The 60,948-nt window shown below is 38.0% G+C and overlaps 3 protein-coding genes and 3 pseudogenes across 3 annotated transcripts; 5 read left to right on the forward strand and 1 right to left on the reverse strand.

The window, feature by feature from the left end:
- Positions 1-12,246: 12,246 nt before the first annotated feature.
- LOC102389114 (olfactory receptor 6K3-like) lies at positions 12,247-13,201 on the forward strand (the record flags this gene model as incomplete). Its single annotated transcript, XM_006060350.3, has 1 exon — positions 12,247-13,201. A coding segment is annotated over exon 1 (939 nt), but the record flags the coding sequence as incomplete, so codon positions are not given.
- A 766-nt stretch (positions 13,202-13,967) lies between these two features.
- Positions 13,968-27,543, forward strand: LOC102389455 (olfactory receptor 6K3-like). Its single transcript, XM_045166214.1, has 3 exons — positions 13,968-14,018; positions 26,545-26,595; positions 26,653-27,543. Exons 1-3 carry the CDS (start codon positions 13,968-13,970, stop codon positions 27,541-27,543), a joined length of 993 nt encoding a protein of 330 aa, XP_045022149.1.
- A 10,821-nt stretch (positions 27,544-38,364) lies between these two features.
- LOC102389765 lies at positions 38,365-39,810 on the forward strand (annotated as a pseudogene).
- A 3,051-nt stretch (positions 39,811-42,861) lies between these two features.
- Positions 42,862-44,119, reverse strand: LOC102390101 (annotated as a pseudogene).
- Positions 44,120-48,644: 4,525 nt separating this feature from the next.
- On the forward strand, positions 48,645-49,588 carry LOC102390424 (annotated as a pseudogene).
- A 10,129-nt stretch (positions 49,589-59,717) lies between these two features.
- LOC102413384 (olfactory receptor 6K2) lies at positions 59,718-60,662 on the forward strand. The gene has a single exon (XM_006060340.4). It carries the CDS (start codon positions 59,718-59,720, stop codon positions 60,660-60,662), a length of 945 nt encoding a protein of 314 aa, XP_006060402.4.
- Positions 60,663-60,948: the final 286 nt, after the last annotated feature.

The following is a 60,948-nucleotide window of genomic DNA, read 5'->3' on the forward strand; positions in this document are numbered from 1 at the left end:
CTAGGTTGGTATAACTTTCCTTCCAAGGAGTAAGTGTTTTTAATTTCATGGCTGCTGTCACCATCTGCAGTTATTTTGGAGCCCCCCAAAATACAGTCAGCCACTGTTTCCCCATCTAGTTGCCATGAAGTGTTGGGACTGGACACAATGATCTTAGTTTTCTGAATGTTAAGCTCTAAGCCAACTTTTTGACTCTCCACTTTCACTTTCATCAAGAGGCTCTTTAGTTCTTCTTCGCTTTCTGCCATAAGGGTGGTATCATCTGCATATCTGAGGTTATTGATATTTCTCCTGACAAACTTGATTCCAGCTTGTGCTTCCTCCAGCCCAGCATTTCTCATGATGTACTCCGTATAGAAGTTAAATAAGCAGGGTGACAATATACAGCCTTGACGAACTCCTTTTCCTATTTGGAACCAGTCTGTTGTTCCATGTCCAGTTCTAAGTGTTGCTTCCTGACCTGCATATAGGTTTCTCAAGAGGCAGGTCAGGTGGTCTGGTATTCCCATCTCTTTCAGAATTTTCCACAGTTTATTGTGATCCACACAGTCAAAGGCTTTGGCATAGTCAACAAAGCAGAAATAGATGTTTTTCTGGAACTCTCTTGCTTTTTCCATGATCCAGCAGATGTTGTCAGTTTGGTCTCTGGTTCCTCTGCCTTTTCTAAAACCAGCTTGAACATCTGGAAGTTCACAGTTCGCATATTGCTGAAGCCTGGTTTGGAGAATTTTGAGCATTACTTTACTAGTGTGTGAGATGAGTGCAATTGTGTGGCAGTTTGAAAATTCTTTGTCATTGCCTTTCTTTGGGACTGGAAAGAAAACTGACCTTTTCCAGTCACTGTGGCCACTGCTGAGTTTTCCAAATTTGCTGGCATACTGAGTGTAGCACTTTCACAGCATCATCTTTCAGGATTTGAAATAGCTCAACTGGAATTCCATCACCTCCACTAGCTTTGTTTGTAGTGATACTTCCTAAGGCCTACTTGACTTCACATTCCATGATGTCTGGCTCTAGGTGAGTGATCACACCACTGTGATTATCTGGGTCATGAAGATCTTTTTTGTACAGTTCTTCTGTGTATTCTTGCCACCTCTTCTTAATATCTTCTGCTTCTGTTAGGTCTATACAATTTCAGTCTTTTATTGAGCCCATCTTTGCATGAAATATTCCCTTGGTATCTCTAATTTTCTTTAAGAGATCTCTAGTCTTTCCTATTCTATTGTTTTCCTCTATTTCTTTGCACTGATCACTGAGGAAGGCTTTCTTATCTCTTCTTGCTATTCTTGGAACTCTGCATTCAAATGGGTATATCTTTCCTTTTCTCCTTTGCTTTTCACTTCTCTTCTTTTTACAGGTATTTGTAAAGCTTCCTCAGACAACCATTTTGCTTTTTTGCATTTCTTTTTAATGGGATTAGTCTTGATCCCTGTCTCCTGTACAATGTCATGAACCTCATTCCATAGTTCATCAGGAACTCTGTCTATCAGATCTAGTCCCTTAAATCTATATCTCACTTCCACAGTATAATCAATCATAAGGGATTTCATTTAGGTCATACCTGAATTGTCTAATGGTTTTCCCCACTTTATTCAATTTAAGTCTGAATTTGTTCATGATCTGAGCCACAGTCAGCTCCTGGTCTTGTTTTTGCTGACTGTATAGTGCTTCTCCATCTTTGGCTGCAAAGAATATAATCAATTTGATTTTGATATTGACCATCTGGTGATGTCCATGTGTAGAGTATTCTCTTGTGTTGTTGAAAGAGGGTGTTTGCTATGACCAGTGCATTCTCTTGGCAAAACTCTATCAGCCTTTTCCCTGTTTCATTCTGCTTTCCACGGCCAAATTTGCCTGTTACTCCAGGTATTTCTTGATTTCCTACTTTTGCATTCCAGTCCCCTATAATGAAAAGGACATCTTTTGGGGGTGTTAGTTCCCAAAGGTCTTGTAGGTCTTCATAGAACCATTCAGCTTCAGAGTCTTCAGTTTTTCTGGTCAGGGCATAGACTCGGATTACCGTGATATTGAATGGTTTGCCTTGGAAACGAACAGAGATCATTCTATCATTTTTGAGATTGCATCCAAGTACTGCATTACTGCATTTCTTCTAAGGAATTCCTGCCCACAGTAGTAGATATAATGGTCATCTGAGTTAAATTAACCCATTCCAGTCCATCTTAGTTCGCTGATGTTTCCTAGAATGTCTATGTTCACTCTTGCCATCTCCTGTTTGACCACTTTCAATTTGCCTTGATTCATGGACCTGACATTCCTGGTTCCTATGCAATATTGTTCTTTACAGCATTGGACCTTGCCTCTGTCACCAGTGACATCCACAACTGGATGTTGTTTTTGCTTTGGCTCCATTCCTTCATTCTTTCTCCTTCATTCTTTCTCCACTTATCTCCAGTAGCATATTGGGCACCTACCGACCTGGGGAGTTCATCTTTCAGTGTCCTATTTTTTTGCCTTTTCATACTGTTCATGGGGTTCTCAAGGCAACTGAAGTGGTTTGCCTTTCCCTTCTCCAGTGGACCACATTCTGTCAGACCTCTCCACCATGACCTGTCCGTCTTTGGTGGCCCCACATGGCATGGCTTAGTTTCTTTGAGTTAGACAAGGCTGTGGTCCATGTGATCAGATTGGCCAGTTGTCTGTGTTATGGTTTCAGTCTGTCTGCCCTCTGATTCTCTGTCTCAGAGCCTACCATCTTACTTGGGTTTCTCTTACCTTGGACAGGGAGTATCTCTTCACAGCTGCTCCAGCAAAGCGCAGCTGCTGCTCCTTACCTTGGACATGGGGTAGCTCCTCTCAGCCACTGCCCCTGACCTGTCTACTTTATATATTTTTGAATAACATAATAGTACTGTGTCTATGTCAATTCCCATCTCTCAATTTATCCCTCCTGGCCCCCTTTCCCCTGGTAACTATACATTTGTCTTCTATATCTGTGGCTCTATTTCTGCTTTGTAAATAAGTTTATTTGTTCCATTTTTTGGATTCCACATATAAGCAGTGTCATGTATTTGTCTTTCACTGTCTACTAGTCAAAGTTTTAAGCCAAATATTTTTCTATATGCTCATCAGCTCTGCCATATAGGACCAATTTCCTGCATTTTATTTTTATATCATTCTTTTCTTCCATTTTCTTGATTTCTTCCTATTGGAATCCAATTGCCAATATCCAGCAAATGCTCCCATTATCATAAAAGTCTCACTGATTCTTACTAACAGAAGGAAACATCCTCTCTTAAGAATACTTTATATTTTCTTGTTTCATGATATTTAACACATCTTTTTTGCATTTCCCCCTGGTGGCTCAGATGGTAAAGAACCTGCCTGCAATGCAGGAGACCCACATCAGACAGTAAAGAATATGCCAGCAATGCAGGAGACCTGGATTTGAGTCCTGATTCTGGAAGATCCCCTGGAGGAGGAAATGGCAATCCACTCCAATATTCTTGCCTGGGAAATCCCATGGACAGAGGAGCATCATGGACTTTAGACCATGAGGTCACAAAGAGTCAGACATGGCTGAAGCAATTGAGCAGGCATGCATGCATGCTAGGGAGATTATTATTATTGTTTTACAGGTAGAGAAATTGAGAACCAGAGGGGAAAAGTAATTTCCCAAATTCACATAGCTAGGATCCAAAGCAATACTTGGAATGTTGGTCTTTAGGTCTTTAGTCACTATTAATATTTGTACCACACTGGGCAGTTTAGATCAGGATTCATCATTCGTTCTGTTTCCTTCTCTGAATGCCACTATGTGTTTACGACTGTCCTAGGTATGAAATGAGAGAGCTAATGTGTTTTTCCCCCAGCTCAGGTCAAACAGAGGTTAAAATAAATGCATTGAAGACTAGGAAAATTAGTTTTAGAAGATGTCTCTTACCTTATGTCTCAAGCCTTGAGGAAGAAAGATAGGAGAGCCAGGTTTTGGAAGAGAGCAGGCACCAGTGAAGTAGAAAGGCAGAGGGCATGCACTGAGAAAGATGTGAGAGATCTGAGTTTTCTCTGTTGGAAGCAGCCACATTTCTGTCTCTTGTGTGTTATCTTTTCTCAGCCTAAAGTCTCAGAGAATGGCCATCCTGAGTAGTCATTATAGAGAACACAGATGGATAAAGCAAGAGACCATGGAGCTATGAAAAGTGGAATTTCAGAGCTAAGTGGCTTAACTAGAGTGACTATTTCTTACTTTGAGTAAGTATCTTCTCACTAGCAAGTTTACATTGTTATCTACCATCTGTACACCAGTTCAATTACATTCATATGTTTACTGATCCTCTGCTAGGTGCCAATCACTGCTGAAGGTTTGTGCATAAGTGTGTGCTAAGCCATGTCTGAGTCTTTGCAACCCAATCGACTGTATCCTGCCAGGCTCCTCTGTCCATGGGATTTTCCAGGCACAAATACCAGAGTGGGTTGCCATGCCCTACTCCAGGGGATCTTCCCAACTTAGAGATAGAACCTGTGTCTCTTACATCTCTTGCATTGGCAGGCAGGTTCTTTACCACTAGTGACACCTTGGAAGCTTGCTGAAGCCTCAGGGGCTATATAAAGTTGAATAAAACATTAATTTTTGCTCCTGAGACACATAAAGAACATTTAAGAAAATCCTGGAATGACAGTTAATCAGCAGTGCCCAAGGAGTTCAGCCTACAGATTTTCATTGTAGAGTAAAAAGAGACTTGAATTAGATTGCAGTCCTGGAAATAGAGAAGTAAAATTCTCTTTAAGTCCCCCAGGAACCCACAATTCTTTGGACTTTAAAATTTTAGTGTTGGAAAGACCTTAGATATCATTAGTATCTTCATCTGTTAGATGAACAATATTCTTCCTAATATCCTTTCTAATTTCTTTACTTATTCTAATTTCTTTACTTATTCTAATTTCTTTACTTATATAATACAGTTCTAAACAGTCCACATTCTGAGAAAATTTTACCATGAAAGAAAATTTAACTTGAAAAAACAGGTTAATTTGGGTACCAAACGCAGGTTAGCAGGCTCAACTGGCTTACCACGTACCTTGCCTGAGACCACAAGAACGGTCCTCAGAATCTCTGCGACAACCTGCCCCTTCTGCTAGTTTGTCAGTGAGACTATAGATGTTTCTGCACTCTCTTTCTGGAGTATCTAGAATGGAAAGATTATCTTGCTTGGGAGTTTCTCTTTAGATAACACAGGATCTTTAAAAAGTGGTGCATCTCATTCTCCACTCTAAAGGACCTATTAGAGGAAGCATTTCACATGGTAACTAGACGTTCCTGAGGGGGTCAGGTCTCAAAACTTTCCTGTGGCTAAATAATCTTATCTCTCACAGGGGAGTATAGATCTAGGCACTGGGGCCCAGAATGACAATGGGTGTCAGAACAGACTTCTCTCAAGATCACACCTCTCTGAAACAGACCACCAGCAAACACTACTTTCTTCTCAGCCTTTCACTCATTTTTCACTATGTTTTCCACTTTGGCTGAGATGATGATAATGATGATGATAATAATATATTTTTGAAGTTTTAAATACACATTCATTTAATTCTTTTTTTAAATTTATTGTTTAATTGGAGGATAATTACAAGGTGCTTGTTTCTGCCATAAAACTATGTGAATGTGTCTTAATTTTATATATTTGAGTGTGGCTCAGATCATGAACTTCTTATTGCCAAATTCAGACTTAAATTGAAGAAAGTAGGGAAAACCACTAGACCATTCAGGTATGACCTAAATCAAATCCCTTATGATTATACAGTGGAAGTGACAAATAGATTCAAGGTATTAGAATTGATAGAGTGCTTGAAGAACTATGGATAGAGGTTCCTAGCATTGTACAGGAGGCAGTAACCAAAGCCGTCCCCAAGAAGAAGAAATGCAAATAGGCAAAATGGTTGTTTGAGGAGGCCTTACAAATAGCTGAGAAAAGAAGGGAAGTGAAAGGCAAAGAAGAAAAGGAAAGATATACCCATTTGAATGCAGAGTTCCAAGAATAGCAAGGAGAGATAAGAAAGCCTTCCTAACTGATCAATACAAAGCGATAGAGGAAAACAATACAATGGGAAAGATGAGAGATCTCTTAAAAAAATCAGAGATACCAAGGGAACATTTCATTCACAATGGACACAATAAAGGACAGAATAGTATGGACCTAATAAAAGCACATGATATTAAGAAGAGGTGGCAAGAGTACACAGAAGAACTGTACAAAAATGATCTTAGTGACCGAGATAACCACAATGGTGTGATCACTCACCTAGAGCCAGACATATATGTGTGTGTGTATATGTATATATACACACATATCATCTCCCTTTTGAGCCTCCCTCCCCTTCATTTAATTCTTTAGAAAAAGAATTTGTAAGCTTAAAATGATTAACATGGTAAATTTTATATTACACACTTTTTACCACAATTAAATATAAAAAGCTATTTGTATGAGATAGCCAAGATAAGAGTTATTCCCATTTTACAGATGGAATAATTCAGAGCAGTTAAAGGCTTGCTCCAGTTCACATAGCCAAAAAATGCAAGGGCAAAATTGAACCTTGAGCCTCAAAACTCAAAATTAGCTAAAGATTAACCTTTCCTTTTGATTACAACTTTTATTATTCCCAAATACATATTCTCTAAAATGATCTTTCACTTAACTTGCAGTATCATTTAATAGGACTTGGTTTAACTAAGAAGGAAGGCAGGGAAAATAAGGACATTCCTGGGCTTTTGCTTTACACTTTTCTATTTTCCACTCTATTCCTTGCCTTGAACTGTAAGTCCCAGCAACCAAACTGTTTGTAGCCATACTCTCAGAATGCTATTTTGATCTATCATGCTTTGGGTTTTTTCCCTATTCTTTCCTCTTCCTGAAATTTCAACCCTGCCTTTCTTCTTTCCACCCAAAATATAGGCATACACTTCATCTCTGTAATTCTTATTAATTTTTCGAGTTTCAGTACATTACCATCTTCTTCAGGAAGCCTTTCTTGGTTCCCAGGTTGTTTTGGGGGGTCTTCTTTTGTGTTCCTAAAGCATCTGGTACATACATATGTTGTTGACATTATCTAGTTATATGTCCAGGTTCTAAGAAATTTAATGGTGATCTATAATTATCTATTCATATTTGAATTTCTACTACACAACCCAGGGACTTACATGGAACTCAAGTAACATATGCTTAATGAAGAGGATAAACAAAGGTCTAGCCATGAAAATACAAGAACTATGTTTGTAGGATATTAAATATATTTCACTTGAAACAGAGGGCTTGTAAAGTGAATCAGTGGAGAAATGGCATTGAAGGATTAAGTTAGGTGGATTTGGAGATCTAGAATGTCAAGTGTTGGGATTTTTAAAATATATTTTGCAAGCAGTATGAAGTTATTAGGTAATTTTAGAGTGGACATTAATGCACAAAATTGCACTTTAATGTATAGAATACAGAGAAATTATGGAAGTGAGAAATGTCATTAATTTATTTAACTAGCATTTATTCATCACTATTCAGGCATCAGACTCTTTTCTGCAATGGTCTGGAATAAAGGCCTAAATAAGACAGTAATAATGAAGCTAAAAGGAAAAAAGGGATATGAATAAATATGAATAATCAATAAGGTCTGACAACTGACTCTATATAGGGCATGTTGGAAAGAAGAGCATTAAAGAGACAGATTTTAAGTTTGAGTTAGTTTGTCAGGCACCATTATTGATAAATACAGTAACAGCTAAAGCAAAAGCTAATAAAGGGGGGAAATTATAAGATGAGTTATAGATATGTTATTCTGAGTATGTGGACAAACTTAGAAATTTCTTATTGCCATTAAGGATGAAGAAGTGGACTTCAGGAGAGATGAAAAGTCTATGGACTTAGATACAAGTGTTAACTAAAGATAATAATTGAACTATGAGGATGCACTAGATAGTTGAAAAACAGTGTCAGAAATAGCAAGAGAGACTGGAAGATTATAATTGGTGGGTGGAGGAATATAATACATAACTATTATTTACTGGGTTAAGTATGTGCTAAAAATGCACCAAGGCAATTATATATTTCTTGTAATTTCAGTATTTTTATAAGTTACTCATTAGTATCAACCACTTTAAAAGTGAGGAAACTAAAGTTTAAATGACTTATGTATCATCCCCATAGTCATGTAGCTAAGAAGGTGACAAAGTCAGAATTAGAAGCTAAGTCTATCTTACTGTCTTGTTGCAAAATATCCAGGGAACTAAGAGAACAAAGACACAGCTGTGTCATGAAAGTCAAGGCAAAAAAGTACAAGAACAAATAAATGATCAATGAGTGAGATCTGGAAATGATCTAGTTTTATTATTATTATTCCTTATTCTCAATGTCTTAAAGTGTTGGAAGTGTTAGTCGCTCAATCATGTCAAACTCTCTCTGACCCCATGGACTGTAGCCCTCCAGGCTCCTCTGTCCATGGAATCTCCAGGTAAGAATACTGGAATGGGGAGCCATTTCCTCCTCCAGTGGAATCCTCCAGACCCAAGGATCAAACTCAGGTCTCCCACATTGAAAGCAGATTATGAGCCACCAGGGAAGCCCACCAATGTCTTAAAACCACCTTGGATATATTTGCTGAGTGAATATTTGTCAGGGAAAATAAAACCTGGAAAAATGGCAACAAAATTTTGTGGTTAAAGGATCATTGGCAAATGAGGAGTTAATATAATTTCAGCCATATGGCTTCTGCATAGTCTTGGAAGATGAATGAATAAAATTAATACAAATGAACCAACCAATATGGATGATGTTTGAGACATTTGATAATGAACAGACGGGAGAACTAGAGCAGGTAATGTAATCAAGGATATCTTTCTTTAAGTTATAGTAGATATATAGTTTCTTAGATACTATGCTGCTGCTGCTAATTCGCTTCAGTCGTGTCCGACTCTGTGTGACCCCATAGATGGCAGCCCACCAGGCTCCCCCATCCATACTATGATATAGTAGTAAAATGTGCATGCTTGGAAGAGAGGGAGAAGAGTCAGTAGTTAAAAAGAAACTAAAGATACTGAACATCAAAGAGATAATAACTAGAGCAAGTGGTAGGAAACTGGGTCAAATAGTTTAATAATAAGTTTTATCTTGCAGTCAAGGAGTGTTAAATCCTGACCCCAGCTTTTGGGGCCATCTGCCTCTGGAACCATTGAAGTCAGTGAAATCTTATGCATGTGAACCCCTCCTTCCCACCACAACTGCTAATGGTCCTTTAATACCCTAGATCCTTCTGCAGAAGTTCTGCTGAGGTGTGCTGCACAGCTGCTGAAAGAATTTTCTAGAATATACTTCAGAGTTGTGCTATGCTATCACCGAACTGCTCTGAATCTGTTTCAATGAAGAGTGAAGAAAATCCTTCTGCCTTTGAACCACATTTTATTAGCTTAGCTCCTCTTGTTCCTTAACCTTCCTCTGTCTCAGCAGACACTTTTTATACAAACAATTCTTTCACAGTTTGTTCAGAAAAGAAACGAAGTATCTCTTTCCTTCTGATTTCTAGCCTGATTCAAAGACCTAACTTCCCATAGGTATGGCAACTCCCTGAAAGGGAGCATGGCAGCAAATGTTTTCCTAATTAACCACATGGGAAGTGGAGTTGATTTCCTCCAGGCACTGAGGGAGAACCCTACAGAAGCAAGCCATTCCCTACCTTACTAACTAGTCCCTGAGAACCTAGATTTGTGATTGTGGCTAGAACCTTCTGATTTGCTGGACTGCAGAACAGTAAAAATGAAGACATTTGGGAAATAGGAGGGAGCCCTCTGAGTTTCTGGAAGAGGTAGGTATGGGATGAAGGGTGGGCTCTGTACTTTGGCATACGGGTGAGTGCCCTACATAGGGGAAGAGGCACAGAGAACCAGATTATTTTTCTGTTGGTTTTAAATTAAGACTTGTAGAAGATCTGTTGACATTCTGTAGGCATGTGAGGTAGGGGGAAACATAGTAAATAGTTCAGAAATGAGGGGTTTTGGATAATGTGTGTTATAGAACTAGAGATGGTCATTAGATAATCTATTAAATTTTGTCTGGGACATTAGCCCTTGAGAGATCATTTTTGTCTGGGCCACTAGAATGATGACTCTTTACCTCTGCTGACTTGTTTATTTATTTAAATTTTTAATAATTGAGATATAATTGACATATAACACTATATAAATTTAAGGTGTATGTGTTTATTTGATGCATTTATACATTGCAGTCTGATTAAAATCATAGTGTTATTTATCACTCCTGTCACATCGCAAAATTATAGACGTCCCATGTACAAGAGCTAAATTATCAGCTAGTTCATTGAAGGCAAGTCTCAGAATTTTGCCAGGCACACAAATATTTACTAACAAGCAGGTACAAAAACCAATATCAAACCTGGTTTTGGAAGCCCAAGGAAGTTCAAACTCTATTCCTTAGTCTCTCTGATTAGAAAGAGTGAAAGGTTCTATCAAAAACAAAATGTAACCAAATTCTCACTGGAGGAAAAACTAACATGGTGAAATCATGTGCTAGATCCTCTGGTAAGGGAGGAGCACAGAAATGAATGAATCACAGGTCTATTCCACCCTTCCACACTGTATAGACAGCATGACAAGCTCTTATTCTAACGCTACTTCAAGAAACGGTTTAGGTTTATTTTTAGCCAGGCCACATGTCTTGGTCACCTGGTTTTTAACTTAAAAAATAAACCTAAAGTTCCTTATGCTGATGATTTTCAGCTGGGGCAATTTTACTCCCACTGTTCCCCTGCAGAAATATTTAGCAATTTCTAGAGACATTTTGTTTATCATGACTGAGGAAAAAGTCTGGGCTATTGATTTCTAGTAGAAGCTAGAACTGATGCCAAATGTTCTACAATGCATGGAAAACCTTTCTCTTCCTCATCCCTAGCAAAAAATTATCTGATACACAATGTTAGTAGTGCTGAAGTTGAGAAAACCTGCCCTATGCTAATTAATGAATCCACTTTCCTGAAGGCTCAACAGTTAATTAATCCACCTGCAATAAAAGGCAACACAGGAGATGCAGGTTTGGTCCCTGGGTCAGGAAAATCTCTTGAAGAAGGAAAATGGCAACCCATTGCAATATTCTTGCCTGAAAAATCCCATGGATAAAGTGGCCTGAAAGTCTAAGTGTTAGTCACAACCCCATGGACTGTAGCCCGCCAGGCTCCTCTGTCCATGGAATTTTCCGGGCAAGAATATTAGAGTGGGTTGTCAATCCCTTCTCCAGGGGATCTTCCCTATCCAGGGATCGAATGCAGGTCTCCTGCATTGTGGACAGATTCTTTACCTTCTGATCACCAGGGAAACCCCTAGAGTAGCCTGGTGGGCTCCAATCCAAAAGGTCGCAAAGAGTCAGACAACTGAGCATCTAAGCACACATGGTGAAGATGCCATTCTGGATACTTGGAACTATCTGCCTCTGGCTATAGACTGCTAATCAAAGCTTTTGAAATGTCATCAAACCACTCCTAGAGTGTGATTTCTCGATTAGTATATTTCAACTATTAGCTAATGCTCTTTACCACTGACCATTAACTAACCTAGATTAAGATTAATTTGCACACAAAGGTATATTGCATGGGTCTAAGCTGTTGTGTTTTAAAGTAAATTGAATTCAGTATGATATTTAGTTCTCTTTACTCTATTTTTCTAACTATGAAGCCAGCAAGGGAAGACAGTACCCGCACTTTATTTTTAAGATATCCATTTAAAAATAGTTTTTACTTTTATCCACAAAGGGGATCATTTTGCCACAACTCATTTTGTGTCTCCAATATTTAATATCAAAAATAAAAATGTCTACCTATTTAAGGTATTTCTAGTTTGCTATTATAATAAATATTCCAATGAATATCCTTGTATTTGTTTTAATATTTAAAATAATTTTCTTGGGCTATATGGTGAAAGGAAGTCTCTAAAAAGTCTCAGAACTCTTTAAAAAGATTGCCAAATTGCCATTCAGGAGAGTTTGTACCAATTTAAATGTCCAAATAGCAAAACTGTTTGCTTAGTTCTCAGAATAGTTGATAATACAATGTGTTACAATTACTAAAAATGTATTTGCAAGTTAGACATACTCACTTTATAATTTGCAAAGCAATGCACATATTTTCCTTAATTTAATCAACCTCATTTCAAGGCTGATGAGCTGCTTAAAAAGAAAGTTTATATTGGTTATTTAAATTAGGTAGAGCTCTGACTGTTTATATTTGATTTCACTAGCCAACAAGTGAAACACCGGAAAATATGGATCAGGAGAATCAGACAATAGTGACTGAGTTTTATTTCTCTGATTTCCCTCAGTTTGAGAAGGGCAGTCTCTTATTCTTCATTCCTTTGTTCTTAATTTACGTGTTCATTATTGTTGGAAATTTGATGATCTTCTTTGCTGTCCAGCTGGATGCACGTCTCCACAATCCCATGTACAATTTCATCAGCATCTTCTCCTTCCTGGAGATTTGGTATACCACAGTGACCATCCCCAAGATGCTCTCCAACCTTGTCAGTAAAGAGAAGACTATTTCTTTCATTGGCTGCCTCCTGCAAATGTATTTTTTTCACTCACTTGGGGTCACAGAAGGCCTAGTCCTCACAGTGATGGCCATTGATAGGTACGTTGCCATCTGCCACCCCCTCCGCTATGCAACCATTATGACCCCTCAACTATGCATCCAACTCTCTGCTGGTTCTAGCATCTTTGGCTTCCTTATGCTACTGCCTGAGATTGTGTGGATTTCTACTCTTCCCTTCTGTGGTCCCAACCAAATCCATCAACTCTTCTGTGACTTTGAACCTGTATTACGCTTAGCCTGTACAGATACATCTATGATTCTGATTGAAGATGTGATTCATGCTATTTCCATCCTGACTTCTGCTTGTATCATCACCCTTTCCTATTTAAGAATCATTGTTGTGATCCTGAGGATTCCCTCTGGTAAGAGCCGTCAGAAGGCATTCTCCACCTGTGCAGCCCACATCACTATTTTCCTCCTGTTTTTTGGCAGTGTGACACTCATGTACCTGCGTTTCTCTGTCCCTTTCCCACAACTACTGGACAAGGCCATTGCTCTAATGTTTGCTGTCCTTGCCCCACTTTTCAACCCGATAATCTACAGTCTGAGGAACAAAGACATGAAAGATGCCATCAAGAAAATCCTCTGTTCTTGGGGCTTCACTGGTGGTCCAATGGTTAAGAATCCACCTTGCAATGCAAGGGACACTGATTGAATCCCTGGTCCAGGGAGATCCCACATGCCATGGAGCAACTAAGCCTGTGTACCACAACTACTGAGACGGCGCTCTGGAGCCTGTGAGCCACAACTACTGAAGTGTGCAAGCCTTAGAACCTGTGCTCCGCAACAAGAGCAGCCAACACAATGAGAAGCCCACACACTGCAAGAGTAGCACCCCGCTGCAACTAGAGAAATCCCTGTGCAGCAACTAAGACCTACCACAGCCCCAAAATAAGCAAACAAATAAGTAAATCTTAAAAAAAAAAAAGTAAAAAGAAAGAAAATCCTCTGTTCTCAAAAAACATTCAATGTCTCTGGAAGCCAATGAGAATTCACTCTATCTGTTCAAGCATCTATATTCATAAGTTTAAAATGCTAACAAATCAGTTTTTAAAACTACTGGGCATAATTTATCTTTATGTAGTAGTTTGGGTATGATTTTCACTTTTCTTTTTTTTTTTTTAAACCACTTTAAGATATGATTGAGATATGAAAAGCTGGACATAATTAATGTATACAACTTGAGTTTGGAGACTGTGTATACACCCATCACCATAGTCAGTACCATAAACATATCCATCACCTCCAAAAGTTGCTTCCTCCCCTATTTGTTTATTCATCATTCCAGCACTATTTTAAGTGCTTTACATATATTAATTCATGGAATTGATAAAACATCCTTATGAGGTAGGTGTACTTGTACTATTTCCATTTTATAGATGGTAAAACAAAGTCACAGAGAGTTAGTTGCCCGAGATGAGTTAGTAAAGGTGAGACTTGCAGTCTCTTCTCTTACCTTCTGCCTTATACAGTCTTGTTGAGAACTTGCCCTGCATATTCCCCACTCACCACCAGCATGTTGTTTCACTAAGTCCTGTGTGTGTGTGTGAGTCCAGGTGTTGGCGTCACTTTTCTAACATAAGAACTATTGCTTAATCTAATAAAGGAAGTTGTCAGTGATCTACCTATCTTTATAACATTTATAGATTATGATGGAGTATTTTGTACACTTTATAACACCAAATCAATGGAGATACTGAACTAAATAATAATCATATTTACTTCTCGCAGATCTAAATTTTTCCCTTACCTACTCTTCCATTTTATATTCACAGTACTCCTATATCATTATTATTATTATTTTATTTTAAAAAGATTAACAAGATGTGCAGCAGTGAAGTAGTTTAAGGCAGAAGAAGAAACCAGACTTCCTAACATTCATCTAAGAGACATTTATCCCCCCATAGATTGTCTAATGATAGCTAACAATGATTGTGCAGTCCATATAGTCTTTGACCTTGGGATGCTTGTGTCCTGCTGTTTTTATTAACTCTTTTGGGTTTTGTTTTACACTGTTCAGAAAATGCTTGACCAAGTACTCTTGAAAGCTTGAAGATTAAATAGACAAAATGTATAGGTTTCAGATCAAAAAACTCACATAAATTATGTAAATATATATAATTATATCTGATGTGCTAATCTAAAAAAATCACTATCACTATATAAATAATGTTCTATGTTATGTTATACTAAAATGCTCGGCCAGTCTCACACTGCAGTGTCCCTATTCTTATTGCCTTTCTGCTTTAGAATGTTTCTCTCTTTCTTATTTTCTGCCTTGAAACTTATACTCAGCATTAAAAAAAAAGAAAAAATCCATACACACTTTTTTTCCTTCCCCACCTCAAACTTATTTATTTTTAATTGAAGTAAAACTGCTTCACAATATTGCATTGACCTCTATCTAGATCAACATGAGTTAGCCATAAGTATATATGCTTCCCCTCCCTCTTTATCCTCCCTCCCATACCTTCCCACCCCTCTTGGTTGTTATAGAGCCCCAGTTTGAGTTCCCTGTGTCATACAACGAATTTCCATTGGTTATCTATTTTACACATGGTAGTGTATATGCTTCCATGTTACTCTCTCCATTCGCCCCACCCTCTCTTTCCTCTCCCCCACCCATGTCCATAAGTCAGTTTTCTATGTCTGTGCCTCTATTATTGACCTGTAATTAGGTTCACTGGCACCATCTTTCTAGATTCTATATATATGCATTAATATACTATATTTGTTTTTCTCTTTCTGACTTACTTCACTCTGTATAATAGGCTCTAAGTTCATTCACCTCATTAGGCCTGACTCAAAAAATGTGCTCCTTTCAATGGCTGAGTAATATTCCAGTGAATATATGTACCACTGTTTCTTTATCCATTTATCTTATGTTTTACATCTAGGTTGCTTCCTGTGTCCTCGCTATTGTAAATAGTGCTGCAATGAACATTGGGGTACTTGTGCCTTTTTCAATTTTGGTTTCTTCAAGATATATGCCAAGTAGTGGGATTTCTGGGTCATATGGTACTTCCACTCACAGTTTTTTGAGTAATCTCCATCCTATCTTCATAGTGGCTGTATCAAGTTATATTCCCACCAACATTGCAGAAAAGTTCCTTTTTCTCCACACCTTCTCCAACATTTATTATTTGTGGATTTTTTGATGATTGCCATTCTAACCGGAATTCACACACATTTTATCTTCTGGGATGAGTCCATGCCTTCCTCCTATAGAAGTGCTCTAGTGATTTTAGGGGTAAATTGTCTCTAGAAAAAAATTTTTTCCAGCTCCTGTTAAAAGCAAACCAATCATCTCAGTGGTATCACAAATACCAGGAAGACAACCACAGGAGAGAGAAGAGAGGTGCCAAAAAATAGAAATATAAGTAGTATGGAACATCAAAAAAAAGTTCAGTCAGCTTTGATCAGGGAGATAAATTCTTAAATGCACTTGGGAGTGTTAAGTGGAAGACAGTGCTAGCTCTCAACTTCGGATCAGCCCCAGGCCCCGTTTCCTCTCATGCATCAGGGGACCAGTGCTATCCTATATCCCCTCTCACTCCAGTAAATGCAAAGTATCTCATATTAATGTGAGCTTTTTGATACCCATTAGAAAATTTTTGGGTGTAAAGAAAAGTATATAGACTTTTCTTGGTTATAAAATTAAAATGAACTTATTTGAGGTTACTGTTTAGAAACCTAGCCTTTAGACCTTTGAACTCCTGGTTTAAAAGCTTAGTATTCCATTTATAAATCTAACAGATTTTATTATTCACTATTAAAGGTGTTTGACAAATATTTGGTCTGGTTTATAAACTTGGCAATTAAATAATTTTAAATTACATTTAAATATGGTATACACTGGGCTTCTCTGGTAATTCAGCTGGTAAAAATTCACCTGCAAGCAGGAGACCCCTGGGCCAGGGAGTTTGACTCCTGGGTCGGAGAGTTCCCCTAGAGAATGGATAGGTTACCCCCTCCAGAATTCTTGGGCTTCCCTGGTGGCTCAGGCAGTAAAGAGTCCACCTGAAATGTGAGAAACCTGGATTCAATCCCAGAGTTGGGAAGATCCCCTGGAGGAGGGCATGGCAATCCACTCTAATACTCTTCCCTGGAGAATCTCCATGGACAGAGGAGCCTGGTGGGCTATTTAGTCCATGAGGTCACAAAGAGACAGACACGACTAAGCACAGCACAGCACATGATATATAGTATTTTTGCTTTCAAGTACCTCAATTTTCTGACTCAATAAACAAAACTCCACAGGTTTTAAGAAACAATCTTTTTTATAATCTTAAAAAAACTCTCCAAAACTAAAAAGTAAGTTATAAATATGGCTTATCCTAAATACTTTTAAGTGGTTTAATGCTGTGACAAATATAGTAAGATTTAAATTTTACATAATAAAGTGTAAAATCTTGATTTAATGTGTGCATTTTATAAACTATAAATTTTTAAAAAACGTAAAAGGCTTCCTGGGGCGCTCAGTGGTAAAGAATCTGCCTGCTAATGTAGGAGACACAGATTTGATCCCTGGTCTGGGAGAATCCCACATTCTGTGGAGCAACTAAGCCAGTATACCACCATTATCAAGCCTGTGTTTTAGGGCCTAGGAACCGCAACTCAAGCCCATATGCCACAACCACTGAAGTCCACATGCCTAGACCCTGTGCTCTGCAACTAAAGAAAGCCCGCACTGCAATGAAGACCCAGCATAGCCAAAAGTAAATAAATAAAAAAATTTAAGTGTATAAATTAATTGCTCAATTAGAAATCTAAAATTAGAATTGCAAGGTAGATTTAGTATTCTAATAGGTCAAATTATCTTAAATAATGCAACTGTATAAAATACTAAATATATACAAATTCCTTAGTGCAAAATATAGATAATAAGTTTTGATTCTATCAAACATTTCTAAAACCTTGTTGAGTTTAAAAGATACTAACCAACTAAAGAAACAATAATATGACCCATTTTGTTATTCATACAGCAAATGTTTACTAAGGCTACTGTGCCAAGCACTGTTTTAGGTGCTTGTGATAAGACTAAAAAAGTTCCCTGCCATTATGCAACTTGCACTATGATGAGGGAAGTTGTCAAAAAAATATTAAAAATAAGAAAAAAATTCCAAAATAGAATAAAATCATCTGGTCTCTATGAAACAAAAAAATAAAACTATTTCAAGATAATAGGATTTAGTGTGGGTAGGGAGAAGGAAATGGCAACCCACTCCAGTGTTCTTGCCTGGAGAATCCCAGGGATGGGGGAGCCTGGTGGGCTGCCGTCTATGGGGTCACGCAGAGTTGGACACGACTGAAGTAACTTAGCAGCAGTAGCAGCAGCAGGGATATCATAATTTTAAATAAAGTGGCCATAATTGGACCTCATTATAAGGTTACATTTGAACAAAGATTTGAATAAAATTGTGATTCATAGGAATATGAGGAGATAAAATAATGAATAATCTGCTGCTGCTGCTGCTAAGTCGCTTCAGTCGTGTCCGACTCTGTGCGACCCCAGAGACGGCAGCCCACGAGGCTCCCCCGTCCCTGGGATTCTCCAGGCAAGAACACTGGAGTGGGTTGCCATTTCCTTCTCCTGTGCATGAAAGGGAAAAGTGGAAGTGAAGTCGCTCAGTCGTGTCCGACTCTTAGCGACCCCATGAACTGCAGCCTACCAGGCTCCTCCGTCCATGGGATTTTCCAGGCAAGAGTACTGTAGTGGGGTGCCATTGCCTTCTCCGAATGAATAATCTAGGCAGCAGTAAAAGCTAGTGAAAACCTGACTCAGAAGACATGATCAATAAGATAGAAGGACAAAGATAAAGCGTTCTGAAAGTCAAGTGAACAGAATACATCAAGAAAGAAGTGATTGTTAAATTCTGCAAAATAGTCAAGTAAGGTAAAGACTGAAGGTTGACTTTGAACTTAGACACTTGGAGATCATTGTTAAATAAATAAGAGAAGTATGCATGAAATGGTGAAAGTAAAAGCCTGACCTGAGTAGTTGGATAGAAAAAAATCAAAGAAAAATTAGAAATTCCAATTACAGATAACTCTTTCATGGAGTTTTACTACTACTGAAAACAGAGAAATAAGGTAATAAGGAGCAAGTGGAATCATTAAAATACTTAGTTAAGGGTGAGTCACAATATATTTTAAACCATAATATAGGATACATCTATCTACATAAATGTATATTCACATCCATATTTATAGCTAAAACAGTATTTTTACAAAAGAATACTTATGCTTAATCCATATGGTACTTCTTATCTTTTTTTTTACTTCCTTTCCCCATCCTATTTCTTTAAAATCATTTTTGGAACTGATTTCACCACTTCCTAATGGATTGTGATAAGTTTGAAAAATTGATGAAATTAGGTCTTTAATTTTTGCTGTCTTTGGATGAGTATTTAATAAGCTGTTTCTATTTTTAACTTTGTATTTGCTTATAGTTTTCTAATTTATTTATAATAAAGTATTGCAATTTATTAAAAAAACAAGTGCTACTTTTAAAAATGATGGCAATTTTAATATGATGAAGAAAATAAATATACACTCTGACAGTACTGACATGATGTTAAATAGTATAATCTTTTCTAGAGCAATTTAGCAATATGCATCAAAAGAATTAATATATCCATTTAGAAGTAGTGACAGAGAATGCTTTTTTGATGAAGTAGCATTTAAACTGACAGCTGAATACTGAGAAGGAATCAGCCAGGAAAATATATAAGATAAAACAATTGTGCAAATATCCTGAGGTTAGAAATAGCTGGGTTTCTAAGAAAACCATTTTAAAGGAATCAAATGCATATGTGCGAATGGAATGCAGTAAGAGTCATGAGATGAAGATTAGTAGCAAAATATGCAAACTTGCAGCACATATTATGAGATACTTGAATTTGTTCCAACTGAAGACACTGAAGACATTGAAGTAAGATATTAGATTCTTGGAATAACATCCCTGCTGTTGTATGAATGCAAATTGTGTGCACGCTCAGTCGCTTAGTCGTGTTCAACTCTGCAACTCCATATGCTATAGCCTGCCAGACTCCTCTGTCCATGGGATTATCCAGGCAAGAATACTGGAGTGGGTTGCCATTTTCTTCTCCAGGGGATCTTCCTGACCCAGAGATCAAACTCCTGTCCCCTATGTCTCCCATATTGGCAGGTGATTCTTTACCTCTGAGCCACCTAGGAAACCCATGGATACAAGTTGGAGTACAGCAAATGTGGAGGTGGAAAAGATGAATTATGGGAACACAGTAATTTTTCACAGTGCTTTTCTGTTACAAAGCAGACTGCCCCCAGAATTAGAGCTTGAAACAGAAACTATCTCTCTGTCTCTTAATTTATGGGTTAATTTTCACTGGAGTCAAATAGCTAGTTCTTCTAGTCCTGGTTCCCTCATGCATTAAGAGTCAGCAACTGTTTGGTTGGAACTGACTGAACTAGGGCAATGCTCTGTCTGGCTAAGACAGTTATACTCTCCCCCATGTCTTTCATCTTGCAGTAGGCTAGCCCCTATTGTGCATATAATGGCTAGCTGGGGTGTTAATATAGAGCCTGAGTACGTGGGTTCCTAGAGACTCATTTCAGAACTGGCACATAAATCCTTCTGTTGCATCCTACAGCCTAATCAGTTTAAAAGGGGGACTTGTTCAGTTGCTCAGGAGTGTCCGATTCTTTGTGACCCAGGGAGAGGAATAGTGACCCCCACAAAAGACTGTGCCAGATCTGCCTGTGAGGGTATGAGGGTCTCCTGCAGAGGCATGGGTCAACAGTGGCCTGCCGTGGCGACACAGGCTCTGGCAGCGGCAGTCCTGTGAGGTGTAAGTCCTCTTGGAGGAGGTTGCCATTAGTCTTACCATAAAGCCACTGAGTGGGTGACCCAGAAACGGAAGAACAATTATCCAAAAGAAGTTCTCACACTGTTGCAAAGGATCTATGCCCGACGATAGACTTCCCAACCTGGGGATCTCTTAAAGGGACTGGGAATCCCCAGGGAATCTGACTTTGAAGGTCAGTGGGATTTGATTACAGAACTTCTATAGGACTGGGGAAATGGAGACTTTGGAGGGCACAAAACAAACCTTATGTGCACCAGGAACCCAGGGGAAAGGAGCAGTGACCCCACAAGAAACTGAGCCAGACTTGCCTGTGAGTGTTTGGGAGTCTCCAGCAGAGGCATAGGTAGACAGTGGCCTGCTGCAGGGTCAGGGGCACTGGCAGCAGCAGTCTTGAGAGATGTGGCATGTTGGCATAAGTCTTCTAGGAGAAGGTTGCCATTAGCCCTGCCATAGAGATTGTGAAAATGAAAGTGTTAGTTGCTCAGTCATGTCCGACTCCATGATCTCATGGACTGTAGCTGGCCAGACTTCTCTGTTTATGGAATTCTCCCAACAAGAATATTGGAGTGGGTTGCAATGCCCTTCTCCAGGAGATCTTCCTGATCCAGGGGTCGAACCCAGGTCTCCCACATTATAGGCAGATTCTTTTCCATTTGAGCTAATGGGGAAGCCTTTATAGAGACTATAGCCCTACCACAGAGACTGCAGACTCCAGGACTGGGCAGCCCCAGGCCAAAATACAGGGTGGGAGTACATATCCACCCATCAGCAGAAAATTGGATTTACTGAGCAGGCCCTGTCCACCAGAGCATGATCCAGTTTTCCCAACAACCAGTCCCTCCCATCAGGAAGCTTGCACAAGCCTCTTATCCTCATCTATAAGATGGCAGACAGAATGAAAACCACAATCATAGGAAACTAACCGAAATGATCATGTGGATCACAGCCTTGTCTAACTCAATGAATCTATGAGCCATGCTGTGCAGGGCCACCCAAGATGGCTGGGTCGTGGTGGAGAATTCTGACAAAATGTGATTCACTGGAGAAGGGAATGACAAACCACTTTGGCACTCTTGCCTTGAGAACCCCATGAACAGTATGAAAAGGCAAAAAGATGAGCCTCCCAGATCAGTAGATGTCCAACATGCTACTGGGAAAGAGTTGAGAAATAGCTCCAGAAAGAGTGAAGAGGCTGAGCCAAAGTGGAAATGATGCCCAGTTGTGGATGTGTCTGGTGGTCAAAGTTGTCTGATACTATAAAGAACAATTTTGCGTACAAACCTGGAATGTTAGGTCCATGAATCAAGTTTAATTTGATGTGGCCAAACAGGAGATGCAAGAGTGAATATTGACATTTTAAGAATCAGAGAACTAAAATGGATGGGAGTGGGAGAATTTAATTCAGATAATCATCAAATATACTACTGTGGGCAAAAATCCCTTAGAAGAAATGGAGTAGCCCTCATAGTCAACAAAAGGGGTACTTAGAGGGGGGAAAGAAATGTCACTTCTTGGTAGAGTAAGTAAGTGTCTGAATGCTCAGTCATATCCAGCTCTTTGTGACCCTGTGGACTGTAGCCTACCAGACTCTTCTCTCCATGGAATTCTCCAGACAAGAATCCTGGAGGGGATAGCCATTTCTGTCTCCAGGGGGTCTTCATGACTCAGAATCAAACCTGAATCTCTTATCTCTCTTGCACTGGCAAGCAGATTGTTTACCACTGCATTAGAAACAGCTGCCAAAGTAGCTTGCAAAAGGCACGGATACAGGGAAGAGTTAAGATTGTGTGATTTTCTTTGCCACATAGAGATGATTGGTATCCCCACATTATGCTAAAATTTTCACTAGAACCACTGGAACTAATCCTGTATGTGTGGGCTCAAACTGAAAGGCAGTGGTCTATATTTAGAGCTTGAGTAGAGGAGTATCTTCAGCAAAGTAAACAAGTTTATCATGGCATAGTGTGCTACAATTAACAATGCTATTGCAAATGATATTGTATCTTCCTCAGGGAAATTTAACAGGCCTTGAGAAAGGCCACTATCCTTTCAGAGAATAGTTAAAAACAAAAACAAAACAACAACAAAACACATCACAAAAAAACAGACCCCAATTCTGTTGAAAGCAGTTCTTCAGAATAATGGTATTCATGTGTATTGATTCTGAGCATAGCTATCAAAAGTGATCATAGTTAAGGAAGAAGACTCTTGGAGTTCTTAACATAAAGGAGAACTAATGAGAAAAGACCAGAGGAGAAGGGTTCTGCTAATTAACCCATGGGGAAATAGAACTGCTGTTTTTCTTCAGGCATCAGGGGAAATATTTTGGTAGAGAAATATCCCCAAGAAGATTTTAGACAGGTATAACAGACCTACCTGAGGAACTGAAGGGACCTGAACTGCTTAAATGTAGGAAGGGAAGGGACCTCCTTGTTTCTGCCAGAGGTAAGAGGAAAATGCACATGGGTCCAAGATGAGATTGGTCCAATGTTAATGAGAAAGTAAATTTATTCCCAAGTAGAAAAAAAGGACACTTAGCTAGTGCTTCTTCTGTTAACTTAAATACCAATATTTGGGGACATATTTGAGATTGCATGAATGGAATTAGGATCAGATGGGAGGCGATAGATTTAAAATCAGTGATAATGTTATGTTTTATCTGAGGCATGATGGGTTGAATAATTAACACCTTTTCCCTAATTATTATATTTCTCTGTTTTCACACCTTCAGAGTTTCTGTAAGTTAACTCTGGTCCAAAAGTAAGTCATTTTACATACTGGTTTCTGTTCCCAATGAAATGAATATAAACCAAATGAGAACATGAATAAAGAGAGATTAGGTAGGATCAGTAGCCTATTACTGAAAATCATATCCCAGAGTATTGACTCAAATTGACTAGTCTCTAACTCCAGATCAGTTTTTTAATGCACATCTTCCTTTCTCCAATGGGGTTGGGTCAGCTCATTTCTCTTCTCCCAGTCTCCAATAGATAAATTTCATATGAAGCTCTGTAGAGGACAATATTGATTTTGCTAAAATATAAGCACCTGGATTCTATTGACTTCCCTGGTGGCTCAGACAGTAAAGCGTCTGTCTACAATGAGGGATACCTGGGTTCGATCCCTGGGTCAGGAAGATCCCCTGGAGAAGGAAATGGCAATCCACTCCAGTACTCTTGCCTGGAAAATCCCATGAACAGAGAAGCCTAGTGGGCTACAGTCCATGGGGTCGCAAAGAGTCGGACACGACTGAGGGACTTCACTTTCACTTTCTATTGAAAGGATTACTACTAGTCACTTAGAGGAAATAAATAGAGATGCTAGAAACCCAAGAAGCCAGCAGCTGTGACTGCTTTAGAGGTCGAAAATGTCTCAGTTCTAAGGAATTAGCAGTAGTCATTTCTCTACTTATTTGTAAACGGAGCTCATGTAACTCTTCTTTGCTCCTTCCCTTAATCTCTTCCTGAGTTCAGCTGATCTAAGAGCATTGAATTGCCAGGTGTCCAAACGGTGGGTTAAAGCAACAACTGAAACAAGTGAGAGTAAAAGTGAAGCTTTGAATCACTTACCGAGAAAGTGTGACTGGAGAAAGGACCAATTCCCCCCATCCCAACCCCGTTTCATATTTCCTATAAAACTGAGCATCAGTCAAGCATCAGCGGTATCAACACTGAGGTCATTTCAGTGTTGAAGGGACTCTGAGCAAAAGACTGTAACATTTTATAGACATTGAAATAGAGGGGAAGTCACAGAGTGAGCTAAGTCAGAGAGGAGAAAAGTATCTCAAAGGTTTTTCCTTCTCCTCCCATAAGGAGGCCTCAGTAGAGATACCTGAGGATGACTTTGGTACTTTGGTCCGAGGCTTCAGCTAAAGGGACTTAGGAATGAAAATGCCGGGTGAATGTAAATGTTCAAAAAGCATGAATGACCAGGGGAGACTGGGTCTTTTACTGCAACTCCCTTCAGAGACTGTGGTGACCTGGCTGTGCACAAATTAGGAGTGGAAAGAGCATCTATCCCCTGGAGAGTCTGCCAGGAAACATCCGAAAACTCATACAGGTTTTTCATCAGGAGCCAGTTTCTTCACTGTCCATGTATTTTTGAGGTGGAGGGTAGAGCAAAAAGGATCTTCCACTCTCTTATTATTTTATTCCTGTGCATTAAACTCTTAAATCCACTTCCTTTATTTAAAAGTGTAATTCTTTCCTTTCTGATTCTTTCCCTTTGGGTGTTGGGATAGCCTAACATTTCTGTGAATTTGAAGTCAATCCTGTTTCTTTCCTTCTTTTGTGGATTTCTCCAAGACTTTCCTAATATAGCCTTGTTCCTACTAATCCCAACTAATACCATTCCTTCCTTTTCTTTCCTATGAATACCCAGCAGCATTTTTCCCTTGGCAAATAGTCTTCTCTGTGTCTATTATGTCTATTTACCTTCTTGCTTAACTGAAGTGAATCTCTTTTCTAAAAACAATACCATTTTCAGATGAAAGTTGCCAACTCTTCCCACTTCCCTTGTGTTTCTAGGCTGAGAAAAGTTCCAGGGAAAATGTTTTATTGCTATTCTCCTTTTCCTTACATTGCTGTTACCTAAAAATTATTTTCTTTGGCACATACTTTAATACCTTCAATCTTAGTTGTGCCATGCAAAGACATTAAAGTTCACAGGAATGACTCAGTTAACAACTTTTCTCATAAACTTTTACCATGAATTTATATGATTGATTTTCTCCCATTCTAGGACTTTTGACATATAGTAATTATTCTGCCCTACATATTTTAAACTCTAATATATCTGTCTTTAAGAATATGACCTTTTATCTCATTATTATTTCTGTTATAATTTCTCTTGAATTTCATGGGAGTATCAGTTTCTAGGCCTCCATTTCCACATAATTATCAATATCTTATTGTCTTCACATTCTTATACATCCATCTTAAACCCCTAAATCCAAAAGCTAAGCAATGTATGTCATTATCTTTGAGTTTTTTCCTTGAAGAATTTCAGCCACTTTCTCCAAATCTACTAACCTTAAAGTGCCAATTCTAAGAAAATCACCTTTTTTGTAATTCAACTGAGAAAACTGAATAGGGAAACAGTTATTCATTCAGAATCTCTTCTTTTCAATATCTCTAGCAGATTGATGTTTTAGGAGTCTGATTAAAAAGATTTCAAGAACCAGATTCCCAAGAGAGAGCCCACAGTTCACTTACTGGGCCTCCTTCATACTTACAAAATGCTCTAGTGCTGAATTTTTCACCAGTCCTTTCATTCTGTGGTGGCCAATTTCTACTAGATTTACTTTTGCTGCTGCTGGAGTTTCCTACCAAATCTCTATATCGATATGTGTGTCTTAAAGCCTTATTCTCTTCTCTAGCTACACTCAAAGCCGCTCTGTGGCCTGATAAAGAAGCATAATATTGGAAACTGGGGATGTTCCAGAAAATGCAAAATATAACTTTATTATGATTACATCATTGTACGAACTAAAAGTTTTGATTTTTCTAATCTATAGCCAAGAGTTATTAGAGAATTTAGCATGTGATTGATAGTGATTTTGTGAGTTCTTATAAAAATGTGATTATTAATAGTACCCCTAATATTCTACTTTATTGTAGTTACTATGGCTCATAAACATGACATTATTAATACTTTATTTGCTTATTATCTGTCTCCTTAATTAGTATATAAGGTTCATGAAAGTAGAGACTATTTTCTTCACTACTGAACTCAATAAACCTACCGTTGTGTTTGGCACGTGTGTGTGTGTGCTCAGTGGTGTCCAGCTCTTTGTGACCCCATGGACTGTAGCCCACCAGGCTCCTCTGTTCATGGAATTCTCCAGGCAAGACTACTGGAGTGGGTTGCCATTTCCTGCTCTGGGGGATCCTCTCAACCCAGGATCAAACCCACCTCTCTTGAATTTCCTGCATTGGCAGAAGGGTTCTTTATCACTGTATCACCTGGAAAGCCCGAGGCACATAATAGGCCCTAAATGAATATTTGTTTAATGAATCAAAGAATGATAGAAGTAAATAATTTACCTCAAGTGTTGTTCTTTGTACTCGTATAAGGTAATTGACCTGATCCTTCACACTTCATCTAGGGAGTGAGTTGTGTCTTTTTACGTATAACAATTAAGGCTGCTGAGACCATGGTGAGAAGTAACCAAACATCTATGGTGACAGAATTTTTCTTTTCTGGACTTCCTGAGTTTGAAGATGGTAACCTCCTCTTCTTTATTCCTTTGTTAATCATCTACATATTCATCATTATTGGGAATCTCATTGTGTTTTTTGCAGTCAGGATGGATACTCATCTGCACAATCCCATGTATAATTTCATCAGCATATTCTCATTTTTGGAGATCTGGTACACCACAGCCACCATTCCCAAAATGCTCTCCAATCTTGTCAATAAGAAGAGGACCATCTCCATAATTGGTTGCCTCTTGCAGATGTACTTCTTCCACTCACTGGGCAATTCAGAAGGGATTTTGTTGACTACCATGGCCATTGACAGGTATGTTGCCATCTGTAATCCTCTCCGCTACTCAACCATTATGACGCCCCGGCTGTGCACTCAGCTCTCTATAGGCTCCTGTATCTTTGGTTTTCTTGTGTTGCTCCCAGAGATTGTATGGATTTCCACACTGCCCTTCTGTGGGCCAAACAAAATCCACCAGATCTTCTGTGACTTTGAACCTGTGCTACGCTTGGCATGTACAGACACATCCATGATTTTGATTGAGGATGTGATCCATGCTATTGCTATCATCTTCTCTGTCTTGATAATTGCCCTCTCATATATCAGAATCATCACTGTGATCCTAAGAATTCCCTCTGCTGAAGGCCGTCAGAAGGCCTTTTCTACCTGTGCATCTCATCTTGGTGTCTTTCTGATGTTCTATGGCAGTGTATGCCTCATGTACCTGCGTTTCTGTGCCACTTTCCCACCAATTTTGGACACAATCATTGCACTGATGTTTGCAGTTCTTGCTCCCTTTTTCAATCCTATCATTTACAGCTTGAGAAACAAGGATATGAAGATTGCAATTAAGAAACTTCTCTGCCTTCAGAAGGTATTTTATGCATCTGCAGGTTAATGCTAGATCCAAAGAATTGATTGATCATTAAAATCTCTTAATTTGATAGTCACTGTAATGTTCTGGATCCTAAAATTAACATAATACTAATTTATTTCCATACTGATATTTTCTGTTTATCCCAGTTCTTCTTCCCATGTACCTGTTTATTACATTTATATGTATTCAATTACGATATCAATAACTACCTGTATAGACTTGAACAGATAGATAAATAATAGAAAGGAAATATGATGTTTACGCCATCAAAATATATTTGAGCATTAATTTTATTGTTATTTGCTTTCTTGAAAATTTATTTTGTTGTTTATGAGCATCAATTTTATTTTTAATATGTTTTAAAATTATTATATATTATTATTTTAATGTTATAGGCATTAGTAACAACTGAAAGTTATAAAATACAGCAGTTAAAAACATAAGATCTAGAGAAGAGGGTGAGGTCCATATTTCACTGGTACCACATACTAGCTTTGAGACCTTGAACAGGTTGTTAATTAACCACTCTGCATCTTAGTTTCATCATCTATGAAATGGGTATAAAAGTAATATACGTTGAAGGTAGAACCTCATATAGTTGTTAGAAAAACTGAGTGAATTACTCTGTGAAAGTAATTAGAATGTTTCATAACATAGGGCGAGTGCAAAGATAAGTGTTAGCTATTACTATTATTTGCCACTAATTACTTGCATTTATTTTGGATGTTTTAAAGAATGCTATAGTAAAGAATGATATATTAGAAATGAAATCTCATACATTTATCTATGATTATCATTCATAGAGTTTTGTTAATATTGTTTTTCTGGGGCCAAGTGGAATCAATCTTCACTTTAACTATTTTGGTTGAATTTGACCAATTTGATTGAATTAGACTATTTGATTTAATGTGATTTCAAACACACTCTGAAATGATAAAAAGTAGATAGATGATGAATAGAGAGATAATATATATAATTAAAGATACAGACCTTTCTGAGCTACTTCTCTTGCTTTTATTTTTGTTCTCTTTGTGTTGTCCAAGGACATTCATAATGGCTATTTTTATACCTTGAAATACCATATGTCACATTCCTTTCAAGAAAAAATTAATATATTTGATTTGAAGTGTCTAAAGGACCAGCTGAATCTATTGGGTAGTCCAGAAATGATCAAAGCTGTATACATAAAAACTACAGTAAATCAGAACATACAAAAAGTAAAATAATATAAAACCAAAATACTATAAATACTATAAAAAGATTGCCCTTAATTTATCCCTAAACTTGAATTGTTACCCCAGTATGCATACATACAAGGTCCAATTGAAGACCATACTTATCAACAGATATTTATAGAGGAAATAGGATAAAAGAATCTACACAGATGAAAATGGATACAATTCTACATATAAGCTATGAAAAAAAAAAAAATGATCGAAACTTGGAAAAGCAGATGCTGAGAAGTCATGGTGCATTTGGAAGCTCCAGATACAGGAAATAGAATCAAATAGAATCACAGTGGAGCTGTCCCTTGAGCTGTGTTCAGAGAAGTGTATGAAAAGTAAGTCTGAAATACACAAGCCAGAGAAGTGATTAAATACCCAAGTAATCTCCGGCTGCTAAAACAAAACCAGAAACATACAACTTCTCGGCACAGAAACCTGTGGCGGATTCATTTTGATATTTGGCAAAACTAATACAGTTATGTAAAGTTTAAAAATAAAATAAAATTAAAAAAATAAAATAATAAAAAAAAAAGAAAAAAAAAAAAGAAACAGTCGTCTACAGCTGATGTCAGACTTCATGGCAGATGCTTCCATGTTTGTGATGAGCCATTAGATCATCGACATATTCTTCTCTAGTTAGTTTTGTATCTGTATATGTAGTCACATACACGAACACACACAAATATACCCACACACCCAGATTATCCTTTTGTAAAAAAATTACTTTAGTCTTCCCCTACACTGAGTGCTATAAGACCATTAAATGTGTTTAATGCATGGCTCAGTAATTACTTGAAGAATTACTATAATTAAATAGAGATAGAGATTTGAGGATTGGAAACAAATGAAACAGAATAAATCTAATTTAAAAAATAAGTAAAATAATTTTTATTTAAATGTTCAATGAAATTTGTGAAAATAGTATTAATATCTATTAGTAAAAATACGGGCAAATGAAAAATACAAAAATAGAATGTAATAGAAATATTGAATAAATTGAATACTACAAAAAATGAAAATAATGACTTAGAAGAAAGCCTAAAGGACATATTCCAGAAAAAAAGGAGCAACATGAAAAGCCTAAGATTAAATGTAAGGAAAGAAATATATAAGGAATATATTCACTTATTCTACAAACCATATATTGTTGTTATTGTTGTTCAGTAGCTAAGTTATGTCTGACTTTTTGTGACCCCCATGGACTGCAGCTTCCCTGTCTTTCACTGTCTCCTGGAGTTTGATCAAATTTATGTTTATTGAGTCAGTGATGCCATCCAACCATCTCATCCTCTGCCATACATATGAATATAGAAATTCCATAAAGAAACAAAGTAGAAGAAAAACAATAATTGAAATTAAAGGAAATTATTTTTGAGCTAAAGAATAACTGAATCAGCAGATCAGAAGAGACTGTTTCACATAAGACCTGGGACTGTAAAATTCCTAGAAGAAAACAGAGGAAAATACCCTTGGCATCAATTTTGGCAATGACTTTTTGCGTATGACACCAAAAGCACAGGCAACAAAAACAAAAATAGACAAGCAGGAAAAAAAAAAATAGACAAGTGGGACTACATCAAACTAAAAACTACCATACAGCAAAGGAAATAATCAACAGAACAAAAAGGCAACTGACAGAATGAGAGAAACGTTTGCAAACCATATATCTGAGGGGGAGAAAATTTCTAAAACGTTTGTTAGTCACCCAGTCATGCCCGATTCTTTGCGACCCCATGAACTGTAGCTCATCAGGCTCCTCTGTTTATGGAATTCTCCAGGCAAGAATACTGGAGAACACTGGAGTGGGTTGCCATTTCCTTCTCCAGGCAATCTTCCCAATCCAGGGATCAAACCCTGGTCTCCACATTGCAGGCAGATTCTTTACTGTCTGAGCCACCAGGGAAACCCCAAAATATATAAGGACCCCCTCAAATAACTCAATTAAAATGGGTAAAGGATTTGAACAGATATTTTTTCAAATAAGACATACTACACTTTGCTGCTGCTGCTGCTGCTAAGTGGCTTCAGTCATGTTCGACTCTGTGCGACCCTATAGACGGCAGCCCACCAGGCTCCCCCGTCCCTGGGATTCTCCAGGCAAGAACACTGGAGTGGGTTGCCATTTCCTTCTCCAATGCATGAAAGTGAAAAGTGGAAGTGAAGTCGCATAGTCGTGTACAACTCTTCGCGACCCCATGGACTGCAGCCTTCCAGGCTCCTCCATCCATGGGATTTTCCAAGCAAGAGTACCGGAGTGGGGTGCCATTGCCTTCTCCGACACTTAGCTAACAGTCTCCTGAAGCGCAGGCAGATTCTTTATCTTCTGAGCCACCATAATGTTTTAATGTTGAATTTTTGTTTATATACCTGTTTTTTTTTTTTGTTGTTGTTGTTGTTTGTTTGTTTTTTTATACGCTTAGCTAACAGGTATATAAAAAAAAAATCAACATTAAAACATTATGGTGGCTCAGACGATAAAGAATCTGCCTGCGCTTCAGGAGACTTGTGTTCGATCCCTGGATCAGGAAGATCTCCTGGAGAAGGTAATGGCAACCCACTCCACTATTCTTGCCTGGAGAATTCCATGGACAGAGGAGCCTGGCGGGCTATCATGCATGAAGTCACAAAGAGTCAGATGTGACTGAGCAACTAGCACTTATTAACCATCAAGGAAATGCAAGTCAAAACTACAATGAAATATCTTCTCACACCAGTTAAGATGGCTATTCACCAAAAAACAAAAGATAACAAATATTGGTGAGGTGACAGAGAAATTGGAACCCTTGTATAGTGGGTATGTAAAATGGGGCACAGATACGAAAAACAATATGGAGATTCCCAAACAATTAAAAATTCAAGTACCATATGATCTAGTATTCCCACTTCAGGGTATACATCTGAAAGAACTGAAGTCAGGATCACAGAGAGATATCTGCACTCCTATGTTTATTGAAGCACTATCCACAATAGCCAGGAAATGGAAGCAACCCAAGTGTACATTGTGAGATAACCTGATTAAATATTGTGGTGTACATACACAATGGAGTGTTATTTAGTTTTTTAAAAAGAGAGAAACTCTGCCATTTGCAATAATGTGAATAAATCTGGAAGATATTAAGCTAAATGAATCTAACAACAGAAAGTAAAACACTGTGTGATTCCACTTATATGAAGTATATAAAATAGTCAAACCCATAGAAGCAGAGAATACTATTATGGTTGCCGGGAACTGAGAGGTGAGGGAAATGAGTTGTTCAGTAAGTATAGAGTTTCAACCACGATACATGAATAAGTTCTATAAATCTGCTGTATAACCTAGTGCCTATAGTTAAGAATATGACATTGGGCATTTCAAAATTTCTAAGGGGTAAATCTCATATTGTGTTCTTCACATGTAACACAGAGAAAACCATAAAAAGCAAACTACAAACTAAGGGGTGTAAGGAACTTCTAGATGGTATTGGATATGCATATTCCCTTTATTGTGATGCTGTCAAGGGTGTTTGCGATATATTCAAACTCATCAAGTTGTACACATTAAATATGTGTGGGTCTTTGTATCCAAATTTTTGTTGTTCAGTCACTCATAGTGATCAAGTCTTTGTGACCCTATGGACTGCAGCACACCAGCTGCAACTTCCCTGTCCTTCACTTTCTCCTGGAGTTTGCTTAAATTCATGTCCATTGATTCAGTGATGGTATCCAACCATCTCATCCTCTACTGCCCTCTTCTCCTTTTGCCTTCAATCTTTCCCAGAAATTTTTTTTTTAAATACAAATTATATCTCAATAAATCTGATAAGAAAGATGGTTTCTTCCTATGCTAAATTATTGAAAAAACAATTTTGCCAACTGAAAGTTTTTATTTTTTTATCTTTATTTTATTTTTTTTAATTTTATTTTATTTTTAAACTTTACATAATTGTATTAGTTTTTCCAAATATCAAAATGAATCCACCACAGGTATACATATATAAGAAAATAGACAAGGAAAATAAGCTTCCAAGTCACAGGAAGAATTGTTAGACAAAACTTTCAGAGAAAGAATGACTCCCTATACCAAAATATATTTCCAAAATCTCATATTAGGTAATCTTTTAAGAAGATTACAAGATAAAATCAACTACATTTGGAAAAAAATAACTTTGAGTTTTCAACAGAGCAGTAGATTAAGTACACAATAATCTCATAAAAAGGATAAGATGTTGACTGTGATTGACAGGACTAAAGAGAACTGTTTAAGGTTGGAGAGATTCACATACATTTGTAGCATAAGAAAAAAAATAACATTGTTCCTTCATTTCAATATTGGTATAAAATCCTAATCACATGATTATTTTAAAATCATCTTATTTTCTATTATATATATCTTTCAACATGTTTTACTGGTGTCAGCATATTCATTCAAGACTTTCTATATCTCTTTGTTCATGTAATAACAGGACTATAACAAAACTGTTCTTTACAAGGTGCCCTGTAGCACAGTTAAGGACAATGATTGTAGGGCTGGAGAAAGTAGCTTCCAATGGTCAGGATGATGAGTGCAATTAGGAAATAAATATTTATTGAAAACTTTGACCTGTAAACTAATGAGAGGAAAGTACAGTGGGGAGCTTTCTGATAACTAACCCCATGAGGGAAAGTGATGCTGTCTGCTGCAGTGCAGGGGAGAAGTCCCCTATGGAACCCATTTCCCTTTCTGTTATGCCCTGAGGTACCTGCGAATATAATTGCAAGTCTGCCTTTTGAGGGACTTAAAGGATATCAAGGATGAAGAGACCCAGATAAATAGAAGAGCTTCTGTGGTCTTTGGTAGAGGTAAGCGCAGAAGACTCAGGCTTGGAAAGAAGGTATTCACTCACTGTGCATGAAAAGAATAATCTTATTCCATGAAGATTGCATTATTATATAATATGGATTATTATAGATTGCATTATTATTACATTCAATATAAAAAATTAGAGGCTTTGAATTTTGGTGAGAGGCAATGGAAAGTTTAGAAGAAACTCTGCCCGCTGAGGTACTAGGCCAAGGTATATGTGAAAGAGAATACTCCATTTATGGTGCCATCTTTTGAAAGATTACTTTGTCCAGACTTGATTGTGACTCTCATCAAAATTGAGTTGTCATACTTTTCTTTCCAAACATTCCTTAGTTTTCTTTGCTAGATTATTCATGACTGTCTTGTGGGTTTAATCATAATTGCACATGGTGGCCTTGCTCCAAGTTGATTTATTTGACACCAGCTCATATTTTGCTTGTCAACCCTTTTCAGGAGGAACTCATTCTTGAGACGGTAAAACAACTAAGTTGTAATACAATAAATGATCCTTATGTAATGCCATAAATATATGTAATACAATAAATATAATGATGATCCTTATGTAATACAATAAATATAATGCAGACGCTCCAGTGTAATGGTGCCCAATATTTTGGCGTGTTTAGTACATTTCTAACATACTTTAAGCATTTAAATATATTTACTTTGTCTATGCTAGGTTTTCTCATTTGTAAAGTGGGGTTAATAATGCTATCTTATTAGAGCATTTTGAGCATTAAATGAGAAATATATACTTGTGCTTGTCTCAGTTAGTGACTCAGCACTATGTAATACACTCCTGACTATGCACACAATATTCATAACACTGTGTAATACAGCACGGCCTTCCCAGGTGGCACTAGTGGTAAAGACGGAGAAGGCGATGGCACCCCACTGCAGTACTCTTGCCTGGAGAATCCCATCGACCGAGGAGCCTGGTAGGCTACAGTCCATGGGGTTGTGAAGAGTCGGACACGACGACTGAGTGACTTCACTTTCACTTTTCACTTGCATGCACTGGAGAAGGAAATGGCAACCCACTCCAGTGTTCTTGCCTGGAGAATCCCAGGGACAGGGGAGCCTAGTGAGCTGCTGTCTATGGGGTCGCACAGAGTCGGACACAACTGACTCGACTTAGCAGCAGCAGCAGTGGTAAAGAATCGGCCTACTAATGCAGGATACTCCAGAGACGTGAGTTTGATCCCAGGGTTGGGAAGAACCCCTGGAGGAGGAAATGGCAAACTGTCCAGTATTCTTGCCTAGGAAATCCCATGTAGCCTGGGGGGCTACAGTCCATGGGGTCACAAGGAGTTGGACATGTCTAAGTGATTGAACAATCAATGCAATAATATAGAATTCACAATATAATATGAATCATATTATGCTATACTATTATTTTTATTACATTTAACCATTCTCGGGAACTTATGAGCTAGTTTTTATTAATAATTAGCAGACAGGGTGTTACTTAACATAGTCAGATGAGCTTCATGGATTAGTAGAGGAGGAAGCACAAAGCAGAATGTTAAAGGAAAATGAGAGGTGTGGTGAATTGGACTTTATTACCCTTTCACTAAGCTGCCTGTTAAGCACTGTTTTAAGTCTTTTGTAGACATTAACTTAATCCTACAGTATACCTATGAAAATTAATAATACTATTATTAATCTCATTTTGCAGATGAGTATTTGAGACAGATAGATTAAGCAATTTGCCAAAGACACATAGATAATAACAAACTTCACTGAGATTTCAATGTAGACTCCAGGTCTACATGCCCTAGAACAGAGAACTCCAAATAGAAATGTGCAAGATGGCCCAAGGGTGGAAAAAGAAAATAATAGTACTTCTGTTATGTTTATTTTCACTCATGCTTCTTACTTTAAGATATTATGTATTGTTAGATAATGTGTGCATGTGTATATGTTAGTCGCTCAGTCATGTATGAATCTTTGAGACCCTGTGGGCTGTATGTAGCTCCCCAGGCTTCTCTGTCCATGAGATTCCCCAGGCAGGAATGCTGGAGTTGGTTGCCGTGCCCTGTCCATCATAATATAGTACATGCACATAGTTTTTGTTTTACATTTTAAAGTCTTTATTGAATTCATTAAAACATTGTTTCTGTTTTATGTTTTGGCTGTGAGGCATGTGGGATCCTAGTGCCTCGACCAGGGTAGAACCCACAGCCCCTGTATTGGAAGGTGAAGTCTTTTCTACCTGACCACCAGGGAAGTCCCTGTGCATAACTTTTAAATGCAAACACGTATATTAGAAGTTAAGCTAAAAATACTCAACTATTTATTTTATTTTATTTTATTTTTTGACTTTATGTAATTGTATTAGTTTTGCCAAATATCAAAATGAATCTGCCACAGGTATACATGTGTTCCCCATCCTGAACCCTTCCCCTTCTCCCTCCCCATACCATCCCTCTGGGTCGTCCCAGTGAACCAGCCCCAAGCATCCAGTATCGTGCATCGAACCTGGACTGGCAACTCGTTTCATACATGATATTTTACATGTTTCAATGCCATTCTCCCAAATCTTCCCACCCTCTCCCTCTCCCACAGAGTCCATAAGACTGTTCTATACATCAGTGTCTCTTTTGCTGTCTCATACACAGGGTTATTGTTACCATCTTTCTAAATTCCATATATATGCGTTAGTATATTGTATTGGTGTTTTTTCTTTCTGGCTTACTTCACTCTGTATAATAGGCTCCAGTTTCATCCACCTCATTAGAACTGATTCAAATGTGTTCTTTTTAATGGCTGAGTAATACTCCATTGTATATATGTACCACTGCTTTCTTATCCATTCATCTGCTGATGAACATCTAGGTTGCTTCCATGTCCTGGCTATTATAAACAGTGCTGCAATGAACATTGAAGCACATGTGTCTCTTTCCCTTCTGGTTTCCTCAGTGTGTATGCCCAGCAGTGGGATTGCTGGATCATAAGGCAGTTCTATTTCCAGTTTTTTAAGGAATCTCCACACTGTTCTCCATAGTGGCTGTACTAGTTTGCATTCCCACCAAGAGTGTAAGAGGGTTCCCTTTTCTCCACACCCTCTCCAGCATTTATTACTTGTAGACTTTTGGATCGCAGCCATTCTGACTGGTGTGAAATGGTACCTCATAGTGGTTTTGATTTGCATTTCTCTGATAATGAGTGATGTTGAGCATCTTTTTATGTGTTTGTTAGCCATCTGTATGTCTTCCTGGGAGAAATGTCTATTTAGTTCTTTGGCCCATTTTTGGATTGGGTCATTTATTTTTCTGGAGTTGAGCTGTAGGAGTTGCTTGTATATTTTTGAGATTAGTTGTTTGTCAGTTGCTTCATTTGCTATTATCTTCTCCCATTCTGAAGGCTGTCTTTTCACCTCGCTAATAGTTTCCTTTGATGTGCAGAAGCTTTTAAGGTTAATTAGGTCCCATTTGTTTATTTTTGCTTTTATTTCCAATATTCTGGGAGGTGGGTCATAGAGGATCCTGCTGTGATGTATGTCAGCGAGTGTTTTGCCTATGTTCTCCTCTAGGAGTTTTACAGTTTCTGGTCTTACATTTAGATCTTTAACCCATTTTGAGTTTATTTTTGTATATGGTGATAGAAAGTGTTCTAGTTTCATTCTTTTACAAGTGGTTGACCAGATTTCCCAGCACCACTTGTTAAAGAGATTTTCTTTAATCCATTGTATATTCTTGCCTCCTTTGTCGAAGATAAGGTGTCCATATGTGTGTGGATTTATCTCTGGGCTTTCTATTTTGTTCCATTGATCTATATTTCTGTCTTTGTGCCAGTACCATACTGTCTTGATAACTGTGGCTTTGTAGTAGAGCCTGAAGTCAGGTAGGTTGATTCCTCCAGTTCCATTCTTCTTTCTCAAGATCGCTTTGGCTATTCGAGGTTTTTTGTATTTCCTTACAAATTGTGAAATTATCTGTTCTAGCTCTGTGAAGAATACCGTTGGTAGCTTGATAGGGATTGCATTGAATCTATAAATTGCTTTGGGTAGTATACTCATTTTCACTATATTGATTCTTCCAATCCATGAACATGGTATATTTCTCCATCTGTTAGTGTCCTCTTTGATTTCTTTCACCAGTGTTTTATAGTTTTCTATATATAGGTCTTTAGTTTTTTTAGGTAGATATATTCCTAAGTATTTTATTCTTTCTGTTGCAATGGTGAATGGAATTGTTTCCTTAATTTGTCTTTCTGTTTTCTCATTATTAGTGTATAGGAATGCAAGGGATTTTTGTGTGTTGATTTTATATCCTGCAACTTTACTATAGTCATTGATTAGTTCTAGTAATTTTCTGGTGGCATCTTTAGGGTTTTCTATGTAGAGGATCATGTCATCTGCAAATAGTGAGAGCTTTACTTCTTCTTTTCCAATTTGGATTCCTTTTATTTCTTTTTCTGCTCTGATTGCTGTGGCCAAAGCTTCCAAAACTATGTTGAATAGTAATGGTGAAAGTGGGCACCCTTGTCTTGTTCCTGACTTTAGAGGAAATGCTTTCAATTTTTCACCATTGAGGATAATGTTTGCTGTGGGTTTGTCATATATAGCTTTGATTATGTTGAGGTATGTTCCTTCTATTCCTGCTTTCTGGAGAGTTTTGATCATAAATGGATGTTGAATTTTGTCAAAGGCTTTCTCTGCATCTATTGAGATAATCATATGGTTTTTATTTTTCAATTTGTTAATGTGGTGTATTACATTGATTGATTTGTGGATTTTTTTTATCTAAAAAAATCTATTTGGGAAATCTATTGGGAAAATCTATTTCTGCAATGGTTACTCTGGAGGAGTAAGTGAGAAAAAAATATATAGAATGTTGGTCACTTTTTATAAAGTATGAAGTTAGGGAAAAAACATAAAACTTTCAAGTTATTTCTTCTTATTCATTCAAGTTATTTAGCAATACACTAAATATTCTTCCTTGTGAGCTGGTATGTTGTTCACTGTTCAGTCACTAAGTTGTGTCCAAGTCTTTGTGACCCCATGGACTGCAGCATGCCAGGCTTCCTGTCCTTCACCATCTCCCAGAGTTTATTCAAACTCATGTCCATTGAGTTGGTGATGCCATCCAACCATCTCATCCTCTGTAGTCCCCTTCTCTGGCCTTCAGTCTTTCCTAGCATCAGGGTCTTTTCCAATGAGTCAACTCTTTGCATCAGGTGGCCAAAGTATTGGAGCTTCAGCTTCAGCATCAGTCCTTCAGGGTTGATTTCCTTTAGGACTGACTGGTTTGATCTCCTTGAGCTGGTGTGTACCCTTTCCTTTATTCACAGGTAGTTCTGCTGGGGATATGGAGATATGGAAACCTATCAGCAGTGACTGAATTTGTCATCACTGGCTTTCCTCAGATCTAGGAAGGTAGTCTTCTGTACTTCTTTCCTTTACTTTTCATCTATATTTTTATTGTCATTGGAAATCTATTGATCTTTTTGCAGTAAGGCTGGATACCCAGCTCCACAATCCCATGTATAATTTCATCAATATCTTTTCCTTTATGGAATCTGGTATACCACAGCCATCATTCCCAAATGCTGTACAATCTCATCAGTGAAATAAAAGACGTTCTCTATTACTGGCTGCCTCTTGTAGATATATTTCTTCCATTTACCAAGAAATTCAGAGGGAATCTTGCTAATCACCATGGCCATTGACAGATATGTTACAATCTGAAACCCTCTTCGCTATCAGATGATCATGACTGCCCGTCTTGGCACTCAGCTTTCTGCAGACTCCTTTGTCTTTGGTTTCCTCAGATTGTAATGATTTCAACATAGCCTTTCTGTGGTCCCAGTAAAATCCATCAACTCTTCTGTGACTTGGCCCCAGTTCTGAGCCTGGCCTGCACAGATACATCCATGATTCCGATTGAGGCTGTGGTCCTTGCTGCGGCCGTCATCATTACTGTCTCAATCATTGCCCTGCCCTGTATAAGAGTTGTCACCATGGTCCTGAAAATTCCTTCTGCTAAAAGTCAACAGAAGGCTTTTTGTACCTATGCAGGCCATCTCACAGTTTTCCTGATATTTTTTGGCAGTGTATCCCTCGTGTACTTGCGTTTCAATGCCACTCATTTTGGACACAGCCATTGCACTGATATTTACTCTTCTTCCCCCCATCTTCAATCCTATCATCTATAGTCTGAGAAAAAAAAGGACATGAAGGATGCAATTAGAAAACTCTTCTGTATTCAAAGAGTGTTGAACACATCTGGAGGTTAACTCAGAGCCACAGATTGCCTTTCACTCTTAATATTTCTCTAACAGATTAGAATATGAAATTATTCTCTCTCTAATTTTTTGTCACATTGAGCCATCTGTCTGCTATCCTGATTATTTTATTTTATTATTATTTTATTGGGAAAACACATTTATGTTCTGCCATCGCTGTGAAATTTGATGGGTATTTCATTAAGAATTTTATTATGGAGCTTAAAGATTTTCTTCTGAAAAGTTACAATTAAAGGAAAAATTTCTCACCACTTTAGAGGGTTAGAATTACACTTCAGAAGCTGGCCAAGTGCTTCAAGGCACTATGTCTTTATTCACGAAATAGACCATGGGCATATTTTCTATATAATTATGAATTATGGATTACTTGATTAAGTTCAGTTCAGTTCAGTCACTCAGTTGTGTCTAACTCTTTGTGACCTTATGGACTGCAGCACGATAGGCTTCTTTGTTCATCACCAACTCCCGGAGCCTACTCAAACTCAAGTCCATTGCATCAGTGATGCCATCCAACCATCTCATCCTCTGTCTTCCCCTTCTCTTGTCTTCAATCTTTCCCAGCATCAGAGTTTTTTCCAGTGGGTCAGTTCTTCGCATCAGATGGCCAAACTATTGGAGTTTCAGCTTCAACATCAGTCCTTCCAATGAATATTCAGGACTGATTCCCTTTAGGATGGACTGGTTGGATCTCCTTGCCATCCAAGGGACTCTCAAGAGTCTTCTGCAACACCACAGTTCAAAAGCATCAATTCTTTGGCACTCAGCTTTCTTTATAGTCCAACTCTCACATCCATACATGACTACTGGCAAAACCATGACAGACCTTTGTTGGTAAAGTAATGTCTCTGCTTTTTAATATGCTGTCTATGTTGGTCATAGCTTTTCTTCCAAGGAGCAAGCATCTTTTTAATTTCATGGCTGCAGTCATCATCTGCAGTGATTTTGGAGCCCCAAAAGTAAAGTCTGTCACTGTTTCCATTGTTTCCCCATCTATTTGCCATGAAGTGATGGGACCAGATGCCATGATCTTAGTTTTCTGAATGTTGAGTTTTAAGCCAACTTTTTCACTCCCCTCTTTCAGTTTCATCAAGAGGTTCTTTAAATCTTTTTCACTTTCTGCCATAAAGTTGGTGTCATCTGCATATCTAAGGTTATTGATACTTCTTCCAGCAATCTTGATTCAAGCTTGTGCTTCATCCAATCTGGCATTTCACATGATGTACTCTGCATATAAATTAAATAAACAGGGTGGCAATATACAGCCTTGACGTACTCCTTTCCCGATTTGGAACCAGTCTGTTGTTTTTTATGTCCAGTTCTAACTTGCTTCTTGACCTGTATACAGATTTCTCAGTAGGCAGGTTAGGTGGTCTGGTATTCCCATTACCTGCTTAGGTTTGTCCAGAAGCACATAGCTAAGAAAAAAGCAAAAATAGTACTTGCAGAAGTAAATTACACTTTGATTTTTAGTTATATAATTAACTCTTCTTTATTACAATAAGCATATATGTTTAGTAAGACTAAATTCTCAATATTGTTAGACATGTCCATAAGAAAACTAGAGTGTAGAATCATAGAATTGTAGAGTCGCATGCACTGTAACTATTGAAGCCCGCTTGCTCTAGATTTCATGCTCTGAAGCTAGGGAAGCAATGAGAAGCCCTCATACTGCAACTAGAGTGTAGCCCCAGCTCACTGAAACTGGAGAGAAATCCACTCATCAATGAAGTCCCAGCACAGCACATAAATAAAATTATTTTTTTTAAGTAATTGACTTTCTCAGATTTTCTGAGAATACTATATAATCTGTATATAGTATACAGATTCCTATATTCCTATAGTATACAGATTCCTAAGAAAAGACACATTCTATAAAAGAGCGGGGAGAAGAAATTTTTCTTGCTCTGAAAGCAATGAACTCATTGACATTAGAGAACAAACAGACTGTGAAAGTATGTCCTTCCACACTGCTGCCACTGATGCCCGTTTGCCACCATTTACTTAAGTTACCATGACAACTCTCTTCAGGATTCAAGCCCACAGTTAAAGCTAGTCTGCTAGGTTAGCCAAAGGAGCTGTTGTCATTCAATCCTTTTTATCTAGATTTCCTCACACCTGGAAAAGGACAAATATAGGCTAATTAATGAAGCATTTCCTTTTTAAAAGCAAATGGTCACTCTCCTTTTTTGTAAATTTATGCTTTTCTTATATAAATAATTTTATTCCTAAAAATAGTGAACAGATGAAACATAGATCATGTCTGAAAAATAAATTTGCCAAACGCTGCTGATTCTAAAAACAGTTTTCATGGAAGAAAATTAGATAATTTTATATTCAAAGGGGCATATAAAATATTTCTTAACTTTAAATTTCTATTTGAGTAGAAATTTAGTAGAAATATCTAGGAAAAATATTTCCTGATTATTTTCAATGGTTAAGAACAAACACATTATGCACAATGGTAGTTAATACAAATTAGGCTTCATAATGTATTCTAATCTACTAAATACCATTATTTGATGGAGGTGAGGAGAGAAGCTCTCTAGTCCTTCTTCCTAGCATGGCAAATCCTTGAACTGTGTTTACTAAACCACTATTTGTGAATGTGCCCAGGATATGACACCATTGTTATGCTACTCTATCTAGAAATTTCTAAGGCGTCTTCCACAATACATATAAATATTAATAGGAAAAAAGTTAATATACATATTTTACAATGTTTACAATAAACTGCAAACTAATTAGCTTGAACCAGTAGCACCCTCACTTAAACAAAGCAATTTTTCAACATTAAGGATGTACAATTAAAAAATACTAAAATTAAGGCATCAAGTTAACTTTATCAACTTAATTTTGCCTTTTCTTGTCAAAATAGATTTTCAAAACTCAGAATTCAGAAGTCTTGCACTTTCAAAAATTCTTTGCTGAGTTTCTTATATTTTTGCTTGGAAATTGTTGCCATTTATTATAAAGTTTTATAAATTATTCATCTTGATGCAAATAGAGTCAGAGAAAATGTGATGTAGATAACAGATTGGAAACCTAACATATTGGAAAACTGTCTGTTAAAGGTCCTTGGGAAATAATGCCAATGTAGCCTTGTTTTCCAACCAAGCAATGGATACAAAAGGGCCAGGCTTCGTGAGAAACATGAGAACCATGAAGAAGTGAGATCTGGGGCCCATAGGAAGTTATTTTTTCTGAACTTCCATAAACAAAGATGCTACATACGTTAAGTTGGAGGACCAGGATCCACACAAAATCTAGCTTCAAATCCAAGCCACAGAAGGATGTAGGAAGCAACAGACTTACACATGGGACATTTATTATCTTTTCCCTCGTGTTTTTCTGTTTCCCCCATTATGGTAACAACACACTTGGCTACAGTTTAGGAACACCCATGGCTGTTTTCATTGACATCTTTCCTCTTCATACTAGGAAATGCTAGTGTTTTGAATTCTATAGTGTTCTGAGGTAGCACTGCATTGATTGTCTGTCTTAAAACTGAATTTTTCATTACAGGAGGCAGAATAGGCCTTCTGGAGTATGCCACAACAATGTTATATTGCAGAGTTGAATTAATAAGACATCTTATAGCTTATTGACTTCAATTTCCACCATTTTTCCTCTCTGCTGAGCTAATTTGGTTTTATACAAAGCTGAATACATTTCAACACATTGATACTTCTCTCCATATTTTAGTGCTAGAATCTTCTGTAAACCCATTATGTGGATGTGTAACAAAACAGCCATTAGTGATCAAGCCATTCATCTGCCCATCTGACACCTTCAGTATGCTACTCTTCTTCCCCAGAAAGATGTTTTTTGATGAGTCAAATCCTGCAGCATATACCTGTGATGTTAAGGGGAAATTATATTCACATATAATTCTGAAAGCAAATCTTGATATAGTGCTTTGCACTGTCTGTGTGTCAGAATTATCACTACTTTTACTCCTGGAACTATATCAGTTATTACAAAATTAATGAGACTTTCAATGAACTGACCAATCTGAAACATTAATGTTGCTGTCATGAGCATATTCAGTTACTGCTGTCTGGACCCCATGCTATGCTATACTGGTTTTTGTTGCTTATTTCCTTTGTAACCTAAGGAGAACAAGCCATAACTACAGTGCTGGGCTTCACTCTATTTGTTTATATCTTAAAAACAAAGCAAATAGACTTTTCCTTCTTCCTTTATCACCATTTGGGAGACAGTCTTTGTACCCTAAGGCAATGAGTTCACCATATTTTGTTGGTGCTTTGGATGGATGATTCTTTTGATCAGGGCATAACATGATATTGGCTGTATTTTTCTAATCTTTGTCACTGATCATAAGCCCTAGGAAACTTTTACATTTTTTCATCTACTAGCTTGCTATAAAGGATACATCTTTAAATAAAACAAATAGAAACGCTGTATAGAGCAAGGTAGTACAGGGAGGCAGAGTGGGTCATGGATCTTTCAAGCACTGTCTGAATACACCACTTTCTTAGCCCCTCTGTGAGCCCCAATCTAGAAAATTTATATTTTCCAAAAAATTCTTAAACAAACCAAATGGAGAAAACCAAGGAAAGTTTATTTGCAAAATACAGTACATTTCTAGCCAGAAAATTTCATAAAGCCTTAAAATTCAGAAAATATGATTCATTCTATATCACACAAAAATTTTGTGCACTTGATCACAGGAGATTAGCATCTGAAGCTCTGCTTCTTGATTAGTTGAGAAAAATGATTTTGGAAATGTAAGCAATCAGTTTTTAATATCTCTGTATTTTGTTTGTTTATTTTAAAGGCACGTATGTCCCCATTTCACTCCCCAGCACCACACTGTGTATACGCCTCTGTGTATGTAATAATGTGTGGCATTTAAGGACATGCGTGTGTTTATGAGAATACTACATTGGAATCTGCATTTTCAGGTATGGAGTGATGGTTGGAGAGAGATTAATGTACATTAAAAATGGGCATATTCTGTTAATAATAGCAAATATTTAACCATAAGCTGCCCTAGGAAAGAATAACAGAAATAATTTTGAATATTCCAAATTTAAATCTGTAAAGAAATTATAAAGGTCTTTTAATGTATGGAATGTGCTAGTTTGTTATGGTACTGTTAGTGATAAAAACTAACTAGATTAATGTTCAGTAATAATATTAAATGGAAGAAATTTAAAAAGTGAACACTAGAAAACTAATCTAGAATTTTGACTTGAGAAAATATCATAAAATTTAAAGAAGAAAAGTACAATGTCCTGCAAAATAGATTACATGGAAACTAAATCCTAGAAATTAAATATTAATGAAACTGAAATTCCAGAAATAAAGAAACTAATACCCTGAGGAAACTGTAAAATTTCTATAGTAGTTATGATAGAAGAAGTTATCTTAAAACAAAACCAGACAAAAATAAATGTTTCTAACTAAAATGGAATACATTGTATTATCTATGTTTCAAACAAATATAGGCTTACAATTTACAAGACAAAATTGACAGAATCAAAATTAGCAATGGAGAAATTCACAATCATGTGGAAGCTTAAATAACAGATTAACAAACTAGACATAAGTGATAACATAGAATTATTACTTGATTTGTGTAGAGTCAGACAAGTATTTTCACAAAGTAAAAATTTATTGAAATATGTATTTATAATTTGTGCACTTTTTTACATGAATTATTTATCATTAAAATATTTTTTCTGAATTAGAGCTCTTGTGAATATCCACATAATTAAAATTGAACTTTAATAGTATGTTGTCCAAAAAACCAAAACATTTCAATAAGTTGTATTATCACATGATATCCTGCCCTTGTCTGCCTGCACATACATATGAGTTGTACACTAACCTAAATTTATCAATAGTATTTATGGATATGCTGCAAGCTAATATTAAATATCTAAGCTTTTGCCTCATTCATATTGAGTCATGAAAACAATTTTGTGAGCATTCACAGTATGATAAATATGGACTAGCTACTCTGGAGCTATTTCTTTATAGCCATGAGGTGAGAAGGAATTATGGGAATTTAAGAAAGAATGAATGGAAGGAAGTAGTAGACAAGAAATACATACAAATCTTTAATATATTTTGTGCTGAAAAGGGGGAACTATAGAGTTCAGCAGAATTAATAGAAACAATTTGAAGGAAAACCCTGTGTATATATTGTTGGATAAAACTTGCACTCTTCTATCATCTTTAGTATGGCATACTTCTAACTTACATATTTTCATGAAAATGGATCTATTTTCTATTCATTAATTTGTTCACAATAATTAACATGTCAGTTGGCTTTTTTGATATTGTCCTATTTCTTGTGTTTTTGAAAGCTGCTGCTGCTGCTACTAAGTCACTTCAGTCGTGTCCGACTCCGTGCGAACCCATAGATGGCAGCCCACCAGGCTCCCCGGTCCCTGGGATTCTCCAGGCAAGAACACTGGAGTGGGTTGCCATTTCCTTCTCCAATGCATGAAAGTGAAAAGTGAAAGTGAAGTCGCTCAGTCGTGTCCGACTCTTCGCAACCCCATGGACTGCATGCAGCCTACCAGGCTCCTCCGCCCATGGAATTCTCCAGGCAAGAGTACTGGAGTGCCATTGCCTTCTCTGGTGTTTTGGAAAGGATGAGATCCAATCAAAGGTGAGTGTACCTTTATATGGTATTCTTCCAATTCCACACCTAAATGGAGGCTGACTGGTTAATTCACAATGATGACAAGAAAAGAGGTAACAATGGTCACCAGAACTTGAAGTCTTCCTTGGAGCACTGATTCTCTTTTGATCTGAAAATATGATGAGAAAAAAGTGCAATCACATTCTGATACTGATCCCTGGGAAAAAGAAAGAGTGCTTATGGAACTCATTTCCCCTTTAGTATTTTTCTTCAGATCTTTATAATAATCCCTTCCAGAGAAGTTGAAAGAACATTTAAGAATGCAGAGACCCAGGAAAAAGGAAGACCCCTACTGCATCTGGCAGAGGTGAGTTGAGGGTCACTGAGGTTTGGGTAGAAACTATTCATTTCTTATGTTCGGCATGAGACACACTCTAAAGATCAAATAATGAAGACTTGGGCAGCCTTAAATTTTGGCATTGGAATAGAATTTATGTGAAAGCTCCATCTTTGGGGTTCTGGGCTTTTCACGCTTAAAATCAGAAATAATATCTATTATTCAGGTTTTACGACTGTCCAAGACATAAATGCTTACAAGTTTCCTTCCTACCAGTCTTATTTCTAGATTTTTCTAGCTTTAATATGATGCTGGGAAAGATTGAGGGCAGGAGGAGAAAGGGGCAACAGAGGATAAGATGGTTGGTTGACATCACCGAGTCAATGGGCATAAATTTGAGTAAACTCTGGAAGGTAGTGGACATGGAAGCCTGGTGTGCTGCAGTCCATGGGGTTGCAAAGATTTTGACATGACATAGCAACTGAAAAACAGCAACAATATTTTTCTAAGCCTAATCCAAACTTATTCATTAAAAAATGGCCATTATTTTCAAGCGATCAATGCATGCTAGTGTTATGAAACACAAAATGTTGATCCTGCTCTAATAGAAGTTCACAATCTCGTGAAGTTAAACAAATAACAAGTTATAATAAAAACATAGTAAGGATGACGGTAGAAACCCTCTGTAGGATATATATGAGAAAAAACGTGTGTGTGTGTGTGTGTGCGTGTGTGTGTGTGCGTGCATGCGCGCATAAACGTAGGAAGGGAGATGAAACCACAGTAACTCTTGTAGGGCTTCTGATAGGGATCAGTGCCTGTGCTGAAACTTGAGGAAAGTCTAGGAGTTAGTTAAGTGAAGACGAGTAAGCAGGTCTTCTAGGAAGAGGGTTAACATTCATAAAAGCAACGATCCAGGAGAAATCAGGGTGAACTCTGGAAACTGTGACAGTGCAGCATGAGAGAGCGGCAGATGGGGAAGACTGTATGTGCAGATTTAAAGTTCAGGAAACATACCTCTGCTGGCGATACAGACTTGAAAGAACTGAAAAACTGTGGAGGGCGTGCGTTCATCAACAATAAGGCAGGACATGATTTTAGGGACCACAGCAGGAAACTGGAACACACAGTCTTTTAGGGAATGGGTCAAGAAGGTGAGTTTATAACACATAAAATAAGAAAGTTTTATAACAAAACACCTGAGAGGAAGCTTCTATTCAGAAAGAAGGTAAACCTGGAGAGGGTGGTTTCATGAGAGCCAAGGGAGACAGTCTTCAAGTAGTAGTAATCAGTAGTTTCTAATGCCAAAGTGAAGTTATAAAGACGGAAACTTTTCCCTTGTTTTGCAATTAATATATCAGTGATACATGGGACAGAATGGCTTCTGTATAGGAGAGAGAAAGCAGTCACATAGCAAATGATTGAGGAGTGAAAAGATCTAAATGAGATATTGTTAATATTCTTTCAGAAAGCTTTTCAAGGTAGGAAATAACTAACAAATATTGAGTGATGTTAATACTCAATACAGATATTAATATTCTGATACATTAATTCTTTCAATACTCATAATTTTGCACTAATATTTTTCCCAGAAGATTCTGAGGTTGAGAGAGAGATTATATAACTTGCTTATTTGCTCAAGTGGCAGAATGAGAATTTAGGCTCAAAATGTCTGATTTGAACCCATGTTACTAATCATCATTTTGTATTATCTCTCAAATAAAAAGATTAGTGATATAGGCAAGTTTTCAGTTATTTTGAATCTGGAAAAAGTCAAAACACAAAAATACCAGGTAACCAAAATACCATTTACATTTACACTGCATTGATTTCCTTCTCTATTAGTTGGGTGTACCATCTTCCTCATTCACAGATAGCTCTTCTGGGGACATGGAAGATGGAAATCTATCAGCAGTGACTGAATTTATCTTCACTGGGTTCCCCTGATTCCAAGATCGTGGCCTCCTATACTTTGTTCCTCTACTCTTCATCTACACCTTTATTATAGTTGGGAACCTATTGATCTTTGCTGTAAGACTGGATACCTGTCTCCACAATCCCATGTATAATCCCATCAATATCTTCACATTTCTCGAGATGCGGTATACCACAGCTGCTATTCCTAAGATGCTCTCCAATCTGACCAGCAGTCAAAAGACCATCTTTCATTGGTTGCCTCTTGCAGATGTACTCCTTCCATCCATTTGGAAACACTGAAGGAGCCTTGCTGACTGTCATGGCCATTGACAGGTATGTTGCCACCTCAACCCACTCCACTACATAACCATCATGACTCCCCGACTACGTACTCAGCTCTCTGCAGGATCTTGTATATTTGGTTTCCTCATCCTTCTACCTGAGATTGTGTGGATTTTTACCCTACCTTTCTGTGGTTCCAACTAAACCCATCAGATCTTCTGCTCTGTGATTTCACACTTTTATTAAATTTAGACTGCACAAATACCTCTGTGATCTTGGTGCAAGAAGTGATTCATGCTCTTGCTATTCTAATAACAGGTCTGATTATTTCTCCTTCTTACATCAGAATTATCATTGTTATCCTGGGTGTCCCGTCAGCTGAGGGTTGTAAAACGGCCTTTTCTACGTGTGCAGCACACATTTCCATCTTCCTGCTGTTTTTTGGCAGTGTAGCTCTCATGTATCTTAGATTCTTTGCTACACCATTCTGGGACACCACCATTGCGCTAACATTCTTTGTGCTTGCTCTGTTTTTCAATCCCATTATATATAGCTTGAGAAATAAGGACATGAAAGATGCTATTAAGAAGCTCCTTTGCTTCCCAGAAGGTGTTTAATATATCTGGTAAGTAATTTAGACTGCAGCCCTGTATACAAATGAAACTTCTTCGCAAAATATTAAGCCCAAAAAGACTAGAATTTCAAAGAATAATACAATTAGTCTAGTTTTCTTCCCCATGACCTAGTGAACAGACTGGTAAAGAAAGTCTTCTGAGGATTTACAGAGATGACAGCAATATCAATTCTACTTCTGAATTTCTTGAGTCAGTGTAATTTTTAGTATAATACATGCAATTTGATAATAAATATATTAGAATTATGTACTAAAATGTATTATTTCACTATGTATTTATAATAATCAGTTTAATTATGGTAAACTGATTCATTGATTGAACATGCAAATTATTTTTCCATTTTGTTTCTCTATTGTTTGCTTCTCTGTATTGTTTTTTAACTATTACCACTGGTGGCTTAGATAATAAAGAATCCCACTGCAATGCAGGAGACTCAGGTTCCATCCCTGGGTGGGGAAGATCCTCTGGAGGAAGAAATGTAAACCCACTCCAGTATTCTTGCCTAAAATCTCCCATGGACAGAAGAGCCTGGTGAGCTACAGTCCAAAGAGCTGTGAAGAGTCAGACATGACTGAACATGCATACATACATTCTTATAAATATGGCAATTATAATTTTCTTGCATAAAGTCCTTTTCAATTTCAAAAACTTCTGTTTCAAGATAAATTTCAAGAAGTTGAATTATTAAAAGCAGATGTGAAAGTATGTTCATAGCTTTTGGTAAAAATATTGATTTTGTAAATGGTTGCACAAATAATGCCTTAGTGTAGCACTTTTGTTACAACTTCAGTAGTACGGCAACTGAGGTATAGATCAAATAAAAGTCTAGTTATTCTGTGAAAAATATCAATCCTATCACTGGCAAGCTGAACTTGCAGTACAACTATAAAAAGGAAATGTGATAAATTGGGTCATTCGTCCCAATTCTTCACATCCCAGCTACAGATCCATAATTTTGCAATGAATGGATTCATGATAAGTACCATTTGCTTTCCTGCCCCACAGATTTGGTTTGGGCTTTCCTTTAATTGACTCTTGGGAAAGCAATGAATATTATAGATACTGTATATGTACCTTTACAGTCAGGTTTACTTCAGATAACTGCTCCCCTTTCATCACTGGACTTACACGAAACCATGTCTCTGAGAGTCAGTGGCTCAGAGAATGAGAGACACATGGAGCTGACCTGAACTGTAACTTGCTTGAAGCCTGGTGTTTGAAGTCCACAACCCAGATCTCAGAGTCTGAAGTTGAGCATAGCTCTCACTATTGCAACTGACTAACAGACTTCTAAGTGTGAGGATAAATGATTATTATTTTAATATCCATGTCCGAAACAGTTAATAAGTTACATACACTGCCGTGTGTGGGCTTTGTCTGACATTGTACCATCCTGAGATTGCAGAAATTAATAGCTAATGCTTCTTATCTGTGGCAAAGGCAATGGCACCCCACTCCAGTACTCTTGCCTGGAAAAATCCCATGGACGGAGAAGCCTGGCAGGCTGCAGTCCATGGGGTCGCTAAGAGTTGGGCGTGACTGAGAGACTTCACTTTCACTTTTCACTTTCATGCATTGGAGAAGGAAATGGCAACCCACTCCAGTGTTCTTGCCTGGAGAATCCCAGGGACAGAGGAGCCTAGTGGGCTGCCGTCTATGGGGTCGCACAGAGTCGGACACGACTGAAGCGACTTATTAGCAGCAGCAGCAGCAGCAGCAGTTTCTTATCTGAATCTTAAAATATTCTTTTGGGTTACAAGTATTTTAACACTATGTTGGTAATAATCTTTTAATATAATTCCCAGAAAGATTATGTACATAATATGTGCAATTATTTAACAACACTGCCTATTATTTTGTATGTCAAAGAACTTTTACACATCAAAGGGATTTGAGATCATTTAAACAATGGCACCTCACTCCAGTACTCTTGCCTGGAAAATCCCATGGATGGAGGAGCCTGGTAGGCTGTAGTTCATGGGGTCGCTAAGAGTCAGACACGACTGAGCGACTTCACTTTCACTTTTCACTTTCTTGCATTGGAGAAGGAAATGGCGACCCACTCCAGTGTTCTTGCCTGGAGAATCCCAGGGACGGGGCAGCCTGGTGGGCTGCCGTCTATGGGATCGCACAGAATTAGACATGACTGAAGTGACTTAGCAGCAGCAGCAGAAATAAAGCAGGGGCTGAGTAGCGGAATGTAAAAAGATGCAAGGCAGTCATTCTTTGGAAGCTACATTCTCCTTCTTAGCATTTTTCTTCATTGTGTGTGCAGCTTACAGGCATCTTGCACCTGACATGTGCTTGAAAAACAAGTTATGAAATTAAATCTTTATGAAATTTTATCTTTCAATGTGAGATAAAAGCTAAAAACCTCTTTAAACTATGTGGAAAAAACAAAGATGTATTGGTAACAGAAAGAAGAATTTTAACAAGTAGAAAACAAGTCAATTTTTATTCTTGTTACTTGTCATATGTACATGAGCAAAATGTTTTGGGTTAGTCCAGACATAGTACAAAATTCATACTAATTCTATGTGATATTCTTTAACTAGAAATTGCTGTATTAAGAAAATTGGTGAATGCGTCCTTGTCTGAAATTATAGTACCACTTCTTACAGCATATTGATTTAGTTTATTTTGAGTAAGAAAAGTCATTACATTTAAAGAAATGAAGGAAATGGATTGCATTTTGTTAATCTTTTCATTCTCAGAAATTATAGTGAGTAAATGGACAAAAATGAAAACAATCTTAATAACGGTAACATTAAACAATTAAATTGACATAATTAACCAAAGCACTGGCTATAAATTTCAATACAGAACTAAAGGTGGAATATATGGAAGGCCAATCGATTTTCCTACATTTGGCTGACTGACTTAGAAACAGGTAAGAAATAGGATATGACTATATCCCTCATTTGATTATTTTACCAATCTCCTCTCCTCTACTGCATTCAGTTCGGATCAGTTCAGTCACTCAGTCCTGTCTGACTATTTGCGAGCCCATGGACTGCAGCACTCCAGGCTTCCCTGTCAATCACCAACTTCCGGAGCTTACTCAAACTCATGTCTATTGAGTCAGTGATGCCATCCAACCATCTCATCCTCCATGGTTCCCTTCACCTCCCGCCTTCAATCTTTCCCAGCAAATGAGTCTTTTCAAATGAGTCTGTTCTTCGCATCAGGTGGCCAAAGTATTGACGTTTCAGCTTCAGCATCAGTGCTTCCAAGGAATATTCAGGACTGATTTCCTTTAGGATGGACTGATTGGATCTCCTTGCAGTTCAAGAAACTCTCAAGAGTCTTCTCCAATACCATAGTTCAATTCTTCAATTCTTCAGCGCTCAGCTTCTTTATAGTCCAACTCTCACATCCATACATGACTACTGGAAAAACCGTAGTTTTGACTACACGGACCTTTGTTGGTAATGTCTCTACTTTTTAATGTGCTGTCTACTTTGGCCATAGCTTTTCTTCCAAGAAGTAATCATCTTTTAGTTTCAGTGCTGCAATAACCATCTGCAGTAATTGTGGGCCCCCCAAAATAAAGTCTGTCACAGTTTCCATTGATTACCCATCTATTTACCACGAAGTGATGGGACTGGATGCCATGATCTTAGTTTTCAGATTCCAGCTTATGCTTCATCCAGACTGGCATTTTGCATGATGTACTCTGCATATAAGTTGAATAAGCAGAGTGATAATATACAGCCTTGACATACTCCTTTCCCAGTTTGGAACCAGTCTGTTGTTCCATGTCCAGTTCTAACTGCTGCTTCTTGACCTGCATACAGATATCTCAGGAGGCAGTAAGGTGGTCTGGTATTCCAATCTCTTTATGACTTTTCTACAGTTTGCTGTGATCCACACAGTCAAAGGCTTTGGCATAGTCAATAAAGCAGAAGTAGACGTTTTTATGGAACTCTTGGTTTTTTGATGATCCAACAGATGTTGGCAATTTGATCTCTGGTTCCTCTGACTTTTCTACAACCAGCTTGAACATCTGGAAGTTCATGGTTCACGTATTGCTGAAGCCTGGCTTGGGGTATTTTAAGCATTACTTTGCTAGTGTGTGAGATGAGTGCAATTGTGCAGCAGTTTGAACATTTTTTGACATTGCCTTTCTTTGGGATTGCAGTGAAGACTGATCTTTTCCAGTCCTGTGGCCACTGCTGAGTTTTCCAAATTTGCTGGCATAGTCAGTGCAACACTTTCACAGCATCATCTTTTAGGATTTGAAATAGCTCAACTGGAATTCCATTACCTCTACTAGCTTTGTTCGTAGTGATGCTTCCTAAGGCCCACTTGACTTTGTAATCCAGGATATCTGGGTCTAGATGAGTGATCACACCGTCATGGTTATCTGGGTCATGAAGATCTTATTTGTATAGATCTTCTGTGCATTCTTGCCACCTTTTCTTAATATCTTCTGCTTCTATTAGGTCCGTACCATTTTTGTCATTTATTGAGCCCACCTTTGCATGAAATGTTCCCTTGGTGTCTCTAATATTCTTGAAGAGATTGCTAGTCTTTTCCATTCTATTGTTTTCCTCTATTTCTTTGTGTTGATCCCTAAGGAAGACTTTCTTATCTCTCCTTGCTATTCTTTGGAACTCTGTATTCAAATGGGTGTATCTTTCCTTTTCTCCTTTGCCTTTAGCTTCTCTTCTTTTCTCAGCTATTTGTAAGGCCCCCTCATACAACCATTTTGCCTTTTGGCATTTCTTCTTCTTGTGGATGGTCTTGATCCCTGCCTCTTGTACAATGTCATGAACATCAGTCCATAGTTCTTCAGGCACTCTGTCTATTAGTTCTAATCCCTTGAATCTATTTGTCACTTCTACTGTATAATCTTAAGGGATTTGATTTAGGTCATACCTGAACGATCTAGTGGTTTTTCCTACTTTCTTCAATTTAAATCTGAATTTGGCAATAAGGAGTTCATGATCTGAGCCACAGTCAGCTCCTGGTCTTGCTTTTGCTGCCTGTATAGAGGTTCTCCATCTTTTGCTGCAAAGAATATAATCAATCTGATTTCGGTATTGACCACCTGGTGATGTCCATGTGTAACGTCTTATCTTGTGTTGTTGGAAGAAGGTGTTTACTATGATCAGTGCATTCTCTTGACACAACTCTGTTAGCTGTTGACCTGCTTAATTATTTACTCCAAGGCCAAATTTGCCTGTTACTCCAGGAAGCTCTTGATTTCCTACTTTTGCATTCCAGTCCCCTATAATGAAAAGGACATCTTTTTTTAGGGTGTTAGTCCTAGAAGGTGTTGTAGGTCTTCATAGAACCATTCAACTTCAGGTTCTTCAGCATTACTGGTTGGAGCATAGGCTTGGATCACTGTGATGTTGAATGGTTTTCCTTGGAAACGAACAGAGATCATTCTGTCATTTTTGAGATTACATTCAAGTACTGCATTTCAGACTCTTGTTGACTATGATGGCTACTCCGTTTCTTCTAAGGGATTCCTGTCCACAGTAGTAGATATAATGATTTAAATTCACCCATCCTGATCCATATTAATTCACTGATTCTTAAATTGTCAATGTTCACTCTTGCCATCACCGGTTTCACCACATCCAATTTGCTTTGATTCATGGACCTAATATTCCAGGCTCCTATGTAATATTCAGAGAAAGCAATGGCAACCCACTCCAGTACTCTCACCTGGAAACTCCCATGGACAGAGGAGCCTGGAAGGCTGCAGTCCATGGGGTCACTCATGACCGAGTGACTTCACTTTCAGTTTTCACTGTCATGCATTGGAGAAGAAAATAGCAACCCACTCCAGTGTTCTTGCCTGGAGAATCCCAGGGATGGGGGAGCCTGGTGGCCTGCCATCTATAGGGTGGCACAGAGTCAGACACAACTGAAATGACTTAGCAGCAGCAGCACCTATGCAATATTACTCTTTACAGCATTGGGCTTTACTTCCATCACCAGTTACATCCACAACTGAGTGTTGTTTTGCTTTGACTCTGTCTCTTCATTCTTTTTGGAGTTATTTCTCCACTGATCTCCCATAACGTATTGAGCACCTACTGACCTGGGGAGTTCATCTTTCAGTGTCTTATCTTTTTGCCTTTTCATACTGTTCATGGGGCTCTCAAGGCAAGAATACCAAAGTGGTTTGCCATTCCCTTCTCCAGTGGACCATGTTTTTTCGGAACTCTACACAATCACTGGTCCATCTTGGCTGGCCCTACACAACCTGGTTCATAATTTCATTGAGTTAGACAAGGCTGTGGTCCATGTGATCAGTTTGGTTTGTTTTCTGTTATTGCGGTTTTCATTCTGTCTGCCCTCTGATGGAGAAGGATAAGAGCCTATGAAAGCTTCCTGATGGGAGAGACTGATTGAGGGGGAAACTCTTCTGGTCTTGTTTTGATGGGTGGGGCCATGCTCTTTAATCCAATTTTTTGTTGATGGGCAGGGCTGTCTTCCCTCCCTGTTGTTTGATCTGAGGCCAAATTATGGTGGAGGCAATGACAATAATGGTGACCTCCTTCAAAAGGTCCCATGCATGCACTGCTGCACTTAGTGTCCCCGACCCTGCAGCAGGCCAACCCTGACCCATGCCTCCACTGGGGACTTCTGGACACTCACAGGCAAGTCTGGGTCAGTCTCTTGTGGGGTCACTGCTCTTTTCTCCTGGATCCTGGTGCACACAAGGTTTTGTTTATACCCTCCAAGAGTCTGTTTCCCCAGTCCTGTGTAAGTTCTGGCAGCTGTATGGTGGGGTTAATGGTGAACTCCTCCAAGAGGGTTTATGCCATACCCAGATCTGCTGCACCTAGAGCCCCTGTCCCTGCAGCAAGCCCCTGCTGACCTGCACCTTCACAGGAGACACTCAAACACAGTTCTGGCTCAATATCTGTGGGGTGTCTGGGTCCTGGTGCACACAAGGTTTGTTTGAGCCCTCTGATCATCTCTGGTGGGTAAGGGATTTGATTCTAAACTTGATTTCACCCCTCCTACCATCTTGCTGGGACTCCTCCTTTGCCCTTGAACATGGGGCATCTTTTATTGGTGAGATCCAACATTCCCCAGTTGTTGGCTGTTCAGCAGAGAGTTGCAGTTTTGGAGTTCTTGCAGAAGATGAGCGCACATCCTTCTACTCTGCCATCTGCATTAACATTCTTCAAATGTGACTCTTGGAATTTCAGCTTTTGATTTATTTAAAAGTTAATCCAATCAGAAGTACCATAAAAAAGAAAGTAAACAAATAAACAGAAACACACTTATTGCAATATCTCAGACTTCTGGATTATCTCATTTGTCCTGGATTTGAGTTACCACAGATTGGGCTTCTCCTAATTACCAGCTTGAACATTTTTCCTAATTGGAACTATTGTAAGAAGGATTGTTTCCCTACTTATTTTAAATCACTTGTGTATTATTCTCAGGAGAGTCCATTTTCCTATTCTAGCTAGGCTTAGGAAGACACACAGGTGCACACAAAGGGGCAGAGTAGAAGGAGAGAGCTCTATAGGGAGAGTCAGATCTCTTTATCACTGGCTGATGAAGGAAATGTAGTTTAGGTGGAAGACTCAGGGTAGAAACATAGCAGAAGAGCAAAGGAAGCTTGGCTCAGTAGCTCTATATGGTTTACCACATTAGGGTAGGGAAAGATAGAGTCTTCATCCATGTTTATTACAAGTTCAGAACCCAACAGCAGCAAGGTCAGTAAATCAGCTAATTTGGGGGAGTTGGGAGATATCTAGGGAAAGGAAAACACTTACACAGGACAATAGACAGCCCTAGTGTGCATGTAGAAACTGTGAGTAACTATTGGTAAGCCTGGGCAAGGAGGAATCAGGAACTTCTCCTGCATTGCAAGCAGATTCTTTACTGTCTGAACTACCAGGGAAGCCCTGTTATAAGCAAGTTAGTACAAAACATAAATGTTTCAGTTGCTAAATTTCCCAAGAAATAGGAGCGATACAAGTGGGGCCAAAGCTTATCAGATGGCTTTAAAACAACAAATGAGCGTTGTGATTGATTTCTGAAATGTTTCAGGAATCAAGTGAGATTTCCAGTTTGTTGTGAGGCATTAATATCATTGACAATTGTACTAGACTTTACTAAGATTTGGAAAAGATAGAGAAGTGTTCATTGGGAGAAATCTAAGTTTTTCTTTTTGATTTCCATCTCTCTTATCTTTCTTCTACTTAGCCACATCTTTTCAGCAGAATGAGTAATTAGTTCTGCTCAGAGTCTGGGTCTGCTTAGAGGCTCTTTCTTGAATGAGTAGACTGGTTCAGTTTGTAGGACCCTGTCTTAAAGGCAATAGTCACAATATGTAGGGACTACTACTGGGGGCATCAAGTCTTATGGGAAAGATCAGATATGTATATGAAAAATCAAGAACACTTGAAAAAATTTAAAAGGAAAAGATACATAGACATATAAATATTACAGGAAATAGAGTGATTTCTATTACGTGTGGAATTATCTTGTTAAAATTGGAAAAGACACATGGATTGGGCTGGCCAAAAAGTTCATTTGGGTTTTTCCCATAACATCTTCTGGAAAAATCTGAATGAATTTTTTGGTCAACCCAATAGAATTTGGCTAGTTTAAAGAGAAGGTAGAGCTTGTAACGAACAAGAGGATATTTCATGCAGGGGAGATTTCTTTCAGGAATTCTGAGACCAGAAACTGAAAGTGACATGTTTGGACTAACAGCAGGTTTAATAAATCGGATTGGAAATGAACAATTTTTCATAGCAACAGTAGACAAAATGGCTTTGTTTTCTGCTGAAATAACAAAAATGTCATTTCAGTACAATACTAAAGATGATGTACTTGGGAGCTTTATGGGCCTTGGTCACATAATTGGGCATCCTGGTGGCTCAGATGGTAAAGAATCTGCCTGTAATACAGACACCTGGGTTCAATCCTTGGTAGGGAAGATCTCCTGGAGAAGGAAATGGCTCCAGTATTCTTGCTTGGAGAATTCCATGGAGAGAGGAGCCTGGCAGGCTACAGTCCAAGGGATCACAAAGAGTCAGACATGTCTGAGCATTTAACATGTTCATTTTCAGTCACATAATCAATGAACAAATGCATCTATAGATAATATAAATAAGAGAACATTAATAACGTGCCCTTTCCTAACATACCATAAGATTATTAATCAATGACAGACAAAAGTGAAGCTAATTTTTTTTCTTTTGCAGCGATTATAAAAATGTTATCCTAGATGATCTGAGATTTTTTTCTTTTTAAAGAAAAAGCAATTTAGAGGAAGAACATGGTGAGAATGTAAAACTTAAGTATAGGTATGGAAGGGGAGTCACATGAGTAAACTGATATTATAGCAAGATCAGTCTTGAGGAAATAGAGGGTTGTATGAAAATACTCACACTGGAAGCAGAAACCTTTGGTAATCTATTACAATAGTGTAGGCATTATTACTAAGCATCAAATTAGGGGTAAGATAAAAGAAATAAAATGTATTGGTAATACAACAGAAAAAAGTTAAGCAGACTTTGATTAAGTTTGAGACATAAGAAGACAATAGATGCAAAAATGTGTAAAGCTGGTATCTAGAAGAACCAAGAAATAAGAAGGTCAGCAAGGGAAACTGGTTGAGTGCTGAGTATAAATATGGTATATTAATTTACTAAAGCTTTTATAACAAAGTATAGACTAAGTGACTTGAACAACAAGAATTTATTTTCTTACAGTTCTGAAAGCTAGGAAGTCTGACATCAAGATTTTGGCAGAGTTGATTCCTCTCAAGGCCTTTCTTCTTGGCTGGTAGGTGACTGCCTTTTCCTTCACTTTTCTCAGGATGAAGACCAGTAATCTATGTTTTAACAAGCCCTCCAAGTGATCCTGATGCCTGATAAATTTTGAGAATTATTAATCTAATCTATTGGGTGTGCTTTCTGATTGAATTTTTTTCCACACTCCAATTCTAGTTGTAAGCATCTATGGGATATGGAATATTCCTTATTCTTCTATACTCCCAAGGCAGGGATTTATCCAGATGCTGGTATTTTGTAAGTGTACTTACTCTATGGTGAGTAGTAGACATCACCTAGAAAGTCTGAATGCAGTAGGATTTGAAAATCTCATTTCTCACCTGGAGATGGAGAATGCCAATCAAACAACTGCTCATGAGTTTATCTTCTCTGCTTTCCCTTATTCCTGGAGAGATTCTGTCATCTGTTTTGTTCTACTGCTCTTCATTTATGCATTCATTGTTGTTGGAAATGTGGTCATCATCACAGTAGTCCAGCTGAATATTCATCTCCACACTCCCATGTACTTCTTTATCAGTGCCCTTTCTTTCCTGGAGATCTGGTATACCACAGCTACCATACCAAAGATGCTCTCTTGCCTGCTTTGTGAGAAGAGCATTTCCTTAAATGGCTGTCTCCTGCAGATGTATTTCTTCCATTCCACAGGCATCAGTGAGGTTTGTCTCTTGACAGCTATGGCCTTTGACCGCTACCTGGCCATCTGCAGCCCTCTTCATTACCCTACTATCATGACCCCAAAGCTGTGTGCCTGGCTGACTTTAGGTTGCTGTGTTTGTGGTTTTGCCACACCCCTTCCTGAGATTGCCTGGATCTCCACACTGCCATTTTGTGGCTCTAATCACCTGGAGCATATCTTTTGTGACTTCCTCCCAGTACTACGCCTGGCCTGCACAGACACACAAGCTATCCTTATGATTCAGGTAGTGGATGTTGTCCATGCAGTGGAGATTATTACAGCTGTTATGCTCATCTTCATGTCCTACATTGGTATCATGGCTGTAATTCTACGTATCCGTTCCACCGAGGGCCGTCGCAAGGCCTTTTCCACATGCATCTCCCACCTCACTGTATTTCTGCTCTTCTTTGGCAGTGTGGCTCTCATGTACCTACGCTTCTCTGCCACCTACTCCTTATTCTGGGATACAGCCATTGCTCTGGCCTTTGCAGTTGTGTCCCCATTTTTCAACCCCATTATCTATAGCCTGAGGAATAAAGAGATAAAGGAAGCCATAAAAAAGCACATGAATCAAGCTAACATCTTTTTTTCATAAGACCAGGGACCTCAAATAAGATCTAGTGTTTGGGAGTCTATATAATTGTTAAAGTCTTTTTATCCTCAACTCTCTTCCATCTGTCTTTTTCTATCAGTCTTTGGTTGAAACTGGTTTCCTGAAGGTCACCAATAAACAAAATTCACTAATAACTGAATTCAATAGTTTTTTCCAACCTTTATTCAATTTGACACATTTTGAATCAGACTTTGTTGATTAGGTTTTCCGCTACTCGATTTCTCCTAGATAAATTTAACTTGTGGAAATAATTGGGATAAAAATTTAA

The sequence above is a fragment of the Bubalus bubalis genome, chromosome 6 (assembly GCF_019923935.1).
Source record: "Bubalus bubalis isolate 160015118507 breed Murrah chromosome 6, NDDB_SH_1, whole genome shotgun sequence".
NCBI classification, from domain to species: Eukaryota; Metazoa; Chordata; class Mammalia; order Artiodactyla; family Bovidae; genus Bubalus; species Bubalus bubalis.

Excerpts from the sequence above, each read along its gene's own strand:
- LOC102389455 (XM_045166214.1), top strand. The coding sequence starts at position 13,968 with ATGGTAAAACAAAGTCACAGAGAGTTAGTTGCCCGAGATGAGTTAGTA. Across the intron at positions 14,019-26,544 it reads CCCGAGATGAGTTAGTAAAG|GGAGTGAGTTGTGTCTTTTT; the intron begins GTGAGACTTGCA and ends CACTTCATCTAG. Across the intron at positions 26,596-26,652 it reads TTAAGGCTGCTGAGACCATG|TTTGAAGATGGTAACCTCCT; the intron begins GTGAGAAGTAAC and ends GGACTTCCTGAG.
- LOC102413384 (XM_006060340.4), top strand. The coding sequence starts at position 59,718 with ATGGAGAATGCCAATCAAACAACTGCTCATGAGTTTATCTTCTCTGCT.